The 72,089-nt window shown below is 42.2% G+C and overlaps 1 protein-coding gene across 3 annotated transcripts; it reads right to left on the bottom strand.

Moving 5' to 3' along the window:
* Positions 1–23,554: 23,554 nt before the first annotated feature.
* Positions 23,555–68,090, bottom strand: LOC140543120 (E3 ubiquitin-protein ligase TRIM62). 3 transcript variants are annotated; one of them, XM_072666144.1, is made up of 7 exons: positions 67,967–68,090; positions 66,531–67,157; positions 37,614–37,709; positions 32,964–33,220; positions 32,783–32,827; positions 32,210–32,325; positions 23,555–27,303 (listed from the first exon to the last, which is right to left on the bottom strand). In XM_072666144.1, exons 2-7 carry the CDS (start codon positions 66,942–66,944, stop codon positions 26,753–26,755), a joined length of 1,479 nt encoding a protein of 492 aa, XP_072522245.1. In that variant the 5' UTR covers positions 66,945–67,157; positions 67,967–68,090; the 3' UTR covers positions 23,555–26,752. The 3 variants fall into 3 exon arrangements, with proteins under 3 accessions (XP_072522245.1, XP_072522246.1, XP_072522247.1); XM_072666145.1 differs by having other exon boundaries at positions 66,531–67,154; XM_072666146.1 differs by lacking the exon at positions 32,783–32,827.
* Positions 68,091–72,089: the final 3,999 nt, after the last annotated feature.

Here is a 72,089-nt window from a genome sequence, read left to right as displayed (position 1 = left end):
GGCTTGGTGGTGCACTGTTCTACTGTGCAGTGGCACCTGCACACATACAGTATGACCCATAGCTCTTAAGAAGTCCTTACCATGCAGGGTACCATACAGTTCCCATACTGTCTTCTGCTTTGGGTCATTTACCCATCGCCCATTACCCATTTGCCCATCGTTTTGCATGCAGATGCATACCCAGGTAAGATTATAAGAACGTTCAGCAAGGTACCAGGACGGTTAGCCTGTAATGTTACAGTAATAATGTTCCAGGAATGTTCTGAAAATGTGTGACAACTGTTTTATTAGAACATTTATTACACAACATTTCCAGAAAACTAACATTATAGAAAAATTTGAAGTAGCTTTACAAAAACTAAAAATGCAAAAACTACCATATAATAAATATACAACATAATAAAATAATAAAACTGATACATAATCAAACTGATAAACAATATTCAGTGAATGTGTCATGAAATGTTTTCCAAACTTAGGAATTGGAGCATTTATTTAAACATAGATTTGAATATTTTCTTAATTTACACGAATAAAAAAAATTAAATGATGATCTTACATTACGTCACATTTCTGAGAAAAGCTCGATATTCAAGATGAGAATAAACAAATAAAGGTAAACCAAAAAAAGACTAAATAAAATAAAACCTGTGATGTTCACAACGTTCATGTAACGTTTCCTTTTTTTGTGTAGGGAAAGTGCAAACATGAAGACCAGTTTGAGAACCGTTGATCCCGAACAACAGCGAAGGTTTTCTCAGTTGTCCCCAAAATGACTGAGTTTTATATCAATGATAAAAATGATGTACACACTTGGAACAGCTTCAGTATCTGTTTCTATGATCCTGTTCCCACACCTTCCTCACCAAGTCATCTTCACTTGGTTCTGTGACTGGTTGACAAAGAGATACATGTCCACAGAGTCCTGCATGAACTCCTACATTCACTTAGATTAGTTTAGTGAGACGTTCTAGCCCACGGTTCTCAATTTCAACTGTGTACTACTGTTCTACCCATGTTAGTGTTCTCCTCGCTCTGATTCCACTGATTAGAAAGCTGTTCCTGAGCTGGGTGCGACAGAGTAGGGGAAGTGGTGAACGGAACAGTGCGTCTGGGCCAGGATCTTAAAAGATATCAGGGATATCGGAGAAGAACACTACTGGTTTCATAAGAAACAAAAAACCTAAAGAACCTTTCTGAAGGTTACAGCAGAACCTCCACACAATCTAGGCTTGTCCAAGATCAGTACAAACCCAGAACCAGGACCGTCTCATTCTTCTCCCCTCCACTGCTCACATCTCAACAGAAGGTGGCAGCATTTGCAAACACTTCCACACTGTTCCTTTCCTCCACATGAAATGAGTGGCTTGATACAGAGCTGAAACACTCCAACCCACTCAGGTGGAAGGTGTGAACAGCTCTGATGCTAATCGCCAAGTGTTGAACAAGCAGCCGTGGCCAAATCATACAACCTGCAATCTAGGTCAAATTGTAGCTTCAGCAGCACCCAGGCATTAGCAAGAAAGTGAGCAGGGCACTACTGTACATTTGCCCCTCTGTCTGAGGAAGCAGCTGAACCAGTTTGTGTATATGATCCAGGCAAACACAGACACACCCTTGCCTTAGCCACGTGCTCACTCACCAAGCTCAGGTAAGGTAAAAAAAAAAAAAAAAAAAGCAGGGGTGGCCTGTATAGACACGTCCCACACGGGGAGGGCTAAGGGAACACACAGACCCATGAGGATGAACCGTTGGCCGCTCTCACTGAAAAGCTGACTGCACTGGATTTCTCAGGTAAGGTCAATTTCCCTGTAATCTTTCAGTTCCATTTCGCAGTCGTGAGTCAGATTTCTAACCTGGTGACAGGGCTGTTGATCTAACGCTGCATGCCATCTAGAGCTTCCAGCCATGCACAACTGCGGGTAACGCGGGCCTACTGGAACTCCATGTGAGCCAGTGAGTCAGCCTTTGCTAGGACCCTGTAATTACAACGTTCATTGTGATTCAAACTACATGTACTCAGACTTTAAAAACCCTTCTAACATGAGGATTATAAAGACCTACCTGAACTATGAATGCCCAAGCCAGGTCATTTTGATCCTGATTTCTCCGCATCTTGCTCTTTTGTGCCAATTTGTGCTGGATAGGTTTCAAATTAGCTTTCCTTTTAATAGGCCTGTTTTACCTGGAACAGGCCAATCTATCATTGCCGAGGAGCAAAGACACTTAATATTTCATAAATGACAAAAAAAAACTTTTTAACTTTCAAAAGAAGTCCGAGTATTTTTTTATTATTATTTAAAGTCTTTCTATTGGTCAATTAATCATTTAGACTCAATGTAAACAACAACTGCCAGACTGTGTCAACATTAAGATTATTTTCACTAGGTTACTCAAAGAAGACTGACATATATTTACTGATCATTTCTCCATTTAGAATTTACAATGGTCCTTGCAAATGTCCATGCAGATTCAGATAAAACCATTGCTGGCATTTTGCACTGTATTATTTTACTGAGCTGCCGTGTTGAGTAAATGTGCCACCTGCCCAGTGTCCAGAGCTAGGATTAGATGAGAGTAGAAAGAATATGGAAGTTGTGTGTGGTCACACTGTCAGGTTTCAAGATGTATTTTCCAAAACAGAACCTCTTAGACTCTAAGGGTCCGCACTTGCTTGCCTCACTCTCAGCTAGTCAAGTCAAATCAAGGTTTCTTTGTCATTTGCAAAATATGTCAGGACAATCTCGCAATGAAGTGCTTGAGGTCAGGCTGACGTAATTACAGCAGAGCACTAAATATTTAAAACGCAATATACTATAATTGCAGAAATATACTAAATATACAGAACTAAATATATAAAACTTACTGGAATATACTAAATATACAGTCCTAAATAATATTCATTTGCAGAAATATATATAATCTATAAAATAGACTAAATAAACACACCTGTATATACTAACTTCACAGACATATAGTAAATATACAGTCATGAATACTACTATATACTAATACGAAATATGCTAAATATATAGAAATACTACAAATATACACACATGAATGTACATTTACAGAAATATATTCAATATACAGAAATAAGAGGGTCATATGAATTTTATATATATATATATATATAATATATATATATATATATATATATACACAGTATATATAAATATATACACACAGTGTATATATATATATATATTTATATATATATATATATAAATGACAATATACCAATATACAAACTAATTGGACAACGGCAGCAGTAGTCCTGAGAGAAGACTACTACATACCCTTCACTTCTTCTTGTTTCACAGTAGATCAAGAATACTGAATTATTCGTAGATTAGTTATCAAATAATCTGCCATAAATCTGACAACTGAATAACAACCTGTAGATCAGGGGGCTTTAGTTTAGTTGTGATTACATGAAGGAAATAAGGAGTCAAGCGTGTCTTCTCTCAAAGATCAAGGTAAGGTGGTGATCATCCAACACTTGACCACAGTAGTACCCTTGTTGCTGAATGCAATTAAATCCTCACAGCAATGCTCCTAGTAGAAAGCTAGACTGTTTGCAAAGTCTAGTAGAAAGCTTTCTTCCGTTACTGCAACAAAAACAGGACACACTCTTTTTAATACCCTTGATTTCAGAAGAAACAATGAATGAGCAGGTGTCCAAATACTTTTGTATAATGTATAGATTCAGATTCAAAGTGCTTCTTTCATTTACATACTGAAATGAAATGGGTTCGATTTTCTCGCAAGTAAACCTGCGTGGCACACTGAGCTCTTCTGAATCATCATCTTACTCATTTTGTAATATTATACAAGCACACACATGCAGGCACACATACCATCCGACTAGCAAAAGACTACCTCCCCAGGCTACATAAGATTGCAGCTATGTGAATCATGTCCTTTACTTATTCAGACTCGATGTAAAAGTCTTATATAAACACTGCAAAGAACTCAATACAGCATTGTCACCATTAATAATATAAGCAACTCCCCTTAGTCCTCTTGCAGCTTTCTCTTAATGGCCTTTATATGATCAAGGATAGGCTATATGGAATATATCAATAGGCAGTAGATCATATTAGATGATAATAAGGGCTTGCTAAGGTGTTTAGCCCCTTAAAAAACCTATGGACCGCCGTCAGGCCTAAAGTTACCAAAGAATAGCCCCACCAGTTTGTACAGAAGTCCCTGTAGTCACTGACTAATACTCATTAGTGTGGAATAAGCAATAATGAATGTTAAGGGGTTAAAGATCATCAGGACTGAGGCCTGAATAGTACAGGTGTACAAATCATTCCCTTAAAGAAGGTGTTGGAAATGTCTCTCAGAGCAAATGCCATGGAAGAACCACTTGTGGTTACCTTACGAATCGTGTTTGTAAAGGGATTTGCGAGAGTTTGCAGGGAATTACTGAATAATGAGGTGTAAAGAGGTAAGCAGAGGTTCTTTAAGCCTTAAACTGGTTCTTTACACTCACATCTCATTCTCAAAGAACCATGCACTGACGGAAATGGTTCTCCTATGGCCTTGTGGACACCGTGAGACACCTTCCTGTAGTAGTAGTTGTATGAATTTCATCTAGGAAAATCACTCCATCTGAACTCTTGCTACTTCTGTGCTCATATGCAAACTGCTGTGAAATGTAAACTAGAAGCACCACCTTAGATTTGGGTGTTTGCCCAATTGATTTGTTTGGGAAATTAGCGGGGGAGTCGGCCTTTAGCACGTATTGATTGGTTTTATATCGACTCTTCTTTATTTTATTTTTTCGTTGCTGTAACGGCTAAAGTTACTAAATTGTTTGTGCACACCTGGCCCAATGACAGCGATACATCGAGCTGCAGCGTGCTCCCATCATTTCAATCTCAAAGTTGGTCAGGATAGCCTGGTCTTCCCTCCTAAACCTGGTCTTTTCCTCATCTCGATGTTCCAATAAATTCAATTAAATATGCTAAATATTATCACAGGTTTTTAGTCTTGGCTCATGCAGGAAACTGTGAACTCTCCTCCTCCAAACAGGAAGCACCCGGCTGTCCCCGTTCATTTAACCAGGGCCGTGTGTACAAGAGCAGCTGAGGTCAAAAGCAGCTTCTGTTTCTGCTCCATTGTAGCAGTGGGAAATAATCTCAGCAGCAGTCTTGCAAATAGTGCCTCTGCAAGATTCTCTGTCTTTGCAATATCATGTGCGAGTAATCAATGATTGTCTGTAGATGTGAGACAGTGTCTGACCTCACTCTTTTCTGCATGATTAGCACTGGATGAATGAAATTGGACACATAATTGTCCAGACACATCCTGCAATACTTCATCTAACTGAATTTGCCACCCCAATTTAAACATAGGTAAGTAATGACTTTCAGTGCAATCCCAGAACCCCCTTAATAGCGTGCATAATCTACATATTCCATAATAAGATACTGTTCTTATTTATAACAGGAATAGTATAATAGTGTAATAGACAGTGTAATTCAGGCTGCCAGATCCAGCATGCAGTTTGATCTGCGTGGGCCAGCCACCAGTAAACCATCTCAAATTGACACTTCCATTAATAATTAATGCTCAACTGGGCCTCGTAGTCCAAAAGGGTCGTAACACACAGATTGTTTGTCACCCTGAACACTGAGAGTGAGGGCGATGGAGCTCTGCAGCACTGCTTTTGCTGGCAGTGCATTTCTTCTCCCTTATTTCGGCCTGTTCTTATGGCCTAACTTGGACACTGAGCTTTCTTTCTGCGGGAACAGAGGCTCTGATCTGCTACTGTCTCCTCGGCCTGTCTGCCGCTCTTCATGCAAACACACATAACAAATGTGGGCAGTCCCTTTGTAACCCTCAGCCATCTTCAGCCAGATTCAGATGAGAATCTTGAACTGGGACTGAGCGTCTGCTAAATGCCATAAATGTAAATGTAAATGTAAATGGGACTGGGATTAAATATAAATCAGTGTAATGAAATGCAGGACATGTGTAACTGCTGTTAATTGCAGTTTTGCATTTTGTCTTTGTACTGCTCATTTCAGCAAATTGATTTTGTGAGTCTGAATGCATTTAAACTGTTTAGCATGCATTCAAACACTTGTATCAATAATTATCAATCAGAATTCCCAAAAGCTCACTTGTTCCAGTCCAAATGAGCATTTTGAATGAATGTCTCTTTGTTTAAGAATATAAGGAAATAAACAGTTTGTATCCATTATAAAATGTTTAATATCTATAAAACATGGGGAAAAGAAACACTGGCTCATGCTGCCTGCCATCAGCAATCTGAGCCCGAGAGAGCACAATTGACCTTGCTTTATCCAGGTGGGTAGATGGCTCTCTTTCTTCACACACCACTCCAGTGTGATGCTGGTGTGCTAGTTGATGCTTCAGAGCTGGGTACCTCCGAGCAAGTTGGTTGCCTGATGGCGTTGCATCTGCGTCAGTTTAAAAAAAGGTGGTAGCTGGTTGAACGTGTGTTGTCAGTCGTCACCCTCACAGTGTCGGGAGCATTACATGTGATGGGGGAGAGTACTAACGAGTGGGATGGCTAGTCTAAAAATGGGGAGGAAAATTGGATAAAAAGAAATAAATGGTTTATTGTGTTACACATGCAGTCAGGTGACACTTTCTGTACACCACCTGAACAGATTTGAAGAGAAGCAGTCAAGATATGAGTAAAGCATAGACCTTTAGCCCAGTCCCTCCATTCTCACAGGCTGAACAAAATGTAAAAATTAAGGTCTGTTGCCGTGTTAGTTCATGACAAATGAAGAAGGTAAAAGATCTGGACTGCTGAATTTACATTTGGTAGATGATCAGGGGAACCTTCTGTATATGTAGTCCAAAGCAGGTTGTCATTTGGCTGAAAGCTGAAATTTTAAATCACTGTTATGTAAAAGTCTAGGCACTAATATATATATTATTTACTTTTTATTTTCATGAAATGTATGTCAACAAAGCAGAGTTGTAAGGGTACTGTTTTGCTTTGCAAGAATCAGAACGCTGTTGATGTACTCCTGCAGACAGACATGGTTTATTATTCAGTAATGACTTCATGCAGAAACCATTACGAATTATGCAGTAACCATTTAGTTTAGCACATTTTGTGGCATCCCACAGGGCTGTGTTTTAGGGTTTATGAAGCTCATGCTAATTGTGTCAGTAAGGTAGTTCAGAGAGTAAAGAACTGAAGTTTGGGCCTATGCACGGGTTTAAGGGGTTTAATAAAAGCCAGAATCTAAAACAGCATGATCGCTCACCTTTCGAGGCCTTTTCTGGCACCTACACGTCCATCAGATGGACTAAAGTAACCATGACCAGAGCAACTGCCTCACACAAACTTTAACTAAATCAATTAAAGTACTTCAAACATGATTTCAAAGCTCTAATCAGGGACTGCTGCTTGTTCAGGCTTTATTCCTACTCTTTCCGTCAGCACATTATTAATCCCTTCATGAGAAGCAGGTGTTAAATGTCGGATTTCTGTAGCTATCTTGTTTATGATATTACTATGCAAATATCTTAAAATGAGATTCAAACCTTACGGCCCACTGTCTGTTTTTCTGTATTCAATAAGGCACAGCTATGGACGGTGTTCTGGAGGCCACAATCACTCTGTGTGGATGCAAAGTGCTGTGTAGTATTCTCTGCCTGCCTGCTTTCAAAGACTCCCTTTCCTCCGTCAGCCTCTGCTGCAGTTGCCTCTTACTCTTCACAGACCTCTCCATCACTGGTCAGTACATTTCTACCCTCTGATGGTCCTATTTTCCACTAATGAAGTCTTTGCTTTCATGTGCTTTGTAGTCGTTCTCTACAGTTATACGCTAATAGCTACACATTACAAATCAACACTACTAAACTGGTCTAGGCTCAGACGTTCTAGTTTAATTAAAAATAAATACCACAATATGCGGAGGTCCTTTAAAGGAACATTATGGAGAGTTGTATTTTTTGCTCCTGGGCTCCCCTACAGGCTGGGAAGTGTACTTTACACTTTAAACACACCACTAAATGACACACTTTTCTGGACAAGCTGAAGATAAAGTCACTGAAAGTGAAAGAAGCATGTGGATTGAGGTGGTAGAGTATTATTACCAGACTTTCACAAATGAGTTACAGTTCTTACACACTTCACCAAAGTTGTAAAGCAGTTAGTAGTGTGCTAAGCCTAGATTAGCAAAGACAGCGACCAGATTTTCCCTAATACACATCAGTGGAGCATTACAATGATTTTTTGAAGCTGCTATTTTAATTTAACACTCTACATAGCGTTGCTTTAAACCAGTGCAGTGGAGCTGGGCACCCGGCCCTTTCCTCTAAGAGTGTCGACTGCCCAGCGACTGCATCGGCGGCAGTTGGAAAAGAGGATGAGACTGGCTTAGCATGTATCGGAGGAGACGTGTTAGGTTCTTGCCCACCTAGTGTTGAGAGCACTGCTAGTACTAGGGGGAGCTACGAACAGGTGGGTTAACTGGCAGTACTAAACTGCTAAAACCACTTTTGGTACATTTTTGTAGTTTCGTAGTCAGAGAATTTCACGTTTTCCAATAACACATGTTGTCTTCATCCACCCCTAAAGCAGTGCAACTAATTAACATCCTCCTTTCATTTGCTTTCAGTGTTTCTGGCCTACTTGTGGTGTGCAGCACCCAGACCAGTGCCCTTCCACCCATCATCGGACACCATCGCTCTACACTTTATGCTGTTCCTCAGCAACACTTATGGGGCGGTACTCATTCTGACTCCGGTTCTAGTGGCCGTGGAAGTGCTGCTCCGTCTTCTGTGGCGTCAAGAAGTCACCATGTCTAAGAGTACCATTGGAAAGAAGGTGGAAGTGAATAAGCACAGTGAGCTGTCTCCAGTGGTGTTGCTGATGGATGCCGGTGAAGAAGCCTGGGAGATGGAACCACTGCAGAAAGGAAAGGAGAAAGAGGATATAGGAGTTCTCTTTAAATTCCTGAAGGCTGTGGGCTTTCTCGGTTGCCTTCTACTGTGGTGTATGAGTGGAACCTATGCTGGATCCAGCTGGAGGCAGGATCAGCCAATGGTCAGAGAGTGCCTGGACAAAGGTGGTTCACTATCTGCTTGCCTTCCATGCCTTCTGACTGCCTCCTCACCGATTGGTGGTCAGTTTTTCTGGTCGCTAGCTGCCGTATTTGTTGTGCTGGGCTTGATCGAAGGCCTGGGCTTACTTCTGTCTAAGCTAGCCCAACTCCCTGTGCTGGTTTTTCAGACAAATCAGCTCCAGATATCCAGAGAGATCGGTTCTGCTTCTGGTTTCCATTTGAGAACTTTTTGGAAATGGCTTAAAGACCATGAAAGTAGCAAAAACAGAATGCAAAGGGGGAATTTTGTGGCCCTCTGGCTAACGAAAGCGTTCGAGCGGGCCACAGAGCACAATGACACTGCTGACTTGAAGAAAACAGCCGACAGCTGCACTGCTCAAAGCGTGCAGTTAGAATACAATGAGTCACGATGGGCCCCTGGAAACCCTGTCCCATTATCTGGCCAAACAGGTTTGGCTGAGGGTTGTAAATTACACAGCAAAGGCGTCCTGCTTGTCTCTCTGCAACCGTCGGAACTTCCCCTGACGGGCACTAAAGCTGCAGAAGGCACGGGACTGGCCCCACACCCCCACGAGATGAGGCTTTGGAAGCCTCCGAGGGAAAGTCCCTACCTGAGAGGAGACTTAATGACAGGACTAGTCTGTGGCCTGCTGGTGTGGGTTTTTCCTACAGTTCTCAGCACCAACATACTGCTTGTGAGCAACCTGGACACGTTAGCGGTGTACGTTGTGAAACACTTGCTAATCGCTACCCACAGTAAATAAGAACTTGGCTGAGAGAGCATTCCCACAGGACTTCCCACAGGAACAGAGTGTGAAAAGAATCGCTAGAATCGCTGAGCTAAGCTTTCACTGAGCAATCTTTGACTCATTTATCGTTTTAGAGCTGTGTGACAATTACAATTGCAATGCCATTTCATTTAGTATTGTATACGGTCCATAAGTATTTGGACATCAATGCAAAAAAATGAATCAATCAAGATATGATTAGGCTTTCAGCTTCAATTTAAGGACTGTGCCAAAAAAAAACGAAGCTATTGGCCATTTAGGAACTATAGTATTTCCAAAAGTATAGTCCTTCCAAAAGTAACTGGACAAAGAAATGTAAAAGGATTATTTTGAATACTTAAATCCTTTACAGTCAATGACTGGCTGAAGTCTAGAACCCATAAACATCAACAAAGTATGAGTTTTCTCCTTGAGATGCTTTACCAGACCTTTACAGCAGCTGCCATCAGTTGCTGCTTGCTTGGTTTAAGGTCAGGTGACTAATTTAACATTGTTTTGTTTCATTATTATTTATCTGTACTGTAAAACACTGTCCTGTCAGTTTTGCAGCATTTGAATGAATCTGAATCTGAGCAGAAGGTAGAGCTCTACACACTTCAGAGCTCATCCAGCTACTTCTATCAGCAGCCACGTCATCAATAAACACCAGCGAAATGATCCAGTTCTATTGGCTACCATACACGCCCATGCTGTAACAGTGCCTCCATCATGTTTGACAGGTGATGTTGTAACGCTTTGGATCATAAAACCTTTCTTTCCTTCTCCATACCCCCATACGTCCATAAGTTCAGCTGGGTTTCATTAAGTGAACGTTCTTTACAGCCTTTAAAAGGTTCTTCACAAACATCTGCTGGTGTAACCAAAAGTGGTTCTTCTGCGGCATCACTCAAAGAACCATTTGGGGGCAGTCTACTCTTAAAAGGAGGACTTGTACAATATGAACTAAACAAAGGTCGACCCTCGTGTATGAGCACAAGGTCCTGAGGCAACCCAGACACGCAGAAACCTCAGCTTAGCCAAACCCCCTCCCCCTCCACCCCACCTCCCCTTAAACTGACCCATCAGGGACGGCAGCCTCGAAACACAGATTCAAAACTGAATCGATTCACTGCTTCGAAGAACGTGTCAAAATGAAAAGTCACGTGACTACTTCATTACGTCACACTGTTTTGAATCGTTTCGAACGTTTTCCCGCGGTTCGGTGCGCGCGTAAGGTCCATCTCTGATCCCAGAACTGTGGTTGACTCATGACACATGGCAGCACTGCCACACACACACACACACACACACACTTTTAAACTATTTTATGGGGTAAATAAAATAAAATAAAAAACGTTATCTTTTAATTTCTTTATTGTTATTGGCGTATTTATTTACAAATTATAGCATTTGGGAAATTGAAGGATCCCAGGGACACAGTTCTGCTCTTTGGGATGATATTTGGGATGACTCGGGGGGGGTTTATTCCCCCATCATGAAACACATTTCTTTAATGTTGTTCTTGGGACGGAGGAGGTTGTTTTGACCACTTCTTGGCCACCAGGTGTCACTGTGGTGCGATGACTCGATCGATTCACAAGAATGAATCTTTTCTGCGAATCATTTGTTTAATCTGCTCCGAGCTCTCAAACGCCTCACTTATGCCCGCACTATTAACCAGAGCAGAATGAGAAATTCTTACCGTGTGTGACCATTAATTCATTATTTTTAGGAGCTCCGTATCGCTGGAAAAGCAGGACGCGGTGGCGGCGCTGTTTCTAAATTCTTCTTCGAGTACAGGGCAGACTGGACTGCGTGTATTCTGCAAAACAGCGCCACCAGCGGGCAGGAGCTGCTTGCGAATCGCAAAACATGCACGAAAAATGTTACGTATTTTTTTTTACATGTGAGATCGTGTTACTAGTTAAGAGCGTAACTCTGACTAAAACAGATGGGGGAAAAAATCAGAGCAGAAAAGGCCAATCGATGCCAGCCCGCATGTCTCGTGCTGTGTACAACTACACAACAGCTCCCTTTGGCCAGATTGCAGCCTAGTACTAAACCACATGCTTTCCACAGTGTGATAATAATCCCTCTCCCAATCTCTTTCACCATGTGTTGGAACACTGTGATTGGTGGAGGTGTGTTTGTCTTTTGGTTCGGTTCCTCTCGATTTATCTTTTGAAGGTAAGAATGGAACAAATGTAGCTGGCAGACCCAACATAAAGGGTTATGATTGTGGTCAGAGCAGCCTGAAACCCTGAAAGGCAATCATAATTAACTGCCACAGATGGCAGTTTCTAAAAAGCAAACAGTATAAGAGCCGGGCATTTTATAGATAACGGAGAAATAAAAGAGGGCATCAAATTCGAGTCAGTAACAGCTTTTAGCACTTGTTAGTTTACGACAGACAGGCCATAACCCTGCGGCCATTCTGAATGTTGAATGCTCCGGCTACAGAATAAAGCAGGCGGTTGCCGTCGCATCTCTGTAATGTGAACTGTGTTCAAATGCATGAACAAGTTAAGTTAATATGATAAAATTTTAGTTCTTACTTAGAAATATGTTAAATTTTAAATCACCAACTAAGACAAGTAGACCTACTATCCTCAACTCATCAGTCACTGTGTTTCACCACGGCTCAAAAGGCCCGAGGTATTCGTTTTCCGGTATTCGTCTCAGGAAACCACTTGTTGCTTCTGCCATCCAAGAAGATTTTTACCTTCAAGGTCAAAAATATACACACACCCACATAAATGAATAATTTAGTGGTTCTCAAGGTGCTAAAATGTATTTTAACTTGCCAAGGCCTCTTAATGTTCTGTTATTGATCATAGTCGACTACATGAATAGAGTTTTAGGGCTTAGAGTGGCTGAGCGGGCTAATGCTCCACCACTGTGGTCCGGGGGTAGCAAGTACGAATCCCAAGCCATGTCTCTTTGCCATCAGTAGCCAGAGTCCAAGAGAGTGCTCTCCAAATGTGAAGCATGGTGGTGGTAGCATCATATTCTGGAGCTGGAGCTGTTTAGGAGCTGTTGGAATGATGAAGAACTCCTTCATTAGGATGGCTAGCGCAGAATTCTTCAGCATAATCTCAAACCATCAGATAGGTGGTTGGAACTGGCAGTATTGGGTGTTCCAACAGGACAATGACCCAAAACACACATCAAAGAAAGATGGTTGCTGAATGGATAAAACAGGCTAGTATTAAGCTTTTGGAATGACCTTCCCAAATACGTTGGGTTCGTGCCAGGAAACCAACTAATTTAACAGAACTCTACCCTCACCAATTATAGTCAAATATAATCAAATATTAGAAGTGCTGTGTATATTTCTTATATATGACCTTGTATGTATAATTTTGATCCTGTTTTGATTGAAGAGAATCTCCAAATAATTATTTATTTTTCTATTAAAAATGTGTGTTGTCATGCATTCTGCCCCAGGAAAAAAACAGCTAAAAAAAACACATTGAAAGCCCAATACATGACCTTTAAGTCTGTGATGAGTGTGCAAGGCCGTCTGACCACAGCTGTCAAAGTGAACTAGGAACTGAGTCTTCAATGAGTCTTTAATGAATCATTTATAATCTGCACAACTTCTAGCATTGATAACAGACCACAGCTGACTCAGCTTTTGGTTAGTTCTCAGAGATTTCTATGAAAACTTACAGCAGAACCTTTTTTTACTATGTAAACTGGCTTTGAGAACTGAGTCAGTAGTGAGTCAACACTTGGGGGGTGGGGGCAGTGGTGATGAAACCATTCATAGAAATGTCGATCAGAGAGGTTTCAGAAGGTGGTGATAAGAAAGAAGGAAGCGTGTAACGTCAGTTGGGCATGGGAATTGAACGAGGTCGCAGCTGCTTGAGAAGAAATTGCAGGTGGGCAGATGACCGGTCTTTCAGCACCGGCGTAATGAAAAACAAACCTTTGATAGGCTGTCTGGTGTGTGTACTCGGCCTATGAGCCAGGAAAGCATTGCTGAAAGATTCAGACAAAAGCATGCAGAAGCAAAGCAAACTGAAAATGATGAATTATTCATATCTCTAGTGGAGGCCTTTCTCCCCTCGCTTCAGTTGTTTCCAGGTAGCCACTCGGCTCCACAAGAGAATGGAGAACACTTATGTTTAAAATGATCTTGCTTTAAAATGAAGCTGATACGAAGGGTTCTTTGAACAGTGCCATCGGAAAAAAACATTAAAATGATTCAGTAACTATAATGAATATTTTCATATGCACTATACATTTTCAGTAACTACTATTTACTACAATTATCATCAGTTATATAATAGTCAGAATTTTCATTAATTATTCAGTTATTCATTATGAAATACGCAGTAACTACTGAGTATTATTTGATCTATTATGAAGTAACTGTTCAGTAATTATTCAGTATCCACTATGAATTATTCAGTAATTACTAATAAATATTTTATGAATTATTCTGTATCTGAATTATTCAATAATTACTATTAATTATTTAGTTATCTGTTATAAACTATCCATTATTATATGCACCAGGCCTTTATGGTTTTAAGGGTTAAACCTTCATAAGGTTCTTTACACATACATCCTTTATAAAAATGGTTCTTCTACAGCATCGCTCAAAGAACTCTTTGTAGCACCTTTAGTTTTCCGAGTGCAGGCAGTGTGTGTACTGATGTTTCACTCATTATCTCATCCCTGTGGCAGGTTGGAGGCCCTGTGACCTGTAGAACAATAGTGACACATGAGCAGCAGCATTTTCACTGCAGATTTAACGCACTGTGTACATCCCTGTGGCTGTTCAGAGGCACTGAAGAGGTCACCATAGTTATACTCACTCAGCACAGAGCAGTCCCTGACTAACAACACTGGGAAATGATCTTTCTGAATAATGAAAATGCTATTTGCTATCAGTGATTCAATATAACTGAATTTCGACTGATTTGGGGGTAAAGGAAAACTATCACTCACACTAACATCTTTTAGGAAGACCTGGACGCCTACTCATCCATGCAATGAGTTTCTAATCATGTGACAGCAGCACCACGTACAAACTCATGTAGACACAGGCCAGCAGCTTCAGGTAAAGTTTACATCAACCATGTAGAAAAATAAGACCTCAGTGATTTGGAGTGCAGTGCAGCTGTAATAAAGAAAACGCATCCAGTTAGCGGCAGTTCTGCAGACGTATATGCTTTGCTGGCGAGAAAGACTGTTCACAGACTGGTTAGAGCTCACAGAAAGGCTACACTAGCTCAGATAAGCACGCTGTACAGTTGTGGTGAGCAGAAAAACATCTCAGAATGAACAACAACTCCAACCTGTCGGGCTCCACTTCACTGTCAGCCAGGAACAGAAAGCTGAGGCTGCAGTCGGCACAGGCTCACTAAAACTGGACAGGGGAAGACTGGAGAAACACACTCTGCGTTCACTCCTTTTAAAAAAGTGTATTCAAATTAGGTGAGCGGCAGACCAATCAGATTGTTGATATGTATCATGGAAATTAATAGCATCACGCCTGTAGTCAATCTAAACATCAAAGATTCCACCCTGGTCTCTGGTTAACTTGTCATCCACCACACTACATGCGTTGTAGCGTCATGCCCAGACAGTGGACAGCAGTGGGCATAGGATGACGAGCTGTGATGAAAATGCTGCGTTAGCTACAGCTGGTGTTAAAAATATTTAAATAAGAACAAAAACTCCACCTTAAAACAAGAATTACTGCAATTATTTTTATTTTTTATTTATAAGTTGTTTTTTTTTTACCCATTTTCTCCCCAATTTGGATCACCAATTACCCAGCCGTACTCAATCCCCCCCTTTCACATGCAATCCTCCTGACAGACCAACGCACGCCCCCTCCAGCGATATTCTGGTCATCGTGACCATTCAGGGCCCCATTATTTTTTACCTGATTTATTTATAGGTATTTTAGATATCAAACATATTCAATCGTCAACATCAGTGGGTCTCCTGCCCTCTCAGCACTTCTGAAAAATGCACAAGTCAATATTAAGCATGAGGAGGCGGAGCTCAGAGAGGTGCAGGCAGGATGGAAAGCACCCAATCAAAGGCTTTTCTGCTTCAGATGTCGCTGCAGTAACCAGTGCGAGCATTAACATTGGGGAGGTCCCCATCCACTGTTCTTTATTAGAGGAAACAATCACAGATCACATTTATTTCATCATCAGTAGAGGCGGAGTTACAGAGGCAGCAGAACTGAATTTTCAACCTGTAGGGGGGCGCACAAACTTATTTATTGGCATAAGATCATTATTATTGGACATATGACCCGCTTTACCCAAATGCTACAAGGAGTGTCTGTGAAAATGACTGTAGATTAAAAAAATTTATAATTATTAAGAGTTTACTCTTCAAATACAATATCTGGGGGGAACTGCAGGAACTGCAGCCCCCTGAGCCTCCAACATCCCTGGCTGCATGACCTACAGTAAAGGGACAAAGTCACATTGCTACAACAAGGACTAAAAGGACAGCAAACACGTCCTGATACCTCACTACATTCAGAATGAAGAAAGCAAAATAGAAATATGAGTTTCTGCCAAATTACTGCTTTAATGTGGTCAGATTTGTCTGCTGGCGTCTGACTCACACCTTTCAGTTCTGAAGTTACACCTTTCAACAGCAGAGGTCTCCCAGCACTGCATTACACTGTACCTGAGCCCGCGGCAGCTTCAGCCACACACTGAAAGGAGAGCTGGCGAGAAGCGTTGGCTAAACAATGCAATCTTTCTGCCTAACCTCCACTGGTGCTCAGGTTTAGCTGCTTTTCTGGAACTGCTGCGGGGCAAAAGCTGACAGCACAAGTCTCCTCTTCCAAAGAATCTGGACCTGTGTAGACAAATACAACCTACAGCAGGCAAGTGACTCACTGATAACAGTGACTCACTCTCTCACTCACACTGAATACATTAGCACTTACATGAGCTGCAGTCTGAATTACCTGGTTACGTTCCTTCATTTTTCAGTTAGCCTTTGGTCATTGAGGAATTTAGTACATTAAAAGGACACTAAACACTGACAGATGCACACCACGGCAACCATTTATGATGATACTGTTTAGCTATTCTGGCCATTTAATCAGAAACACACACTATATCAGTAAATCAGGCCCTACAGTTTATCAGAAAGGGACAATCATCGGTCCATTCTGAGTACAGCAGCAATACCAGCATAGCAGTGGTATGGAACGGTGTAAGGTGCTGGTACCCATCTACGAGGCACAGCAACGCTTACAACACCTACAGAAACACCTACAGTCTACAGCCCATTTGGTCATTTTGCCTCTGCCCATCACCACAACGAATATGAAACGAGTCAAAGGACATGAGACCAAAAGATCCAGTAGATCATGGATGACGACTAAAGATGAACCAGACAAACACAGAATTCTTTCCCTGATGAAGACAAAACCCCTCATGACATTGAGACATCTACTCAAGGACAGTCTCGAGGAGGTGGGTGTATCAAGACTACAATCAAGAGACACCTTAATACATACAGATGGTTTACTTCAAGATTCAAACCACTGGTAGCACTCAAAAACAGGTGAGATTACACTCATAGAACAGATCTGAAAAAGCCTGTCGAGTTCTGGAACGAGATGCTTTGGACAAATTAAAAGAAAATGAATATTGTGAAGGACAGGAAGGGTTTCAGGATCAGCCTGGTCTCAGGAGGAATTCATACATATGTAACTGAAAGACCATTTCTGGGCGAACTGCACGAATTACACCTAAACCTAATTCTAACATTAATCTGACCTACACTTCACCTAACCTACCACACCTAAACCTAATTCTATAACCTAACCTAAACCTAATTCTATAACCTAACCTAAACCGAACCTAAACCTAATTCTATAACCTAACCTAAACCGAACCTAAACCTAATTCTATAACCTAACCTAAACCGAATCTAAACCTAATTCTATAACCTAACCTAAACCACACCTAAACCTAATTCTATAACCTAACCTAAACCACACCTAAACCTAATTCTATAACCTAACCTAAACCGAATCTAAACCTAATTAGAACTTTAACCTAACCTAACCCGAACATATACTTAAACTTAACCCATACCTAAACCTAATTCTATAACCTAACCCAAACCTAAACCCAATTAGAACTTTAACCTAACCTGAACCTATACCTAAACTTAACCCATACCTAAACCTAATTCTAACCTTAACCTAAACCTATACCCAATTCTACAACCTAACCTAAACGTAAACCTAGAAATAGCACTACACCTCAATCTAATTCTAAGATCACTCTAGACATAACCCTCAGTACCTAAACAGAATTCTAACCTAAACTTAACCCACACAACCTAAACCTAGATCAAAGCTTACTACACCTGAACTTAACCCTAACCTCAAACTAACTATAACCTCCTACACCTAAATATAATTCTAGCCTAAAATAGGCTTAACCTACACCTCAACCTAAATCTAAAGAAAACCTACTACACAAACCTAACTGTAACCGAAGAGTAGACTAAACTTAACCTAAAGCTTACCCTTACTGTAACCTTAACCATAACCCTAAACCTTACCCTTACTGTAACCTTAACCATAACCCTAAACCTTACCCTTACTGTAACCTTAACCATAACCCTAAACCTTACCCTTACTGTGACCTTAACCGTAACCCTAAACCTTACCCTTACTGTAACCTTAACCCTAAACCTTACCCTTACTGTAACCTTAACCATAACCCTAAACCTTACCCTTACTGTAACCTTAACCCTAAACCTTACCCTTACTGAAACCTTAACCATAACCCTAAACCTTACCCTTACTGTGACCTTAACCGTAACCCTAAACCTTACCCTTACTGTAACCATAACCCTAAACCTTACCCTTACTGAGACCTTAACCGTAACCCTAAACCTTACCCTTACTGAGACCTTAACCGTAACCCTAAACCTTACCCTTACTGTGACCTTAACCGTAACCCTAAACCTTACCCTTACTGTGACCTTAACCGTAACCCTAAACCTTACCCTTACTGTAACCTTAACCCTAAACCTTACCCTTACTGTAACCTTAACCATAACCCTAAACCTTACCCTTACTGAGACCTTAACCGTAACCCTAAACCTTACCCTTACTGAGACCTTAACCGTAACCCTAAACCTTACCCTTACTGTGACCTTAACCGTAACCCTAAACCTTACCCTTACTGTGACCTTAACCGTAACCCTAAACCTTACCCTTACTGTAACCTTAACCCTAAACCTTACCCTTACTGTGACCTTAACCGTAACCCTAAACCTTACCCTTACTGTGACCTTAACCGTAACCCTAAACCTTACCCTTACTGAGACCTTAACCGTAACCCTAAACCTTACCCTTACTGTGACCTTAACCGTAACCCTAAACCTTACCCTTACTGTGACCTTAACCGTAACCCTAAACCTTACCCTTACTGTAACCTTAACCGTAACCCTAAACCTTACCCTTACTGAGACCTTAACCGTAACCCTAAACCTTACCCTTACTGAAACCTTAACCCTAAACCTTACCCTTACTGTGACCTTAACCGTAACCCTAAACCTTTCCCTTATTGAAACCATAACCCTAAACCTTACCATTACTGAAACCTTAACCGTAACCCTAAACTTGACCATAGTAGAATGTGGGGTTCTTACCATTTCTGCAGGAGTTTCCATCCATAGTTGCCTTTTTTAGAAGCTCCATACTCGAGAAAAGAGGCCACTGTTTGTCAGTTCTTCTTCGTGTGCATGACTGGCTGTGTGTACTTAGCAAAACAGCGCCACCAGTGAAGCAACTGTTAGGAATTTCTTGGGGTGCAGGTATGGCTGCCAGTAGAACTGGGCAACTGGTGTGTATTGATATGACTCTTGATGGACGCTGAAATGTTCATATTCAGTCAAATGCTACTAAACTGAAGGGGTGGCGCTTCAGTACTAACCGATAATGCCCCAAAACTACAGCCAAAGCAACCCAATATCAAACAAGCAGCAACTGCAGTACCGGTCTGGCAAAACATCTAAAGAGAGGAAACTCCCTTTAATTTGGTGGTGTCCATGGGTTCAGTGTTTAACTGCGACGGAATGGCTTCCAAGTATTTAAAATAATCTAGATATTTAGGTCAGCTTGTCCAATTACTTTTGTGCCTGTGTGAAAATGCCTGTAATTCCACTGAGCTTACACTTATAGACCTGTTCGGTTCACCTTGTTGCTACAACAGTTGCTACACAGTTTGAGACAATAGCTCATCTTCCTACATGCAAAACCCCTTTCATCCCATATTTTTGGATGTGTGTGTATGACTACTCCAAACCTGAGGTGTGTAGAAACTCTAGCTGCTGCCACACCGGACATACTACACTACAGCATGAGCATGTGACAGTCATGTTGGTGTCACTACTGCCTGGTAATAAACCAGTCAGCAATTAAGAGGATAAACCTGCATAGCACAGTATGCCATTGCAGTAACTGTAGCTATAGAGTAGATGGACCTAATAAGCTGAGAGAGATCTGTAAGCTGGATTTGAGCACGTTCCACATGGAGATCATGAGAAAGAGACCCCGCACAAAGCTCATCTTTGAAACTCCCAGCTTAGATGTCTGAATGTCATTTCTTGCTGGAGGCCGTTAATGATAAACGACTACTTGAGACATTTGCATTGCACTGGGGGTGTGAGCAAATGATCAGGGCCCTAAAGCACAAGCCTCTTACCCACAATAAGGTACACTATTATCACACGCTCAGTGCCCTGTGGAGGAAGCACTTCAAGTAATAAGACACTCTCATCACTGGGGCTTTGTTGAGTCCATGGGAAAATGCACATTAGAGATAAAAATACATCTCCATTACGAACACCTCGTAGCCGGCCTCTCTGTTCACATAAATGTCAAGGTAGCCTTTCCTGCTATGAATTACAAAGCGTGGATAGTGATCTGGCGGCACACAGAGGCAACGGGCAGTTCCAGCGATTACGCAGGCAAGAAAGTTAAGAGTGTCAAGTGGAGAGTCGAATAAAATCTGGTCCCAACAGTAGAGCGCCGCAGAGCTCATTTGGGAACAGTGAAGTGTTCATTCGCAATCAGGATTTCAGAACTAATTGGAAGACTTGACATCAAATTGTCTGCGATGGTAAAGGGAGGTGCCTGGGTCACGGAATCCTCTGAAAGTGAACCTGCTGAACCAAAAGCAAACGACTACGAATATTTTAATGTGAGTCAATTCTTAGAAGTCACAGCTGCTGCTGAAGCGTTATTACTCATAGCTCACTAAAAGAAAGCATAGAAATACCATGATTTTATCATAGTTTTTTAATCATGTGTCTCTCAAGTTTTCCCTTTTTCTCTTAATTTGATACTGCCAATAGAGGAGACGCACTGACCGCACATTCCTGCTGGAACACACCCCTTTAGTGGGACTGAGAGGCAAAACCGGGAATGGAACAAGAGATTATCTGCTAATCCTGCTAACCCCAAAGGGCTGCTGGTCTTCTACAATGCTTCTACAATGGGGTACCTAAACCTTACCCTTACTATAACCCTAAACCTAACATTCCCGCTGGAACGCACCCCTTTAGTGGGACTGAGAGGCAAAACCGGGAATGGAACAAGCGATTATCTGTTCAAGTGAAAGGCAGTTGGACTCAACAGCAAGTCATCCAAATTCCCAAAGTACCAATGGCCTATGTACATTAAGGAGTGACCAGGAACATCCAGCTGACGGAGGCTCAAATCTGTTTAGAGCATAAAGTCTCATATCTGAAAGCACAGAGTCAAGTGAATGGTCTTAGGGGTGTTTTCCACTGTTTTAGGCTCATTAGATAGATAGATTAGGTAGGTTTGCTAGCTTTCCCTCTTACTTGAACTTAGCATGTTGCTAAATTCTCAACTATGGTAGGATTGTAGTCTTACTACTTATCCTTCTAATAGTTAGGACTGCTTTAGTTATATTTTTAAATAGTGAGCCCTGCAGTTTTGGCTTGGAGAAGGATTTGATACTTGGGAAATGAGATCTCCAGGTGTTATCTTAAAGGATTCGAGCCAAGGGTTACAATAACAGCTTTGAAAATCCCTGCTCGTGGCTCTGGGATAGAGGAGAGCAGTGAAACTTCATTGTCTTCCTTTGTCATCTCTGGCTCATTTCCCCCCCCCCCCCGGTGTACCAGGCCAGAACTCGGCCCGCTCACAGCACCGCCAGGTGTTGGACGCGATAACGATGAGACAGGGCTTCACATTCGAAAGACATCTGTGTGCAAAACGGATTGGAGTTTGCCTGACTGGACACTTGTCCCGAGGGAGACTTAACCTGTTCTGGTTCACAGGCAGCGGTATAATAGAAAGCAAACCATCCAGCTGAAGAGATATTAGAGCATTGGTTTCATAGTTTCTGCCTGGAGCTGGATGGCTGTGGAGATCAACGGCCTAGGGGAAAGTGCAAATTAGGTTCAAACTTGGTCTGCCAAGTGGGAATGAGACCAACGTTGGGATGATGCACGACACGATTATACAATTAAATAAAGGTATGCCTACAGGTAAACTTCCCATATGAACATATCTAATGTTACTAAAGCATAAAAATGAACAATATAACTGAAAATGACAACTTTCTGATACAGCCTTACAAAGAGTCAATATCAGGCCCATTGCCATAGGCATGGCTGAAGATTTTAACTAAATACTTTAATAACAATGAACCTGACAAACAGAAAGGTAAATAAAGTCGAGGTGAAACTTGATAAATGTTTAAAACTGAATAAATAAAAAGATGAAATTTCATTTGTACATATAGAACTAAAATCAGCAAACCATTTCATCATGGCTTCACCTGTCTGTCTGCGACCTCAGGGCTATATAGTGGTAGCGCATTGGTAAAGGTAAAGGTAAAGGTGCACGTATTTGTCACTGTACAGTGTACACTGTACAGCGAAATGTGTCCTCCGCATTTAACCCATCTGGTAGTGACCACACACTCACACACACACATGTGTTAGGGGCAGTGAGTACACACACACACACCCAGAGCGGTGGGCAGCCAACTCCAGTGCCCGGGGAGCAGAGAGGGTAAAGGGCCTTGCTCAAGGACCCAACAGTGGCAGCTTGCCGAGCCCGGGAATCGAACCCACAACCCTGTTATCGATATCCCGGCGCTCTAACCGCTGAGCCACCACTGCCCCATTGCCACATTGGACCGTTGAGTCACTCTGAGCCCCCCTTAGAATGATGATTTTGTTAAAACTCTGCGACTGGAAGAGTGCGACCCATCGCTTGCTTACTCAAAGGCTTTTTTAGTCATTATCCAAACAGATGCTGTTTGAAAAGGTAAGGCAACAACAGACATGAGCAGCTCATTTTACTAGCTGGGAAATGCTGTAATAAGCAGAGAGATGGAGAACAAACGCTTGGCTGTGAACATATGACAGCTGATTGGTTTAAAAAACAAAAAAAACAAAACCCACACTGACAACTACAGAGAGTAATATGAACGAGGATACAGGCAGTTTTTTTGCTGTATTCCAGCTCAACACAACAGAGAGAGTCATAAAGTTCAGCTATAAAGACAAGGAAGAGACAGACATTAGCTGGATTATTGTCAGTAACTGGACAGAAACCCGCTATTATTTTTACTATAACACTATAATATCATTTTGGCTCATTCTTAATTAGTGGTTCTCGTCCTCTCAACCCCAATGACGAGTCAAGGCAGAAGGCTGTAGATTTCACCATTCTTTAATTGTACAGTAAAACATTTTTCATGAAGCTCTAGCAGCGAGAGCACACCAGAGCGCATTTACACAACGATGGGAGCAAAGCGTCCGTCATCCAAAAGCAGTCATCATATTCATCACTGTTCTAATAATCATTATAAGCATCGTAAACTCTTTACTATATATATCAAGTATCCCACCACCCAATGAAAAGCACTGACAGCCGCCTGCTTCAGATAAACGCGAGCTGTCCAGACTGTGCAGAGGTTCCCGTTACACATGTGCAGGATCACACGTCCCACAGCGCTTCCTTAACCTTTAAACATCATCATACAACAGACAGCACACACACAGTAAAACAGAACCCAACAAGAGTGGAGGGGGATGGGTTTCATATGTGGAATGAACGGAGAGGAAACAGGAATGAAAGTGTTCAGCTTGTTCTAGATAGTGGGGGGGAGCTGATCTGCTGGGACTCCATGGCTGGACAAAAATCCAATTATTACAGAATTAACGGCCATGTGTGTTCATGACTTTGGGACTGGAGTTAGGTAGGGAATTAACACTGGCTTTTGTGGGAACTCTTAACTAGCTCAACCTTCTAAGGCACTGTTATATCTTGGACATCTTAAAACTAGGTGTGCTCAGTGATTGATAGTTGGTCAGAATCACGCCAGATGGCAGATTGGCAGATGCTTAACAATACATTAATATCAGACAGATGTTTATACTTTATTGATATTTAAAACCCTATAGTGATGCGTTCATTACATTTCTGGAAAGCGGAATGTTCATGTGACGCTGGACAATTTTTGATAAAATAATCATTTTAATTGTATTTATTTTACTGCATTTGTAGCCCTACAGAACCCGAATTCATGCTGTAATGTTGCTAAACCCTCTGGAACACTGGTGGGCACCAAGCTTGATCCTAAAAATGTATGTTCCTGCAGAGTTTAGCTCCAATCCCACCGGGTCCATCTAATTACAGCCTTCAGAAGTCCTTAATTAGCTGAATGAGGCGTTTGGTTTGGTTTGGAAGTAAAACCTGCAGGAAGAAAGACCTCCAGATGGAGGGCTGGTGATCACTGCAACAGGGAAAACTGCAAGGCAGGGAATTCTGTTATTACTGAACCAAAATTAAAAAAAGAAAATTCAAACAAAAGGAAATTCATTTTCAAATCAGATCTGTGGAATGTGGAACTCCTACGCCGATTTACTGAAGTTAATATCTTGTTTTGGGACCAAACTGAATTTTAAGCTTCCCCTTATGTTTCGGGCATTCTCCTCCCAAAGTCACAAAGTCACATGACTAATTCAAATTCATAATGAACTCTTCTGTCCAAGGAATAAACATTTCCTGCTGGTTAGATAGAGCTGCATTTCGCTATGCAACAGCAGAGAGAAAGATTATAGCAGGATGGTTATTGCTGATGTGGGAGGAATAGCAAATATAAAGAAACTGCAAAAGCTCCCTGATGTATTAGAACAGAGAGGCTATGTTTTATAATTGGACCTTAGAGAATATCAGTGTACCAAATGTTTACACTGCGGTAGTGGTAACATCCCTTCATGGGCAAATAAGGATCTGAAAGTGCATTCAGAAATGTAGGTGTAGGTGCAGTGCTACCATGTAAGACTTTAGTGGCAAAATCCAGAATCTTTAGGCATTTTCTCTCACCAAAAAAACAGCACAAGAAAACAGAAACTAAAAACAAACAAACAAACAAACAAACAAACAAACAAACAAACATCACCTGAAGTAACTATTTACATTAAGGAAAAATTAAGGTCAGTACACAAAAATATTTGGCCCATTCATTTTTTTCCTCAATAAAATGGAACAAATGGAATGACTTTGCAGTCTTTGGTAAAAGTAAAATCAAGCAAACATCTTGCAGCACAGTTTCTGCCTCATCAGTTATAGTTGACAGATGGCCTAATGGCTGATAATCCAGCGCTCTCTTTAACACACTGACTGTCCTAATGAGACGTCCCGGAGAAAAGCAGTGCGGTTCAGAGGAGTGCAGGAAGGAATCACGGAGTACAACCAGGCTGGATAAATAAAAACAATGTATGACAACATGCTGAAGGCCAAGGAGAGTCTAGGGTGGACAGAGGATGAAATGTATGCAATATGTACAAATGTGCAATGTCACAAACCTCTCTCCACCAGCAGCAGAAACATGGACGAGTCAGTCCGTCAACGTACTGAATATCAAACACAAAAAAGGTGATACTGAGAGGGGTAAAGGGATGCAGGGATGGACCTGGAGTAAATGTAAAAGACTCGTTCGGATGCACTCCCATCCACTGATGCACACAGGAGACACGGCTGGACATCTGGACCGCGATTACTGCTGGACGACTGCAAAGTCACTCGTGGTAGACTAGTAACGCTGATAAAGGTCACCTGAGGAGCAGAATAATTCACGTGCTGTTCTTACCACAGAAGGGAGCGCGAGGGAATAAGTCATAAAGAGCACATATTCATATCTCATCAATCACCAGCAATGCACAAGATACAACCTGTGCAAAATAATAATTATAATAATATAATAATAACAACAACAACGTAATAAATGGTAGTGTAGCAGTACAGTACTGGACATTCCACAAACACGCCAAAGCCAATTGCACAATGACCAGAAGGCGACACAGCTTCACATCTCTGGCTGCAGAGGAGCTCTATCCCAAGGCAGGAGCCATAAAAAGGAGGGGAAGGGGGAGCACTTGGCCACTGGAGGCTGAGAGGATGAGTTAGAGCATTGTGTAAGAGCAGCTGGGAGACCCTGGGAGAGCAAGAGGGTCATGGCAGGATTGCAAATGACCAGCAACACTGAATGTACAAAAAACCCACAGAGATCCACCCCCCCTCTCTCAGAAGTGTGCAATAATTTTCACTGACATTTCCTATGCAAGTGTAAGTCCTCACTACAGCAATTTAACAACCCACTGTGCCAACAAGCACGTCCAGCAGCCTGAACGATTCATCCATCACCACTTAAGCCTTTCACAACCACAAATGCCTAAAAGCGAACTGAAAGAAATGAAACTTTACACACCCTGGGCTTTTTGATGTTTTTTTTTTTTTTTTTTGCTTTTTCTTAAATAAAAAAAAGGAAAATAAATCTATTGTTCTTCAGAAGCCTGAATCAGATCCTCAGCCTAGCTCAGTTGGCCAGCTCAGTCTGCTCAGTACTCCTATAGACGGACAGTATTGATCCGTAAGGGCTGCACGTTCTTTCCGTTGGCGTGGCTCTGGCCAGGGCTGAAGTATGGAAAGAGCTTGGCGGAAAACTTCTCTCGGTAGGTGTAGAGCCAGGACATATCGTCAGCATTGTAGAAGACCAGCAGCCCTTTGGGGTAGTCCAGGTAGACGCCCACTTTCTCCAGTTTGCTTTTGACGTTGAGGCGGGTCCAGGGCTCGGTGCAGGCGCTGTACTGGTTGCCGTCGTGCATGACTATACAGTAGAACCCACGGCTGGGCTGTATCTGGATGCTGCCCTTGCGGTTTACCGTCTCGTTGGCCACGCCAATCATCCATTGAGTCTTCTCAGAGACCATCACTTCCCAGTAATGGACGCCCGCGCAGAAGCCTTCAGCTCCCAACACAGACACCTCCACATCGAAGCGACGAGGCGAGTCCTGCAGCGGCTGCGGGTGCAAGTTTCCATATGCCACTATGGTGCAGTCGTCAGATAGTATCAGCCTCTGGTGGGCGGTCACAGGATCCAGAGTCAAGGCAGCAGGCACTGCGAGATTCACAAAGAAAAGCAGGACATTATTATTGGTATTTCCAGAAACTTTAACAACTCATCCACCTGCTGTTACTGGTGTGCCATCAGTCACTGATCTACTAAATGATTTCAATCTTTGGAAAAAACACAGGGCATTCAGTGGGAGGAACCAAAAACAGCCCTTTGTTCAGTATCCTGCTGTGCGCCTTCCTCTCCTTCATAAAAAAAAAGAAAAGCCACAGGCAGCCAAGAGGAGAGCTCATTGCTGTCAATCAGATGTGCTGATGCAGCTCCACATCCCACCTCCAAGCAGAAACGACATTATTCACTGCACACACCTCCACTGCGCAGCGTTCACGACAGTCACAGAGAGATAATTAGATTCATCTGACAAACTTAAACTCCCTCTCATTCCATCTCGGGTTCCCTTCAAATTCCAAGCATACACCAGAAGGGAGAGGCTACTTTGTATGCTTGTCAGTTTCTCTACAACAATACCCATTGGTATTGTGGTGGCTGGGGAACACAGTGTGCAGGGAATTTAAAAAATCTTGCCCTTGAGGTGGAGATGAGCTTTCTTATACATGGCTTATGCATCCAAATAACCATTACGAAGTCAGTGAGTGCATGTTAAATCTTACCAGTAACAGAATCTGACAAAGACTTATCAAACGATTCTTTTAAAGAACATCAAGCCTGAAATGTACAATAACCATAAGCATTGTTAACATGCATGTTAGGAGAAGAGTATTGTCCTACACCTGCTAAAGGCCGATTTATGCCTGATTTATGTCAGCGTAGGTACGGCGGAGCTTGCGTAAGCGGCCTACACCATTGCGAGAGAAATAATTCTGCACTGCCCTGTAGTCAAAACACTCTGGCGAGGGGGGTGGGGTGGTTCTTAATTATTTTGGAGTTGGGGCAAAACAGTAGCTACTTTTACAAAAAAATCTTCAACGTATGAGAAAGAAGACCACTTGGTCCTTGAACTGATACAGACGAATTTCCTGTGTTTGTCCACCCACTGAGCAACACAGACGAGGAAATGCAGGCAGATCTGATCATTTGGGTCATCATGTGCAACCATTTATCTCACATTAGCATACACACAATCTATGATCCATGTTCCTCCAATGGAATTTTAAAGTGGCAGGGAAGGAGGAAACATTACTGGAGAGGTGTGCCTCAGGCTACATGTGGGCTAGGGCGTATTTTCGACACAGGGGTATAAATTGGCCTTTCGGCCCATGGAATGAGCGCCATGCTCTAGAGTTGCTGACTGAGGAACAATAAATAAAAACCTCATCCATCAGCCATCACCTGCCTGGCAAGGTCCAGAAAAGAATGCAGTTCTGCCTATTCGGCCCAGGCAGGCAGCAAAGTGCCAGCAAACAAACTGGTCCAAGCAGGGAACCAAAGCCAGATCAAGAACTGAGGGAGATGCTGGGCAGAATAAGGCAGAAGGAATCCTCCTGCAGCAAGCTCACGAGAGACTACTTTCTGTGTTGGAGTAAACAAACAGGAGCAGCACCTCAACTCATTTCAAGTGAACAGATTTTTAAAAAAGCAGCCTCAGCAGGGTACCAAATATTGACCAAATTACCAAATTTCAGAACGCATTGTGGATCTTAACATCATATGCAAGTTAAAAGCACGATTAGTCCAAAATCTAGACTGGAGATGGCAAAATGTATAGGTCATAAGCACACAGAAAACTAGCGTGACTTCTGGAACCTGTACTCAAACCTGTAGTCTTTTCTTCCAGATGTTTGTTCTGCCGTTTCTGCCCATGCCGCCTAAAACATGCAGGGCTATATGCTCATGCCCATGTCTTCACTCTTCAATTAAGGGTGGTTAGAAAAGAAACTGTGGCTTGACTGGCTTATAAGATATTAAACACTATTAAATGGTCAATGGTGTTTTAACAATGAGAAGTTTGGGACCATCTGCTCTTCATTGTGGAAAAAAGGTTCTGTGGTATAAAATGACCTCTATTATGCATTTCATGTGGCCCTGTCTGGTAAAGAACCTTGCTCTCAGAGCCTTAAGATGTTGACCACATATTTACTAGTTTTCAGATGTGAAGGGCCCATGACCTGATAACGATGCTGGGTGAAGCCAGCGTTCATTGCAGTTGTCACTCGGTGGTCACCAAGGTAACAATGCTAACGCCATGGTAGCAATGTTGGCAGAGGCTGGCTGCCTGCATGTTAACACTGTGGTAGCGATGCTGGGTGAAGCCAGTGGCCTGCTAGTGCTGTGGTAGTCGATATGCTATCGGTATGGACTAAGACACACACAGTCACAAAGCAGCTTTACACAACCAGTAAAAAACAAAACAGTAACATAAATAGACATGAAAAATCTAAGACCCCCAGTGAGCAGCCAAATGGTGACAGTGGCAAAGAAAAAGACTCACAAGGGGAACACGACCCATCCTCCTCTGGTCAGAACTATTTATAAAATGACTGATAAAAGTTACCAAACCATCTATACTGTTGAACTGCTCTGATCATAATTATAATATAATAATCATGGTCTAGTATAACTTAATGTAGTCATGGCAGTAATGGTCAGAGTTATGACTAGTGGTAATATTAATAGTGGCAGATAGTTAAGAGTCCAATTAGGTTTTAACATGGTCATTAGGCAGGTAGCAGCGGTAGTTCTCCGACTGCCAGTATGAGAAAACGTCTTCTAGGCAAAGAGGATGCGGTCAGTGAGCAAGTGAGTGAGTCAGTGAGTCAGGAAGCGAAACTGACTCCACTAGGAATAAAGACCGTGATTTTACTTCAGTATTAATTAGCAACACATCTAATCTAAATTGTATGACTGTATTATATATAAAAGCACAAAGATTGGATTAGATCAGTACTCTGATTAGACTGGGGTCAAAAAAACAGGACTGGGACATCCCTACGCAAGAATAGGAAAGCCTAGTTAATTCATGGGCTGAGGAAAGTCCTCTGCATGTTAAAACCATCTATTATGAATAACCTTGGAAGATAATTTGGGATATGACAACACAGAGGTATGATAATGTGGCTATATGGGGAAACAGGAGGAAGCTGTGTGTAAGGCACAAAAAAGCTGTGTTCTGTGAACATCATTTTGTGAGCTGAAAGATAAGCTTTCTTAGACCAATTTTTGACACTTTGCTGACATTGAGCAATCATGGGATATTCAGACTGAAACAACACTGCCTTGTTTTCCTCGAGCCCCATACATAGGCATGCCTGTCAGGCGGATAGGGAAATTTGCGAAACATTTCCATCCTCCCTATTTATAACCACTGTCACAAGCAGCCGAGCCTGGAGCCGGTCCAGAGGATAGGATGTTGTCGTTTCCACTCAATGACATTGGCAGTTTGCGCGTCAGGTAGCCCATAAATATTTCAGTCTCTCTTTCTCTCCCTCTCTGAAACGCACACACACACACACACACACACACACACACACACACACACACACACACACAGACAGAGACAGAGAGACAGAGACAGAGACAGAGAGAGAGAGGGAGAGACAGAGACAGAGAGAGACAGAGAGAGAGACAGAGAGATAGACAGAGAGAGAGAGAGAGAGAGAGAGACAAAAACCCAAGCTCCTGCACCAGCCGGCAGGTCCACAGAGTGCTGCAGAAATCACAAAGAGGTTGAGGGCTATAAGTATAAAAATAAAAGAGAAAGAAAGAAAGGTCTAATAATCCCACAAATCCTTCCCAGTGGAGGAGAATGGTGGCTCCACTGTCATTACTAAGGTTTAAACCCATTGTTACTTTTGGCACACAGTCAAGGAAGACTATGCAACCCTATTTCATTCAGTACCGATGAGGCTGAATTGAGGAATTGATTGAAGAAACTGAGATTTTTCAGCTCCCTGGTTTTTAAATAACACTGTTATGACAGTGGGGGTGAGAAGATAGGGGTGAAGAGATCATATTGCAATTCCATTGCTACATATTACATAAGGTACTACAAAGACTACAGTGTACCATGAAACTTTAGCCAGAATATTGAACTTCAGTAAGCCTTGCTTACCACCTGCCTGAGTAGTGAGTAGACTAGTAGAGGTATAGTCCCCTCTCAAGACCTCTGAAGGAGTTCTCTGGTCTCTGGCATCAAGGCATTAGCAACAGATCCCTTTTAGTCCTGTAAACTGAGAGATGGGGCCTCCATGGATCGCATCAATGAGCCTTAGGTGCAAATGACCCTGTTGTCATTTCTTGGAGCACTTTTGGTAGGTACTGACCAATGCATACCATTTGTTTTTTTCATTTATGCCTGAACGTTTTATTTTTTATGTGACCACCTTAAATCATTCAAAACCCAAAAGATTGTCTGATGAATCAAATATAATAAATAACAATAAATCTTCACAGCACAATGTGTATCTGAATGACTGAATGGAGGCTCTTTGTATATTACACATTTTCGCAATATCAGTATTATTAAAGATAAAATAACAAGTATTGATATTTTTTTAGTCTACAGCGCACACCATAAGCTGAATCCAAGATTATACACAGTGGTTCATCTAAAAAACAAATGTGAAGGATGTGCATTTAGTCTCTCCATTTTAAATGGATTTTAAGTGCATTGTCCTGTTCTGCAGAGGCAGATTGATGTGGTAATCTGTGAAATCAGAAGGTGAATTTAAGCACAGATATTAAGCTTTGCCATTTTAACTGGGAATATTTGGCAAGTAATGCTAAGAAAAGAGCACCAGAACACTAAGCTGACAGATGAAAATGCATGACATTTGAAATAATTAAACCTAGATTAAGCATTTAAAATTGAGCTTGGGAAAGATAGAGAAGGCTGTGTGAATTCCTGTAATGCAAATGTTCTGGCTTTTGTGTCAACATAAACCTGCTGTTTAAATAGCTAGAGGCCAGTGAATGGAAAAGTGACGCGCATTACCTGGGGAGATATCCTGGAACAGAGACTTCCAGATAGTGTACTGCAATGGCCCCATGTATTTGGATGTTGGGAAGTCCTCATAAGTAAGGTTGGTTTCATGTATTTTTCCTTTGATTCTGTAGAGACAAAAGAAAATATTTGTTCTGTCAAGATCACCAACCATTTCTGTCCGCCTCGTGCAACAGAACAGACACAATCCTGATTTTCAAACAGTCGTTTATTGCTTAAAAAGCTGACTTCGCAGGGAGGCGCAAACGGCTGAAATTCACACAGGGTGTGGGGTCAGTCCGGGTGCTAGCGCAGATGACTCTCATTAAATCAAGCGCTACACATTAATCACACTATTCACTTGCCCATATGGTCCTTCCACTCCTCTTTAGCCTTACCCGAAATGAAAAGGGTTTTTTGTGGGTGAAGCTTAACAGCTTAAGCTAAAGTTTAAATATTTACCCCAAATTAAACTTAGACAGCTTATCTAACCCCAGCTAGTCTTGGTCCTAGAAGGTCCAAAAGCCCTCATCTGCATCACATACTGCAAAATTAGACATTTTAATTTTAAATATCCTGACTTGCCTTGGTAGCTTCCACCAGCAAAACCCTCCACGAATCACTTGCTCTCTGACCAGCATTTACAAGAGAAGGAGACAAGGCGTTATGGACCAAAAAGCCACTGCATTCTCGGACCACTATTTCATAACCCTCCCCCCATCCCATATTCTGCAGAACCCCTAAATCCCACCGTCCTCATCCCTACCTCTCAGACGTGAGGGCCACTCCCTCCAGGAACTCGTGGCGGCCGGTCTCACTGAGTTTCTCCTGCAGTATCTGGATGCCTTCTTTGACGTCGCGGAGCTGCTGGCTGTAACGCTGGATCTTGTGCTCGATGTCAGTAAGGGTGCGAGCAGTGTCCGCCTCTAGTTCCTCCAGCATGCTCTTCTGCCTCTCGCGCAGGAAGCGGTGCAGCCGCTCAAACGCATCGCCAATAGTGGCTCGCAGGCTCTTTGCTGAAGACTGCAAGAGAGAGTAAGAGTAAGAGAGGAAAGTTAAAGAAAATTGATGAAGAAAAAAAAAAAGAAAAATGTTCAGAAACTAAACCCCTGTAGCTGCATCTTTGCTGGTGCTTTCTGAGACTAAACTGCTTGGATCATTGAATGTAAAAAAAGTTTAGTTCATTGAGTTCAACATCTATGCAAATTCCATGTCCAAAAATCTCCTTTTAAGAGCTCACATCCATTATAACCAGAGGGCAGTCTAAAAACACTGTCCACTATTTGTGCTCTGCTGGGTCCATAATGACACAATGTGTTTGGACCCCAAATATTGCCACTTGTGATGTAATCTAAAACTTAATCTTAATTTATCCATTTTAAATGAAAACTAAACTTACCAAACCATATTCATAATTCAAAAAACACTGAATGCTGCCGAATGTATGGTTAAAATCATATAAATATGATATTCTGAACCATTTATCCACTGCCTGACTGAAAAGGGTTACACAGTAAAGAAGCAACTACCAATTCATTAGTTTAAGCCAGAGGCATGCCTGAGAGAAATCAGTTCAAGCAAGTGTGTCAAACAGCAGAAATTCTGGCATTAAAAAAATAATAATAACAATCATAAGCTTCTGCATAATTAAAGCACTAAAAATAATATCAAACATGAACAATTATCTAATACTCTCCTGGGTACAACGTGAAGTGTTATAAAGGGATACTGGGCTATCAGGCCATAGGACAACTCAGACAACTGGGGAGCTAGAGCCTGAAGGCAGAGCTGTTGACAGAGATTCGTCTAATGGCCACAGAGCAGATGCCATCAAGCTGGCCGTCCCTCATCTGCTGAGGTTAGTCAAGGACAGGCTGGGAATGTAGCACAATCTGCTATTCTGTTATTCAGATTAGGGTTGGGTGGTATCCACTTTTTTCATATCGTGATATCGTCTCAAAATATTACTCCCGGGGGGAATTACCAAATACAACGTTCCGTTTTCTTACAGCGTTTTATAAATCAATCAATTAATAAATGTTAAACTGTCAGTTTGACAATTACAAATGCTACACTGCTCTGAATTGGGAGAGAAAAGTTGTTTAGCATTAGCTTAGTTAGCAGCATAACAGTGTGAATCAAGTGACTGCTGTTGGGAGTAACAGAAAGGTGAGATGAGAGACTGGTTCTGCAGCGCTGGGACTCATATGAGAGCACAGAGTCGAGTGAAGGGTCTTAAGAGTGATTTTCACTGTTTTTAGGCACATTGGAGTAGACGGCTTCTTCCTTGCTCTATCTGTCAATCTTAGCATCGCTAAATGTGCAACTACGATGTGCTAGCTTTCCCACATGTTCTTAAGTGTGGCTCTCTTAGATGCACATGGGGAAATGAGCCTATTTGGCCACATACTATATCAGGGCTGCTAAATCCTTTTCCTAAAGATCTACCACCCTGAAGAGTTCAGATCCAACACAGCTGACTCTAATGTTCAGTTGCTCCTGAAGGCCTTCATGATTTGGATCAGGTGTGTTAGATTCTGGGTGGAGCTAAACTCTGCAGGGTGGTAGATCTCCAGGACCAGGATTAAGCAGCCCTGTAACAGATAGACACAGGACAGAAATTTGACACATCAGACGTCGTAACGTCGTCATTTGAAATACCCATTTTTAAATACTGCGGTATATGGTACTACTGATACCCACCTAATTCATTCATTTCTGACATCACTAAAATTTAGTAGATAGTAGATAGACTATGTGCTATGTACCATTTCATTTAACAGGACGTGCAATGTCAGCTGCTTGTATCCAAACACTGTCCGCCGCTCTATGTTGCACGCTCACTTACCACAGAATACACAAATTCATTCCTTCTTTAGTGCTCATCAGCCTATAATTATTATTACCCAATTGATTAGACTTAATAGACATTAGCCAAATATCGGAAAGGCCGGGTTCACCACTAGCAGGCAAATGTTGAATTTCAAAAACTAGAGTGCTCTGGTGAGGGAGAACAGCTGTGAAGATGTAAAGACAACAGCACAGGGTTTTGGGAAAGAGCAGGTGAAGGGCAGACATCTGAGACACCTTCTGAGAAAATGAATCATGTCCATTACAGCATCAAGCACATCATAAGACAGAACAAAGGGGAAAGATCTGAGCTGTCTGGCCCAAAGCACCATGGGCTAAAAGGAGCTGCCAGGCCCATCCACACAAAAGAGGAGTCCTCAAGAGAAGAAACTGATGCAATATTCCAAGTGCCGCATTCGGCTTCTCAAAATCATACGGAATGAAGCAAGAGACCACGCTGTCCCTCATCAGGGAAAATGAAAAGAACACATGTACTTTGCTGAGTGCAAAGTTGCATCTCGCCTCAACCGATCTGCCTCACAAAAACAAAACAAAAAACAAAAAAGTTCCTCTTCTTCCTTAAAGCAGCTAACGTTCAAAGGGAATTGCCATTTCCTGGCCACTGGGAAGCTGAAATCCTATTAAGATCATTTATCTCCACAACAGGAGGGGAGGATTTGCATTATTTCTGTGGGAAGGATTGGCCCACTTGGTGATGCTAGATGGATGAGCAGGGCTTAGCGACTCTCAAGTGATGTTGGCCTCTTGGGTTTGAGCACCCCAAGGGGCACCTCTGTTGGAGAGTGGGCTATTTAAAGTCCTCTTGTCCTACAGAGGCTAGGCCTTTCAGCAGCTTACTACCCACAGCATCTGCTAATCAAGTCCATCTCCCCACAAAATCTTTTAAATCCTTAAATCATTTGTTTTAGGTCAAAAATAAGCTTGGACAGTGTGGGACATCTTCTAAAACTAAGTCCGAGTTCAACAATAAAACCTTAGTTTTGGCTGTCAAATGCAAATGCTGTGACATCAAAAAAATAAGGTTAAACTTGAGCTCTGTTTTGTTTTGCTCACCACTGTCTATGGTAGTTTTTTTAAAAATGCAGCTGCTGAGGATCATGTCTATTAATGATGCTTAGAAGGCTGATTCAGGGTCTGAGCTGAGGAAATCATCGGGAGCACACAATCCTGGATTGTGCTCTCTTGCATTGCTGTACCAAGCGTACCGAACTGTAACGCATAGGTGTAGGTAAAACAGTACAGACAGCAGATGGTATAAACACAGTCATCACAAGTCAGCACTTGGCACTTAAGCCAGGGCGTCACTGCTCCTGCAGGAAGTTTATTGTAAATACTGGAGTAGACTTTAACTAAACACAGCAGATGAACAGGGTTCCAGATATGGCAGCATGGATTGTTAACCAAATACACACAAAGTCACATCAGAACACTATGACCACCCCTAGATTGGAATTAACTAGGCCGGGGATGTCAAAGATGCCATATGACAGAGTTAACTGCACTCCATACTCAGCTGTAGCAAAGTGCAAAACAATAGTTCCATTTGATTGATGTCCAAAATGGCATGATCATAGGGTACTTGACCAGGGTACGGATATGTTGCAGACTCAAATTAGAACATGTACCACACTGTTTTGTAGAATAGCGTTACTAGTCAACACATGCTGGGACAGAGAGATAAGCTGGAAAGCAGACAACCCCAATCAGGTGAAGCTCTATACTGAGTACTGTTATACTGCAGAGCATGATTGGATATCAATACAGCCAGTGGAGCAGAGGACAGTGGAGCGTACGCAGTTGGCTGAAAAAGGCTATCCACAATGACAAATGAGGCGAACTGCGGACATGCGGGGGTTGGGGTGGGTGGCTTGTCTGCTAGGAATGGAGGTAAAAAACACAGAAGGTGTAGAACTGGTAGCTGTATTGCCCATGCCGTTTCTCTGCTTATTAAAACAAGGCTGCAAAATTCTATACTATTCAATAAACCAAATCTATAATCCCTTCTTCCGGGGGGGGGTGGGGGGTGAGGGGGTATGGGTGAGGGGGTATGGGTGATTGGAATTGATAACTCTACAGTAAGAGAAACAAGAAGCAGGGTGGCTTTAGATATTTTTGTCATTTGTTGCTCTGAGGGTCTACCAGTCTATCAATTCCCACCCCCAAATCGAATCAAAATCAAATCGAAAACTTCTGCTGTCATATGTAAACCATGCAACACTTATTTTTTAGAATGCCACTCCTATAAAGCTACAGTTCACTGAAATACATGGACAACAGAGGCTATATGAGACTAACTTGATTGTTTACAGTCTATAGCTGGGTCAGCAGTCATATTAATAGAAACTCACTTAAGTAATATTAAGTGTACAATAGAACTTCGGATACAAGAAGAATTGACTAGGCAAAGGCTTAGTCTGGCATATTATGCACTGCATGCAATACTTTCAAAGGGTTCTATTTGTGATTTTATGACCTATAGAAGAATGCCTGCAACGGCTCAGTGAAGCATGGGGGGGGGGATATGACCTTATGTTGAGAAAGTTACCTTGGTTTCAGTGAGCTGCCTCTGCAGCAGCTGCAGAGCCTCTGTGTGACCCCTCTCGCTGTCCTGCAGAGCTGCCAGCTGCTCCTTCATCTCTCTCTGCAAAAAGAAGAACAGTACAAAAACAATTGTCATTTACTGGCCATTAACCAGACAAACTTGATCAGCGATTCCAATTCTTGTCTTGGCAATGTCAGGTCATTTAATAACAACAGTTCCAAGATAAAGTCACTTGCTTCCTCTTCAATCTACAAAATTAGCCTTCCTAACCACAGCTCAGGTAATCAGAGTCAAGTTATAGCTTGCTATAAATAGCACCATACAAGAATGGATTGCTCTATGCATTGTCTGCCACATGGCAATTTGTGCTCTATCCAAGAAGTCATTCCATTCAACATGGACTGTTTATGGACTATAAATCTCTGATTTGAACAGAGAGGTGATCACAACAATAAATCTATAACTGGCTGATCATAAGAGCCCTGACTGCCACACATATTACTCATTCTTTAAATCTCACTCCCTGTATGTTTTCTGCCTCCCAACTGAAAACAACTCACTTCAAATCAAGACTACCGGTACATGTTCACTTATGCTCATACGGAGAAAAACAAAGCACCTACACACTAGTAGATAAATTGGACAATATATGAAAAATAGCACTCTGACTTAGACATTGAGGAGATCAATACATCAATTTCCTCAGTGGAGGATCTAATTGGTGGGTGAAATTGGCTTAAAATTGCAGACAATCCTACAACAGCACCATTAAGATCTCTATAATGGACCACCTTCGAGCATCATTCAACCTGTCCGCTTCTAATATGGCATAAGAAATTTCTAAAAGTTCGTCTCCATGAGCTATTTACTTCTCAGACGTCCTAGAGACCTAGAGATCAGAAAGCACCCTGGGCTAAAAGCCCTGTATGATTTATTGATTAAGGAACATTAGCCTAACCCATTCTTCTTCATGCATGAAGACTACGTGGACTTGTTTTCGTCTGGATTGGAACGGTGTGATTAAAACGGTGTGAATAAACAGCAAAATAGTGGCGCTATGTTTTGATGGGAGAAAATAAGTGAACCTCAGATGGATAAATAAGAAATAAAATAAGCCTCCGGAGATTTCCTTGCCAGGGAAAGTGGGCCTCCGCAGTAGTGGGCTTTGGCAGATTCAGGACAAGCGGCCCACCTCTGTGTGCCCGCAGGCAGAATGAGGACGAGTGAGGAGACCCAGTCTGGGTCACAGAAGCCCAGCAGAGAATTACACACCATCGTGTGCCTCCCGCTGAATATCACTGTTCAGTTTACCATGACAGACAAGCTGTAAGTGCATGTGAGTGGCTCAGCTGGCAGAAAGAATGTAAAATACAAAGAAACGATACATGGATGGAAACTGCAATCCTCATCCTTAATGTCACTCTCAAGGAGGTTAATGAGATAAGACAGCTTACAATACTTGAGCACTATTACAAAACTAAGACTTGTCAGACACCCAGTCCAAGCATTTCACAATAATAATAATAATAATAATAATAATAATAATGCAAAATCTGTTTTATTATAGCCTCTTGTAATGTCAATAGCACTATGCTGGTAAGGTACAACAACATAAATAAAGACTGTGGGATACAATTCCTTATCCATAGAAAACTGTGAGAGAACCAAACGTCCTAGACTGCAAAGAACCTCAACTGTAGTCTCTCAGTCTAAAGCAGGATATGCATTTATACAGCTTTTCAACACTACCATTTCAAGGACAAAGTCCAGAGTAAAAACAATTCCCCATTACTCTTGGGGGAACATGGTAATACATTTTAATGATGGGAGTGCAATGGGATCAGCAGGTTTCATTTCCCACTGTGAATTCTCTAGGACTACAGCCGGGTAAATGGGCTGAGAATAGGTCAGAAAAGGTGGCTGTGCTGCCTCTGCTGAGGTTTTCAGAGAGCAGGGCCGCAGGACAGTCAGCGAGCCAAAGGAATACCCGGCACACTTGTTCGAGTTAAAAGCAAATGGTTATTGGATCATTATACAACATGAATTTTTTAAGATCGCTTTTGTCAACAACAACCCCCCCCCCCTCGCCCGGCAGCGTATTCACAGGATGCAGAGCACTCCAAGAGCAAACATCTGCAGTGATGCCGCATGACGGAAGCTGTAAACAAGTTGTCCCTGCAATGTTCTGCACACTCGCGCAGCATGAGTGTCTGTAAAAGAGGCTCTGACTGCAGAGCGGACGCGAGGCTAGAGTGGGGAGGCAGCCCACGCCCCAAGTCCATCCATGCTGGTCAGCTTGAGTCTGACATGACATTTCCCCAGGGTGCTGCATGACAGGGAAAGAAGGTCACTTCAGGGCGATTATAAACCCAAAAGCTCATTTCACTCCAGCTTCGCTCCCATCATGCTTGTTCCAGGGAATGACTCGAGGTGAATAAAAGATTAAAAAATAAATAAAGATCACTGCCACTCGGTTGTAAAGCACGCACTTCAGGCTTTCGATTTTGCTACTTTTCTTGAGTTTCCCCTCTCCTCATTAAACACAACAGCTTGCTGAAGCCCTTGTTCTAAGCCCTTGCACTTGCCAGCGTTGATGAAGGCAAGTGAGATAAACAAGACGGCATAAATAATGAAAAGGGAGGCATGCTGGAATTATGTGCACTATAAATCAGGTATACTGTGTTTGGAGCAGTCCGCCATTATTGCTGCTCCTTCAGATTTTCGTCTGCTGGCAAAGCAGACCATCTTTTTTAATTTGACCTCCTGCCTTTCCTGAACACATAATTCCACACAATGTCTAACTTATTCACTCACAAACAGCACGATATTGCTGCGGGGGAACGAATCTCCTCAGGCCTAACCACACAATCGCATGGCCTCATTAATAACAACACGCCTGGAAGGCATCGTTTTGCAAGGACACTTTGGCATAACCTCGTCAGAGCCAGTGTCATAACTATCTGTGGGCAGGAATCAAGAGCTGAACAAGCAGCCCACTGCTCAAGTGCGCTAAGGCCATCTCTGTCCTCTCTCTTTCTGACTGCTGTGTAAATCACGGCTAAAGGGGCTAGAAAACTGTCATCTGCACTCCAGCCTCATCAAAGAACCCGTAAGTCTTGCTATGACACAGAGGGGGGGATTGCTCTGAATCTCGGGGGGGATGTAGAAACACATGAGTCATCTGGCCATCAACACGCATTGTCCACCAGGACACGACAAAAGCCTGCTTGTGAGATGCTGTTGCAAGATGTTTTTAATGCCAGTAAGAGGAGCAAGACATGGTTGGAAGCAGGCTCAGAGAACAGTGGAACGATGTTCAGATGGGAGGAAATCTGTAATACAGATGTGGCTGCTACTTCCTGAGAGGTGTAAGAAAATATACTGGAGCTTTTTTTTCTTTTCTGCAAGAGGCTTGCAATCTCTGGCAGTAGTGACCACACTCAGTGTTTACAATCTGAGCACGCAAACAGTTTCTCTGAACAAGTGGGCGACACTGTGGGTCTGTTACCACCTGGCATTAACATGTGTTTTGGGCTGATCGGATCATGTTCGGATTTTACTTGTCCGCATGAAAATCCAGGCGTAAACATCCCCCAAATTGCACTGTGATTAGATTACGATCGGATCACTCAAACCACATTTGGAGGGGGTCAGAAACTGATCTCGGCCACATTTAAAACAAGAATAAACGTAATGTGTTTTCTGTGATCGGATCAGTCAGGCAAGTTTAAATAACCTGTTGCATTTTCAGACTGAGCTGTGACAGGATTGAAAGCACCATCTATTGTTCCACTGCGTTGTAGATCCACCGTTGTTCCTCTAAACTGTTTACAGTCTCCCGATGCAGGATCATTTAGATGAGAAAATGTTGTTTACAGGAAGTAAACGGAAATGATGTACATGCTGGTGTGCTTTTTGCGTGCTGAAGTAAAATCGGATCTCATCTGGCCACACTGGGGATGCACTTTAATGAGAAGTGTAAACCAAATCTGGTCGAAGTAGATCCAGATACTATCTGGATACAGAATGCATGGTAATGCCAGGTACAATCAGGCCCTGTAATGCTTACTAACATGATGTGCTCTGCACTGCTCACAGTTACTTGTATGTTAATGACCAAAAGAGAAAATAAAACACTTCGGTCCAAACTCACGTCAAACCTATGCCCAAAAGCATGCAAGACAGCCTTACACCCTTGGTTCAACTTCATAAAATTGGCCTCCATGAGTCAAGTCAGCAGATTGTGCTAGGATAAGGCAGTACCCAGTGAAGCAGGACAGTGCAATAGGTAGTTCTGCAGGGCGACCCTCAATGACGTGGCGCGCAGAGCTTCAGGGTCCTTCATATTTCAGCGCGTTTGGTCATTTTAATTTTTGTCGAATTTTCAGAACACGCACATTGTTACAGCCAAGGTTTGTAATTTCTTTTATATATATATATATATAAAACTTCAAGTAGTCAATGATTATGAAATGCGCACACAATGTGAAGGCTGGCTGGCATTTCCAAATGATGTAATTATGGCAGCTATGATGTGCATGTGTTTATTCACATTTCTACACATAATTCATTTAAACATTTCAGTGGGGAAACCTCATCAAAAAAGCCAAAACTGCCACTTGGTAACCTCAAAAAGTGGGGAGAGGAGAGACCCTCCAGCTTTTCTTCTCATGCGTCCTCTGATGTGTCATTCATTTTCCACCGCCGGCGGAAAACCCAGTCCGACGAGGACGTGAGGAAACATAACATGCACATCCACACATTCAAACAGAACTGCTGTGTCAGGCCAAAAAACCTCACAGCTATTTCTCCTCTGCTTCCAAACATCAAATTGCGATCCAGTTGCGCCTCCGATCTCAACGGCGGCTTTTCGTCTAGCATCAGCAGAGGCTGCAGCCTGTGGGAGGCTCCCTGCAGTCAAGGCACGTCGTCCCCTGCCACAGCCCACTGACACGGCTCACAGCAGCAGCATGACGATGGGGCTGAGACAGTCCATCTAACGCCAATCCTCGGCACATAGCGCTATACACACCAAAGCAGGATGCGGGTCTGGAGGGAGAGCTATAATAATCAGACCTTGCCTTCAGGGGAAAATGCAGTGACCAGTCACATTGTGTCTGAATGCTACATTGCCAAAGCAAAGCCAGGTGGTCAGATGTATTGCAATTACACTGCCTATTATTGTGCAATATAATATCACAATATTGAGAATGTGATACACCTTGCTACCATCCAAAAACACATTAGCAAACTCCTGATGTGAGGCGGATGAAGATTACCTATGCAACATGCTTGTTGGACCATATGAATCCCTAGACATCCAGCCTATGATTGGTCAGGATACCCACAGCACAAAAAAAAAAATAAAATAAAAAATAAATAAATAAATCACTAATCAGTTAGAGGCTCATTTACATATTCCAGACTTCTGCAATATTAGTATTGTGAATGTGGATAGTGCCATAAGAATGCTAAGCAGATTATACATTGTGCAGCCCCTCCACTTACGTGCAGAGAAAAGCAGCATTCATATGCAGACACCCAGCAACAGAGTTGATGGAGGTTGTGCTTTTGGTGTCAATCATTGTCATGGCATTCAGGCATAGACAGGCTGCACTGCATGTCAGAGCACTATAATGAACAAAGCTTCAGCCTTCACGATGACAGAACCAGTCTATCCTCTTGCCAGTCCTGACCTCCCTTCAATTGCCACTCTACTGCACTCACTGTGGAAAGAAGACAGAGGCTCACCAGCTTCCTAATTGATGGATGTCAGTCAAGAGGCTGGGGAGATTAGAAGCAGCCACAGGGAAAGGCAGACAGAAAGAGCCAAGCGGTCAGGATCACTGGTCCCTTTTAGACAATGCAATCCAAGCTGCAATGATGCTGTTGCAGAATGTAGAATACTCTTAACTACAACACTCGAGTGCAATGAAACACTGCAAGAACTTTTTTTTTGGCAATATGCATCAGTGGCATGGTTTACACGCAAATATGACCTGAACTGGACTGAATTAATTTAGATTCTTGATTCAATTCCAATGTATTTATACAGTGGGTTTCAAGCTACAACAACAGTGGCAAAGGAAACCCCACTCAGATCAAGAGGAAGAAACATTGAGAGAAGCCAAGTCTCAAAAGGGGAACCCATTATGCTCGACACTGGATGGCTAAACTATGAGCATGTCCATGCAGATAAACAGGCACAAGCATAGTCATGCAGTGAGTTGAGGATGAATCAATGCGAGGCCCCAGAGCAGGACAGCAGGGCAGCAGGGTGGTGGGATGGCACAGTTATGACATCAAAAATGGACTCGTGTCCATTTGACTGAGGTGTTTATATGTACACTCTACTTCTGATGAACAATCTGATAAACACGCATGCTACAAGCAATCCGATCCAAAATGACGTGCATGTGTAAAGTACCGCTTAGTGTACACGTTACCATGACAACATTTTCAGTAGAGGTTTATGTTTTTTGTGTTTTTTTTTTTTTTTATTGCTTTAAACTGATAGAGGACGCAGGAATATGTACTTCACTTATTAAAGAAGGGGCGAGCGGAAGAGGTCAGGCCCTGCAACATTCTGAGGCACATGACCTATCCAGCCCCAGCGCTGAACACACGCTGAACCCTCTGGATGAAAGTGTGCAGTAAAGACTGGTGGAAAAGAGTAACACCAGTACTAGTTGTACCAAGAATTCACGGATTTTGAGTGGAAGCAAAATTTCCGTATGACACAGCAGGCGCTCATGATTTGATACGACTTGATGAAAGATTATCTTGCACCCCCGTGGAGCTCAGCGTAATGGTCGGTGTTAGCTGCTCGCAGGGAGGAATTCTCTGTCCTCTTCAAGCAACACGGCGCTGGTGAAGGAAGAGGATGGAGAAATCCGTGCCATGTTCTGTGGACATAATGCATTTCGCGGTTGCCTTGCACTTGTTGGGGACATGGCCGTTATTCTTCTATTTAATTAATTATTTAAAGAATTACCCATCTTGTTCAACTGGAAAGAAATTGTACCTGGAACGGTCTCTATATGGACTCCTAGTCAGAGCCATTAGTCGGCTTACTAACAAATTATCAGGCTACATGTAAACGTGGCTTGTGCTTGTAACAACTGTTGTTTCTGCTGCTAAACGTTAGCGATTGCCTCAGGGATATCCATTTGTCTTCAGAGTCTTTTTTTTTTCCTGTTTCAATTGTTTCCCTCAATGATTTGTGAGTGAATTATGTTTGACAACACTTTGGTTTCAAATGACTAGTAAAAGGTCTTTCCCTTTCCATTTTCTATACAAGGAAGTTGCAGAAAGAAAAATGTATAGAAGACCTGCCCTCTGTGTAGGTTGACTGCTCTTAACTTTTGGTAAGATTATATGAAGGGCATTAATGTAATTGAAAAAAAAAGGACGAAGGTTCGAATGACAAAGGTTCCATAGGTTAGGTACAACACATACATGAAGAAGAGAGTCATCCTCATTTACAAGGACAGGACAGCTTCATCACTCAAAACTAAAACACAAGGAATTTCCCACCGCAGGGCCGAGCGGTTACTAAGGCCGTGCCATACCATTCCATGCCTGTTAGACAAGTCACGGTTTCTATTTCCACTGGCTGTGTTGCTAAATCAGGACCAGGAACTACACACCATCTTCTAACCATTATGCGCTAGTTTCGTTCTGTAGTCTGCAAGACTAATGTCAACTGCAAGACTAATGTAGCTAGCTAGCTTACTCACTCAGCTAGCTTATTCATCGGTTAGAAACGTGTTACCTGCATTCACAAATCAATGAGACTATGGTATATAGATGTAGTGCGCTAAATAATCTTGGAAACCACTTAAACAAGTCTGTTTGAAACTCAATGGGGTTTGACGACCTTGGCATGTAATTAGCGCTATGATAACAGATAGCTATAGCTGTGGTCCTGGTGTAATAGACAATTTACAGACACAAAATCATAAACAAAGTCTAGTACAGCCGTTACACATTCACTTTTAATACAGAAACCCTGTTCGTTTGAAGTGCCTAGCGAAGGTAGCGATGTTGGACGAGTCTGCTTGCTGGGCTATGCTAACGTCTCTGTAGTGATGTTGGGCGAGGCCTGTAACTGACTCTAGTAGGCTAAACTTTAATTTGCTGTAGTGTAGTAAAGTGTTGCCACACTAATGATCAGTGCACTTAAAGGGAGCTAAAATGGGTGCTAAACAATTCTTGTACTTTTTAGATACAGTCTTCGCCATTTTCTGTACTGAGAATATAAAGTCCCAGGATCTTGTGGCACAAAGAGTGATGCAACTATAAAGCCAATCAGCAGGTTAACTGTGCTGAGAAAAATGGGTTCAGCCCTGCAGTGAAAAAGAGGCCAGTGTCCATCTGGACACTGACAAGTAAGGTATCTAGAAGTAATACATTAAAACAAAAGAGGCTAACCACCAGAATAGCATTAGAGCTAATTTAGTCTCACATTTATAAGGATGAAAAAGAAAAACACTGGACCCAGATCTGTACATGCATTTGGAGTACTCATTATTTAGCACAGGGATTCCAGCACGACAGTTATGAGAAGAATCTTGTTGCACTGGCAGGGGAGAGCAAACTCTGGGGTGTTGGCAGATACTGCATGCATGGCCTGCTGCTTCTCCACAATGCTGCCAGAGAGGACCTGTTGGCATCGTGCAGACTTTCATAAAAGAGAGAGACAAAGAGCTTTTTCACTCTTCCACCTCACAGGGCAACTGCCAGAGCAAGCTACACTAGATTGATACATCAATCAAGCATGCACAATCAGTTCCGGCGCAGTTGCACTTGGACCCATTTCGGATATTGACTTAACAGGTGTCTGATGACTCATCTCTCGCACTCGTTTACAGTCAGCTGGAGGCGATGCCACAAGTTGCAACAGTCATTAGGCGAGGGCTGTGCACGGGTGATGAATAATCAATCATCTTTCAGGTCAAGAGCAAAAAGAGAAGGATCTAATAATCTAATAAGCCCGAATGAAGAAAAATGTGCGGGTGGCAGGAACCTGCCCTTACTGCGGAAACTGTAGCCCACCTTTCTGCAGAGGCAGTGAGACATGGCCTCTGCAGCATTTTAATGGTTTGGAGAGCAGGAGGGAGAAGTTCACCTCCAGGTGGAGCCAGAAAAGCTTCACTGGGCTGGAAAACACCGGCAGAGACGGATCAAAGCTACTGCATCCACCAGACGGCTTTGCAACAGTGCTCTTGAGTGATAGGTTATCTCCACAACACTGGCAGACCAAACATAATATCTCTATGTTCTGCTGCATACAGGACTTGACTTGACTGAGTAAACGATCACCCCCTCAGTGTAGCTTCCAATTTAAAAAGAAAAAAGTGCACTAGCGCCTACATTACAATCTAGGTACTGGACCGTTAAAGGTGCCCAAGAATGATAAACTGTGTTTATTGCATTGCATGGGACATTGCATTAGATATTGTGAACCTCAACACTGTTCCAATGAGTCATACAACCAATAACAAAATAACAAAACCACAAGAGTGTTACACTACAGTCTTGGTTCACTATTTATTTCCCAGAACTTCCATACACCCATCCCACTACCAAAAGCAATTCAAAGCTATAAACACAACGGCTACAATATGGAAGCAAGCAATATCGTTGCTGTGGGACCAAAATTGGCATTTTGGAGATGCAAAGTTTTACAGTAGAAGGAAAAAAAACTTCTTAACTTTTAATGGAAGTCAATGTTAAAAGGTTTTACTGACATTTTTCTATGTCTATGGTTCTATTTGGAGGTAAAAATTTGTAGAACCGAAATCAAGCTTTTCTCGCCACACCCAAAGGCAAATACTTAAAGTTTTTTATATCAAAGAACAAGCTAAAAATACTGAATAAATTCATGGATTTCATGGAACGGGTAAAATGAGAGCAGTCAAAGTGAGAAATATTGACAGGGCCCAGGGCCAAAGTGAGTGAAAATTGAGTGTAAAACTACATGAGCCAACATGAAACAAACTAAAAATATCCTTTACTGGGGGATTATGGCAAAACCCAATATAAAACCATGTCATCTTAAAAAAGCTTCTTAGGATTAAATAAACCCCCTGACACTCAGCACGATGTTCATTTAAAACCAAGCAGTGTCAAACGCGATGGCATGGAGAATCACTTAGCGTGCGTAGCCCGTTTATGTTACTATGCACAAATTACAGAAATATTGCCAGATCCTCTGGTGCCCTCAGTAGAGAGAGCATGGTAAACAGAAGGCTCGCAAAAGAGGGGAGATAAAGATGCTGGATGCACGGACATCGCTTAGAGCCAGCATAAGGATTAAAGTCCCCATGCACACACACTTGCACGTGCTTATGCAAACACACATGCGCATGCAGCTTTATCCCCAGCATATGCAGGGTTAAGCAACATTTGTTTGTTGTTTGTGTGCTCGTCTGCCATGGACACAGCTGTGCAATGCACTACATGCTCCGTCACTTGCTATTTAAATTTTACACTAACAGACAGGCAGAAGCTCACCCATGAAGTAATGATCGTTATCACAGTCAGAAGGCTCTGCTTTCAAGCGTCTCCTGCAAATTCACCCAGTCTGCTCAGTCCTGCATTACCCGAGACAAAGCAGAGGACTGATCCACTTCTCAATTAAAAGGACTCAAGCAAAGGAGTCAGAAGGAGAAAAGAGCACATGATTGAATGCTACCACACGGTGGGGAGCAAGAGAGAAATGGACAAGCAGCCTCCATTTACTGACTGACCCAATGAGACAGAGTCTGATCTGGTAAGTGACCCGTGCAGCAGTCTAAACAGCTCCACCTGAGGCTGGTGGAGGCTGGATGGCATAGTGAGAGCACACAGAGAGAGCGTTCTCTGTGTGTGCATTAGCAATGGATTCCCAATAGGAGGTTATGAGGAAAGTACATCATGTTGGGTCCAAAGATTGCCTGAGGAAACATGTTTTGAAGGAGATAACATTTTACTCTTAAAAAAAAAAAAAAAAGAACCAAGATGAACAGCCCTGCTGGCCCCCATGATACATCATGTCTGCCAAAAAACTCACTAAAAAGATTTTCCTTTTATCCAGATGCCAACAACACGGCACGTCAACGCTACCTTAACTATCCAGGAGCGAGGCCATGTGGACGTCAAAGGCTTTTAACAGTCCAGAACGGGCTGAATTTACACTGCGCTTTGGTGATTTGTGAGTTTCAAGATGTGGGAAATCCCACAAGCAAGTGTTAGACCAAATGTAGCTGTGGGTTGTGTGTGGGCACGGTCATTTGCATGCGGTGAAAGTTTCACATGCTGAAACTGCCAACATATAAATATATGGCAGGGCTCACAACTAGAATGTAGGCTACACAATAGTGAGTTTGGCTGCATCTATGGTTCTCTTATCAAATATCTCCAAAATAGCAACTTTACAGAAGGAGGAAAACACCTTTCACTTTCAATAAGAGTCGATGATAAAAAAAACCTTGATCTATTGATGAAAACTATTTCTATTGTAACACTACTTTATATAACAGTAAACATTGTGCATGCTACAGAAATAAATAAACCAATCACTGAGAATAATTGTATGATCTAATCTTGACAACCTCAAGTTGTTTTGAATCATAAAGTGCCCAGATATTCTCTTCTAACCATTATCTATTAATTCCCCAGCAAGATTATACAACTGGACTCCATATAATCAATATCCATTTGGCATTAGATATTTAGATTAGGTTGGATGTAAAGCCCCAGGTCCATTGGGTTTTTGTGATAGGGGTCGCCTTGAGAAATGCAAAGCGTGGCTCCTAGCGGGGCTAGAAATCAGAGGTGTAAACCCCTTTCATTTTAGTTCAGCAGATTCATAAGCCAGCTAACACAATATCAAAACGATATATATAATATAAAAACCCCCAGACGTAAAAAAATTACTGTCCTCTCGCTTGTGTTGTATTTTAATTTTATGAGGCCATTTGATCAATCCAATGCATAAAGGTAAAATTTAAAATTCATTTTTCTGTAACAGTAATAAGTAATCTGCACTACTGGTGTGTTGTAAATTTAGTATATCATAGTATAAATCAACTGTAAATAAAGCAACAGTCTGAAATACTACAATAACTTAAACATAGGGATGAGCAATATGACAATATTGTAGCATTACTGCAACACATCACAAACTTCCTGTAGAGGGCACAAGAGCAGGCTCTCAACTCAATAATTCATAAGGGCTACAAAGAACCCCAATGCATATAGTAATGAAGGGGCAGCTGGGGCCCAGATGAAACGCAGTCGCAGGCCAGAGCTGTTTAGGTCACTGCAGGCAGCCTAGTCAGCCGAAGCTTCATTTCCCTGCGGCGTAGCAGCAACAGACGGTCTGTTGCGATGGTGTGCCATCCTGAGGGAAATCTGGTAGTGACTGATGGCACAGCGCAACATCTGGTCCTGTGGACACTCAGCACTGAAAGGCCTTGGGTAAGGAGGAACAGAAGTTGCATGGCCATGCAAAGATGCTCTAGAGGAGGCCAGCAAAGACTCCCTGTCTAATTGAATCATCTGGAGTAAATCACACGCAGCCCCCTGCTCCTTTGCAGTAAGGAATTAGAGGAGATTACATCCGAGTCCAGCCCCAGCCTGAGAACAATGGGCAGTAATCTGTGCTAATTCCACCCACCTAATCAGGGGTGAGCGGATCCCAGGCCCGGGGTTCAGCAGGGGGTCCATGCCCGTCATCACTGCCTCCAGTCAAAGAGCAGCAGCAGTGTGTGTGATTAGTAGGGATGTTAACAATTTGTTAATTCCCTTAATGCACCGAGAATAGTTCTCGCAGATTTAATGCATCAATGGCCCAAAGACAAAACACTGCATGGTACCGCCCTTGTATTTTGCATTAATTATATAATAAATACACAAAACTTCAACCAACCTTTGAGGTACCTTAATCGCTACATATTCTATGTACTCCACTAATCAAATCCTCATTATATAGAACTACAAATCCTCCAATATGAAACATTTGTGACGCCCGGAAACCAGCGCATTTACATACACCAACCTAGTCAGGCTACCGCAGTTGAGCCCAACCCATTCATGCTGAATTTCTAAGGAGTGTTTCAGCCCAGACAGCTTTTGAATAAGGCACAACACAGGACAGCCAATCAGAACAGAGAAGAAGCACAGTGAAAAAAACAGTCTGGTTAAATCTAAAGGATAGGCAGTGGTTAACAACTGGTCCTGTGAAAACTAAACAAACAATGACATACTGGTACACAAAACTGCAAAAACACTATAAAAGAGCCACAAGGAAATAAATAAAAGCATAAGAAAATGTAACATATGGGTCTTTAAGTTTCATCATAAATCCTCCTTTAGCAGAAAATTGCTCTTATTCACAGTTATAGATAGAACACATTGGTTTGGAGGAAAGAAAGTAGTGGAAATCTGCATGCTAAAGTCACATTTGAATATGACTATGATTGGCCTGTTTTATATTCTTCGGGACAGGTAACTTCCAGATAGTGGCGAATAATCACTGCCACTGCTGGCATGATAGGCAGAACCATTGAGAATTCACTGACTAAATGCTAATAAGCAGTCTCTGCACAATAACAGTCACTCAATTTGCAAGCTCCAAGCAGCAGTCTACTTAAGCAGCACTCTGTCGGTTGGGCATTTCATTAATTTAGCCATATGTGAAGAAGTATATTTCTTGCCGCAGTGTCAAAAGTTTCTGGTCTTCAAACAAGGCTCATTATCAGTGAAGGGAACTAATAGCTGGACGATTAAGTCCTCTTAAGCCCTGGCCTCAAGTAACCCTTTAGTAATGGGCACCAGTGTTCATGTAAAGTCCATTTTAAAGTCTTAGGCATCAACTAACCACTTCTGCTTTCATTCCCTGAAAAATGCTCTGCCTCAGTGGGGGGGAACCAGTCAACACTGAAGCACTGTGCAGTCTTCCCATCAGACTCGTTTTGCTACAAACAAAGCACTCTCTCAGCAACTACATCCAGCCGACACTCCTGCCAGCATGAATCCAACAGGAGGAACAAAAAAAAACAAAAAAACTCATTTCTATGGAAATATGAAACCTAGTAATAAATCTTTGGAGGTTTTCCAAGTAAAAGCATAGCTGTAATCCATTTGCAATTTTGGATTGCAAAAAGGCCCAAATTCACTAATATATAGGTCAAGCTGTTTAAAGACTTAATACATTGCAGTGAAAAGAGACAACACTTGACTGGACCTTTTCCATTTATTAATTATTCAAAATACCACCAGACACAAAGGGAAAACATAGTTATAAGCTTAGTTTATAGTTAACATTAGTCATGCTAAGAACTTACATAGCTCATTTTTCTACACTAATTTACACTTATACAAAACATGCATAATTAGCAATTATTACTAAATGACTAGTTCTGTGATTGCTAGTATAAACGAACATTAGCATTAGCTTCTTAAATAGCCCGTCATCACGGCCAGACGTGAAAGTGTTAAAAACAGGAAAAATGGGCAAGCAAAAGAATCTCAGACACTTTGTCCAGGGTGAAATTGCGATGGCTAAATGACTGGGTCAGAGAATCTGTAAAACACCAGGCAGGTCTTTGTGGGGTGTTCCTGGTATGCAGTGGTCAGTACCTACCAAAAATGGTTCTTGGAAGGAACCACCTATAAACCAGCGACAGGGTCATGGGCACCTAAGGCTCTCTAAAGTGATCCATGGAGGCCCCACCTCTGAAAAACTGTAAAAAGTGAAGGCTCTGGTGGTCTGGTCTTCTTCTCCTTGTACTTCTACAGGTTGTTTACATTTTCTGGTTATTTCTACATCAGCCTGAGTAAGCTTCCCACACCTAACTCAAACAAACACTTTCAACTCAGCCAGCTCTCAGACTTCCACTGCTGCAGCTGCTGTTTCACACAGACGTCTCCGATGGATGGGACAGTGTAACACAGTGATGTAATGCCACACGTCACAAACAATACATTTCCGTGTAAGCGACTAATGCTGACGTTAAGAGGGGGCGAACTGCAGTCAAATTGGACCACAGTCTGTCCTCACAAGAGTAAGTTGGGCATTTTGCTAAGCTAGTCTTTGTGGCTTTGTGGACTCAACGTTCAAGTGGTAACATCAAAAGTAAGAAAGATCCACTCCTTAAAATGTCTGTTACTAGTTTTAAGAGTCATTAATAATTAATAGGTAGCATAAAATGATAGTGAGTGTATTTGGTCTTTTGGCTGAAGCTTCACACGTCAAACATGCAATTGTACAGCAGCAAAAAACAACCGTCAATAGAGGTCTATGTGGAAAGATTTAATTACAGGTCATTTTTGAGTATTTCTATTGGCCCATCATGAAGTGTTGATACAATCTGAAGAACTGCCCGATTTAAATGATCTCAAAAAGTGGAAAAACAGCAAATATGGAAATACCACGTTTTTGTGTGACAACAACATTGTTACATATCAACTGTTAGCATTTAAAATAAAAATTTTAAAAAAAAGTTTGGCTATGGATCTGTATCGACCGATCTTCAGCCTAAATCTGCAATCAGCAATCTTCCAATATTTTTCAAACTTGGCTGATCCTGAGAATCAATCAGATCATTTTCACTCCTCAATCACACTGTAGTGAGATTGCAGAAACCCATTTCAGCCAGTGTTGTACTCCATTTGTTTTGTTTGTTTGTTTTATTTGTCAGTCAGGAGTTTTGGTGTGTTTTTTAACTGTATCTGACCCAAACGCAAGTATTTGTAGAATGTGTAAAAACAAACTAACGCATGGGGGAAGCAGAGTAAACCTGGATGCACCATTCAGCTCAGCACAGTACAATGAGTATTAGAACACAGCAGAGCTAACAAACACTCCTAACCACACAAAAAAGACAGTAAACAGTGCAGACCACATTAATAACCATGCCAAAAAAAAACAAAAAAAAAACAGCAGCAATAGTTGGAAAGCTAAAGAAATTGTGCCCAAAGTGATGAAGTTTTTAGTCCTGGATTAGCAGCCCTTTTCAGTGGTGTTTCCACTCTTTCTGGTGTTTCCACATTCTGCATGGGAATTCACAGGCTTGAAGTTCTACAGTGTTTTGAATGTGATTGATTCCAAAAACGCAAAGCACATTTTTAATCTACAAAAGCCTGGCGATAATGCAGTACCAAGTAATGCCTGGAAAGGTTAACGTGGGATCCAACCCCTCCCTCAATCAGTATCGGAAAACACCAACAGGTCAATCTCTCTAGCATCTCATATCAGGACCATATAGTTTCATTTTAAAACAAGTTCAACTGGCGTTCTACAGACTGCATATGGAAAAAGGGGACACTGGTTATGCAAAGAGTAAAGAATCTGGCAGAACAGCAGGTTGTAGGTACACAGATGCAGACTGGGCTAGGAAATTCACAGGTATCACAGCGTTTCAAGCACAGCGGGTGTGGAAACATCTGCCCAAAGACACAAACGATGCTCTGGAGACGAGTGCTTTTTTCGTGACAGCAGTGTGACAGCTCTCAGCACTCTCGTTTTACTCTGTAACAAATGAGCATGACCGTTTCTCATTCCCCTGTGTGGATTTCTGCCCAAATGAATGCTGGGCTGTTTTTTCACTCTCCAAGACTGCTGTTGGAAAACTTTCTCTCGTTGCCTCATTAACCACCAGGCTGCACGCGAAAACGTTCGCAGTATGCTTTGTCACCCTGTATTAGGCATCCAGCCAAGCATGTGAAGCCCATAATGTGTCTAATATAACATGACCGCTCTTCCCTATGGCTGCTTCGGCATGAGCGTATAAAGCCTGTGCAGCCTGCCCAGTTCCCTGCTGACCACCTGCATCGAGATAACCATTAAACAGAAAACAGAAAAGAAGAATTGACATTCAATAGGAAGCCTGAGAATGAAGGGGACAGTAACAAGAAACCGAGGGTGGCATGGGGAGCAGAAGGGGAGGGAGAGTGTGGCAGTGTGAGACAGGCCAAATGAGATACGCTCGCCACAGATGCCCTTGAAAGTGTCTGCTTCATTACTGCACCAGCAACACTCTGTGCCGATAGGACGGAGAGGCGCTCGCACTGCAAACCCTCTTTGTCAGCCTCAAGTGGCCAGACTCAGCTCAAATACACTCCAGGCCCAAAAGTATCCAGACACCCCTAATAATTAGTAAATTCAGCTACTCTAAGGCGTACCCATTGCTGACACAGGTTTTCAAATTGCACATACAGAGCTTGTAAAATAGAGAATAAGAAAGAAACTGTAGTAGAGAAATAATGGAGAAATAATGGAGACACTCAGCTGCTCCCACTCCTAAAATCCTAAGATCACCATGCCGATGCCAAGCACTGGCTAAAGGGGCATAAACCCACCAAGCATTGAGCTGTGGAGCAGTGGAACTGCATTTTTTGGAATGATGAAGTTCCATCCAAAATCTCTGAGATGACTTCGGAGTGTCGTTTAGGATCCAGAATTAATCCCCCAACACGGTACTTGATGCTCCTATGGCTGAATGCAACCAAATTCTCACAGCAATGTTTGAAAACACAATGTAAAAGTTCTCTCAGAAGCGAAGAGGTTGTTTCTCTAGCAAGATAAACTCCCTAATAATTCTACTGATTCCAAAAGCAATGCTGGATGAACAGGTGTCTTCTGCATTCCACAGAGTCCCTCAGCAGTACCCTGATGTTTCCTTCACACATAGCACAGGCTGTGGGTTAAGGGAATTGCCGTTGGTTTAATAATGTCACACAACGGCACCATCAAACAGGGAGCAACAAGCGCTTTTCAGTAGACATGCAATGACTGTGTAAATTTTCCTGCAACTTCCAGTGAAGCGATTAACCGTTGTTCACTGGTTCCTGCACAGGCTGAAGTTCCTTTCCAACTAAATGTTTAATGTTTTCACTCCCTGTGGTTTGGAACCGCCCTTAAATGCCTCAATATCCTGTGGACTGTACTTTGCAGGAAACTGCCAGGATGACTGGAATGCACCTAGAGTGACGAATATACTATCCATGCCATTTCATTTTCATATGTAGCTGAGAAAATACTACAGAGATCAGAAATATCAAGATTGGTATTGAACCTAAATTGCAGGCCACAGCGAGCATTAGCCCATATTCTCGGAAATTCTGGGATCTGTCATCATTAAAAGCAAGATTTATGTCATTAAGCAGAGAAACATCTGCACACCAAGTCCCCTAGCCACCCAAAGGCGAGAAGCATACAATTCCACATTTTCTCATTAAAGGCTCAACACATCTCAAGCCTTGAAAAAAGGCCTTAGAAACTTCAAAAAAAGACTACGAAACGAGAACATGACAGTTTAACTAAATGGCAAGACCAAGTGAAAGACTTATAATACTGTTTCACTGGTTAAAACTGGTTCTTTTAGACAGAACTGGAGAGGAGTTTTTACTTAACTACAAAGATGACTTCCCTACTCAGGAGCAAAACTAGCCACAGGGCTTTCTGAGACAAAGCGCAAACAGATACCCAGCAATTACCTCCCCAAATGTCCCCCAAAAGAATCTCTTGGGTTCACTTAGTCTTCACATGAAAAGAAATACAATGTTGGTAGAAAACTCTTGACTTCTTTGGTGCTTCTCTTTCTGAGTCTTCTTTTTAAGCACTATCTAATGACAAATGGAGCAGAAAACGCTCCCTCAGGCGTCACAAAAGCATACAGAGGCTCTTTTTGACGTTCAGTGCTCCCATGTCATGGGAGACTGTAATTAAAGAGTGGTTTAGGGATATGACCTCACTGGCACAGGAAAACTTAACTGCAATGCTGTGTGTGTTCCAATTCCTTCAAAGTATGGGAAACACCTATAACTGGCTCTTGCTTAAAAACAGGACACTGCAGTTGTGTCATTGTGCAGAAAAGACAGACAGGCTTGTGGCTCAGAAATGGATTCACTTCCAGCCATGAAATCTGCTGATCATCAAACATGATTATCAGTTTGATGCATTGCTTCCCGTACAATTCTGCCATTACATTCCAGTATCTAGTTTGGATTCCAAATACCTGAAAATAATCAATTTCGTTCTTTAATTCAGTGCCTCTTTCTTTAAAGCTAATAATTGCACCATCAATCTTAACAGGCCAAACACTTATTATTATATTTTAAAATATTATTATACTATACCTATTATGGCCATCTTAAGCTTAACTTAATTGCATTTAAGTGCAGTTTCTAGAGTAACTTAGCGTGACCGCAGCTCAGCAGTGTTGCTGCGATATGTGTTGGTTGTTAAGGTGTTCCTATGGTATGCTGTCAGTCAAATAGCTCATCCAATACGGTGTCTAGAAACCTTTGGCTACAACGTGGGGTGCCAAAACATTTACTCAAAAGGTGCTTGGTCCAAAAGATCCTCAATGCACAGGCAGAACTGGAGAGCATGAGAGCTCTCAGCTGCTGTGTGAGAGAGCTGACCATTGAGACATCCTTTTTGGACATTCTGCCATTCATTCCTATTGGGGGGGTGTGTATGATCATTTTACAAAAACTGCAAGTTGGAATCGTTGGATCAAAAGGCACTCCTAAGCCTATACTACGCTATAAGTTCTACAATTGTGCCAAATTTGGAGAAATAGGACTTGTAGAGAGTTTGAATTTTTGAATTACTGCCACATTTACGGATGTGGAAGAGGCAATGCTGGATGAATTACATCCATCTGAAAAACATGGCCATTACAAAAACCCTAACTAACTAAATAATAAAATAAATAATAAAATAAATAAATAAATAAATAAATAAATAACACACATGTTCATGTGATACTAAATTAATATAAAAAACAACAAACATAATTATTCTACTGCCCATGGCTGACACAACTAGGCTTTCCAGAAAGTACAAACTCAAGAGTGCAAGTGCTTCACGATTGCCTCCAGTCCACATCAGGGACATTAAGAAAAGCCTGACTCCCCTAGGAATCAAAGTGCATTAGTTTGCGCTACAATCCCACTCTTCCCTGAAGCAAACAGCAGAGCACTACAGAAATCCTTTCCCATCCTCTTCCATCTCTTTAGTGCTTATATCAAAACAGCGAGCGAGAGAAAGAAAGAGAGAGCAAGACCGAGCTAAACAACGAGCAGAAAAGGGTTAGCAAAAGTCAGTGGACGGATACATGTTCAAGTGCATTATAGAACCAGCCAAGGCACCTGAGGGAAGGATGGGGAGAGAGACAGAGAGAGCCAAAAAGAACCTGAAACAGCAGTTACAACATCCAGAGTCTGAGAGGTCAAACAAGTGACATGCAAAGTTAAGGAGATTACACAAGCAGAGCACTGAGAGCATGTACTGTGACAAGCAAAATCCGGATCTCAGTGTTGTGTGGCCAAGCAGAGTAGGTGCCAACGCATACTTATCAGTCGCAAGTGCATGCTGTGCACTAAAAGGGGGGGTGGGGTGGGGGGTGGGAGGGGTGTGCTGAAACAAACTCAAATTAGACTGGGATGGAGTTCTGCTGTGTTAGCAACCCTGTGGAAAAACTCACCTGGGTATAGAAACACCATTAAAAATTTTGAGTCAGCTGCACCATTAACATACTCGAAAGTCATTAGTCCTGTTCGGATAGGATGAGTTTATCAGGAGGACGCCTGGAACAAATGCTTTACACGTCTCCTCAGTGATACAACTCACACAAACCAGGACGAGTGAGCTCAGGACCAGAACGTTTGCAGCAATGTAGTCACAATCACAACAGTTGCGTCCAAACTATTGAAGAAACTGGGTCTTATTATTTTCTGTTAAGTTCCAATTATAATTTTTGTTTTGCAATTCCAAAAATGTTTTTTTAATATGTAGAGGGGGATATTATATGTAATGTGTGTTACATATGTGACAATATGTAATAATTGCAAACCCACACTGTCCAGCGTCTGCACTGTTAACTGATCATGCTACAATAACAAACTAACTAATGGATAAAGGCGATACTTGTGATTGGTGAGCAAGCGTAACGAGGTGCCTCATCCTGATTAATTCATTAGTTAGTTATTAATGTGTGCCATGCTCCACTTCCAGCAGGAATGATGTGAGAAATCCAAACAGTCACAGGAGATGCATTTACAATGCCAGGTGTGCATAGTTATGCGTTTTGGCAATCATTTGTGATTGGATCACAAATGTCAGGTGTGAAGAGGGCCTTGGACACGCTTGGAGATGAAATACAGCACATTGCAGTGTTCAAAAACCTATTTCCCCAATGCAAGGCAACATCTGCCTGGAAGATCGGGTGTATCCTGACTGGACTGAAATGATATGACCACCTACTGAGTTCAGTGAAAAACAGTAGTTAGAGGAGGGAAAAAAAAAAACAGACATGAGAAATCCGGAAAGACATAAAATCACAGAGGAGCCTCAGCGAAAGTGAGAATTACTGCAGGGCCTCATGATCACTGTGTTTTTTGGAATACATAGTGTCCCAGAAATAATTGCAATAAATTATACTGTCATTTTAAGTCCATTTTATGATAAGGATTATATAAAAGCATAATATTGCAATTACAGCCTTTTAAGGAGCAGTGAAGTTTTTATCAGAATAATCAGACAGAGGTTCCAAGCGGCTTGGCGGTCTAGGGCACTACAGCTATGGTCTGGGGTTCAAATCCCGAACAATGCTGCTTTGCCATCAGCGGCTAGTCAGAGAGAGCACAATTGGCTGTGAGGTCTCCTCTTATCACTCTTAAAGCGATGTTGGCCGGCACAAGCGATGTGGCGGAGCTGGACACCCAATGGCTTACGGCAGTGCCTCATTGGTGACGGTTCAAAATGCTGGCTTCATGACATGGCCGGCACCAATTTAGGAGTTTTAACATAAATAAATAAATAAGCCAAGAATGTAGACATTGGAATTAAATGTCCTACATGAAGAAAATGAAATCAGTGTTCTTAAACAAAGTCGACACACCGGCTCCTTTCCACTGATGGGCTCTTTTCACTCATTCGGCTTAAAGCCAAATGTTCCCACGCAGAAGCTGTGGAATGCGTCACTGCATGTACTCCTTTCCTACATGATAGATGTCGCTGTCTGCTCACAGACACAGAGAGAACAGTGCAGTGTGATTGGATAAAATCAGCAAAAGTAAACACTACAGACAATATCAAGGTCAGTAAAAATGATCAAGGTCATGTCCCTATATTGTACGATAAGTCGATAACGATTACCATGAGACCTACCAGGATGCCACATAAACTCTGTCCTGTCTGAATATGGTTACAGTCACAGCGCTACAAACAAAGAAACAACAGCTTTCTTGTAAACATGAATTAAGAAGTAAGCTAAAAAACCTAGGGTCTGTGTAATGGAAGCAGTCACCCTAAGCTGTCTTTCCACTTAAATCAGGGCTCTCCATCTGGCAGGGATCGAGGACATGACAGAACAGTCTCCCAGTCTTTTTAGTTCTCTTCCTGACAGCCCATTTTGCCGCCAAGATCCTTCCTCTGGTTTCTCAATAACCTCCTGAAAGTGAAGCGCCTGATATCTGGTATAAAACAGCCATTATAGACACAGACAAACCAACAGAAACAGGCCTGACAGATATCCATCAGCAAAGACTTGCTGATTTATTTCTTGGGGAGGCAGCATGTGGGTGATCTAGATTCTCTCCCTGTCCTTGGTGTCTAGCTAAGACTACACACAGCCTTCCCCAGGGAGTCCACATCTGACAAGAAGCCTTGAATGAGCCTTGACACCTGCCGAAACCTAAAACGGTACAGAGTGTGCCTCTTTACAGTGAGCAAAATGCATGTAGGTTACCCTGGAACTGAGAAAAGTGTCTTTAATTGAACTGAGAAATGAACTGCAGCTCATTCAGATCGTCTCAACAGATGCGCCTGGTGGCCTAAAGAACATTCCTGCCTAAAGGCAAATCCCTGACACGACTAGCAACCATTCAGCCAGTGTTCATTAAAGTATTGAAGGCAATAAAGCCTCAGCAACGGAATGAGTGGACTAAGAAAAAGTGCTTCGAGTTCTCTGGCACAGATCCAATCATCAGGACAAATCACATCCAGTACGGTCATAGTCACAGACTGCAGCCTCAGGGTTCTGCCTGTGGCCAAAATAACTTAATAAACACAGAAAATAAGAACACAAACCATTGTCTTAGCGTGCCCAGATGAGATATGATTCTACTTTCCTGCATAAAAAGCACACCAACTACATCATTTCTGTTTTACGTCCTGTATCATCAAAATCCTGCTCTGAGAGACTGTGAACAGTTTAGAGGGACGGTGGTGGTTCAACATCACTGTGGAACAACAGATAGTTCTTGTGTTCTTGCAGCGGCACCATCAGAAATGCGACTGACTATTTGAACTGCAAAGAAACAAACTCTGCAAGTTCTGTCATCATCTACCAGCATATAGGACAAGCACAAGCACACATACACAGCGAGGGAGAGCATCCGATTGCAATCCGATCACAATGCTTCTTGGGGGTCTTCACACCTGGTTTTCATGTGAAATCCGAATGTGATGCAAGCACCAAATGCACTTTAATGCCAGGTGTAAACAGGCTCACTGTGACAGTTCTGTATGATTATACAACACTACAGGCTTACCACACTAACATATTACTGGTGTCCCATACTTAAGACAACCATTAAATGCACAGGGACTGTACCGTGTGAGCCACCTTTTGACTCTAATTACACGAAAAGTTTAACAAACCCCCTCAACATGTTTTACATGCACCCAAGTCCGTCTCTGTATTGCAAATCAGATTAAAAACAGCACAGAACACCACTGTAATACTGTAGGCCAACATTCTGAAGCTGAAAACTACGGGAAGTCACATTTAAAGCAAAATCAGTTAAGGTCAGCAATAGCCTGAGTGTTTGAATTACTGAAGAACAAGCATTAGCTATGCCCCAGTGCTAATCATCATTTATGCACTCACAAATGTACTACCAAGAGAACAGCATGTCATTTTGTGTAAATTAAAGCTGGGAAGGAAAATGGAGACCCATGCTTTCAATTATTCAACAACTGAGTCACACATAAAAACCTTCAAAAATGCAAAACATCTCAAAGGGAAAAGTGATGCAAGTTAAGACACTGTTCATCGAAGTGGGCAAAAAGCAGCACAGCACTCTACAGCAAAGGCCAATGTGCCAATATGCTTTGCATAAGATACATACACCGACTGAAAACGTGTCATATCTTTACAAAACGACATTCAAAACTTACTGCGTTCAGACTTCAGCACATCCTGTTTGGCAGGAGGGCCTTTGCCAAAGATAAACAGTCTCATTAGCAGCCAAGAGCTGTTCAGGAATTCCCTGGCAATTTGCTCTTTGTGGTTTAAAGTACACACTTGGCATTAGCGTGTGCCTGGTTCCTCGCGGGGAATGTTTGTTTCTGATTAAGGCCCTCAGTGCCTACCTTTGAGGCCTCCGAAGTGCTGTAAGAGAGCCCAGTCCCCTGGCTTGAGCGTCTCAAAAGCCGAGGAAAAGGAAACAAGTGCTCCATAAATCTCCCCTCGGAGAGTGTCTCCAAAGAAACTGCTGCAAATTATCTGACAACTGTGGCATGTTGCTCCAATTAATTCTTCACCAAGGTTACATGCGTTCAGACATATTTCACGCTTCTGTCTTGCGAGCTAGGCGAGGCCTATTGCTGTTTGGTGTCAAAACTGGGCACTGGAATATGCTAATGAGAGATTAAAGGACAGGCTTGCCTTCGGGATTCACATTTGTACACACTCAAGAGGAAAACAACTCAACTCAACAACTCAATTTTACTAATGTCATTGCTTATCTGTAGTGTTGGGGGATGTGAGGAACAAAGTATAATTAACAAGAGTTACATGGAACTGACATATATACCTCAAACACTGCTGTGTCTTAACTGAAAAGAAATTCTGGTGTAACTAAAGCAGGGCTGTAAAACAGGGCAATTCCAAAACCCCAGAACTGTTTTATCAATCAATCTTGACTTAGTCCCGCCCTCAAAACGTACATCTATTCTCCACTTCGGGAGAATATGGTGTTGTTGACACTTGAGAGCAGCAGATCACAGAAGTACTCTGGAAACATTATCAGGAAACGGGCTGCTATGCCGATCAGGTCTCATGGCTGGTGGTCTTTCCTGTGCCTGTGTCTGTGGCAGGGTAACTTCAAATTCTCGGAGCGTGTGGGTTTCTGTGCTAGGCTAAATCCCTAGCTGACCGGCTCTTCTGCCTTGTCCACTCCCTCAAAAACAAACAGTACCTCAAGTGACAACCAAACTAGAGCTAACCACAGTAGCTAACTACACACCACAAAGAGGACCCAGAAAAAGCATGTTTCATTTTGAGGCAAAACAACAGGGTGGTAACTAGGCTTCTAAAATAGCATCTATGTGTTTTCACCCCAAGCAAAGTCAAATGTTTACTATTTATACATCAACCAACAACTAGAAATACTCAAGTGCATTCTGTGGCACTCGCATAAGAGAAGAAAATTCTATTTAAGCGCATTTAAAACCCAAACTCCTTCCATACGTACTCCATGCCTGTCCCTGCAAGTAATTTGTGAGTGTGTGTGGTAACTATGACAGCTGACTACGCAACTTTGACTGTGGATGTGACCAGCGCGGCATGAGAACCGCAAATTCTGCAAGCAATCTGCTGAAGCATCTAATCATGCTAATATGAAACTCATGGCTAAAAATCCCTGTGCTGAGCTCCAATCTCACCTAAGCAGACCTGATTGGATTTTCATTTGGGAACAGCCACGTAAGCATTACAATTGAGGCAGCTGTTCTTTCCCCCCTCACACTCTGAAATTGGTACAGATCTGTATGGGTTTAGTAAAGTAACTTAGAATTAATGAAGAGTGAGATTACATGTTCCAGGAAGTAATAAGTAATCCCATTTACAATTTGGATTAGATTACTTTTTTTTTTTACTACACAAACACTGCTTTTGGTACAAAATCTCAGTCTCCAAGACAAGAAATGAAAGTTTTCGACCATTTTATCAGATTATTCAACATGAAAATTTCATATTTTCAAAAGGAGCAGTTAAGGGGGTTCTTTTAGCTATATTCATGTTATAAGCCTCATCCCTAAATTCCAACTTTTTGCTCAAATCTGATCACTCTAACTTAAAGGTTCACATTTGTGGGGAAGTAATTGGTTACTGTCTTCAGCGTAAATCAACCTGCTGTGAAATGACCTGCAGATGCAATTCCAAATCAAGAAACGCCACCAAAAGAACCATGTGCATCATAAAGCCTTCAATTTCACGACTTATCTAGTGCACTATATAGGGACTAGGGAGCCATTTAAGAATCAGTCCATGTAGCAGCTGCTGCAAAGATTATCTGATTCTAACAGCGCTCAGCTGTTCATTAATGCAGTGAAAAGAACGCTGAAGTGTGGCGGGGGCATATGGAGGACATGAATTTTGGTCGTGATCTGAATGTGTACAAGGTCAGGACTTGGATATGCATCTGATCCAAGATCACATATGAAAGTAGCAGAGATGTGATTTGCGTGTCCATCGATGGATTTGCTGCACCGCCATCTTGAACTAGGGCATGTTAATTATGGGAGTGTAAGTAGCATTAAAACAAAGACAAAACAAAGAATTTGATAGTGCTGTGCCTGTAGCCCTGAGTTTGACACTTCTATGTACCAAACACATTATTCAACTGTGCCAAGGTAAGTCCAGCTCTTCATTCTATGGCACCTTTAAAAGCAGTTGCACAGTCATCTCAGAGTTTTCAGTATATGTTAGATGGAATATAAGAACCACAGAATTAATTGGTCTTTCCAGTGGTTACACACTTCAACAGCAAAAGCAATAGCATCCCTGATAACACTGCCAGCTGCTACTGGGGTAGCAATGAAGTCAAGAGCTGTGAGGAATAAGAAACGCCTTTCTCCACTCTGCACTACGTACTCTATTCGAATAACAGTGCTTCTTTAAACTCCCTGAAATTTGTGAATATCAGTCAGCTCACCTCCTACAGCTTCTGAAGCAGTTTGCTTGCGCAGTCCTGTTTGTGTACCAGAACCTCCCCAATCTTTTCTCAATATTCACCGCTACTGTCTACTAGCACAACTTGCTCATGCTTCAAATTAGGTCACAATGATTTAATCTGATGTGGTGCCACTCCAATCTCGCTCACTGCCTCATTAGAAGACGCCTTTCCATCATAACCAGTTTCAACAAAGTCAGTGACTTTCTTCATTAAACATCCGAGGCCTACATTTTCCATTTTGCAATGAGAATATGCAGAACATGAATTACACACAATTAGGTTACATTCGTCACTGCTGTAGTGATCTATGCATTTCATATACTGTAAAGGAGGTTTCATCATTTGTTGGCAGTGCAATAAAACTGTGGAGATGATCAGCCTAAAAATTCTAAACCCTGCCTATGCATATTAGAAATATGAGTCAAAGTGCCTGGGGCATATGCTTCATGGGCTGGAAACAGTGGTTCGGAGAAGCCTCATTCCTTTTTTTCCAAGGGGTTCATTTTCTCGAACAACAGAAACTGCAGTCAGAAGGCCAAAACCTTACAAGAAGGTCAAAACATACAAAATGTCAGTGTCTGAGGTTTCTTATCAGACTTCACTTCAAGCTTGAACAACCAAAGTGAAAGCAAACAGTTCAGAAAAAAAGGTTCTGCTTAAAGAGCAGACCTGCTTTAGTGGTTTTGTATTTTTTGAAGCAGTGCAGCACACCATGAAAAAGAACATTAACAAACGTAGAATTCCAAGCCAGCTGTTTTGCAACTTTTCTGATGTTATTAATCTATACAGAGTCATAACAGCTTTCTCCTATAAAATGATTGTCAGTAGCCCCGCTTCATTATTAGGTCAGACTGGTCTGACAAACCAACAAAACCACACGTCAACGTCTCAAGGTGATGACATACCATCTGATGCAAAAGTTTGGGCACCCCTGGTGTTGTTTATTACATCAATACATAAATACACATTCTCTTCAGACCCACATTTCTGCATATTCCCAAGCATGTTCTGTGTTTACTTTAATTTAATTTAATTTAATTTAAAGAAGCAATATGCAATATTGGTATTTTTTGCTCACAGGCTTCCATACAGGTGGAGTTGGAGTAATGGACTGTCACAGGAACATAACACAATATTGCACAAACATGACTCAGGTTACATTGCCTGATATGAAAATAATAGAATCTATTTTGTACAGATCAATGATTGTGAAGCTAATTTTAAGGTAGAAGTTCTACATACTGTTGCTTTAACACATTAATGTTTCCTCTGTTGCCAAAGTGCCTTTTTAATTTATTTATTTCTTTTTTTAAATCAAGAAAGCTGTTCCTACAGCACTGCCCACTGAGCATGCTATGAAAGCTCAACAATTCTCTGTGGTCAGTAACTATAATAGAGTTGGTGGCCTTTTTCCACCCACACTGATGGTATAGGGAAGGGCCATGCTACTGCTGCAGCTGGAGCAAAATAAAAAAAGAAGCCAATTTAATCACAACACAACAAACATTTAGAGGCAACTACATCACAGATTTGCCTAAATAAAAAATATTAAATTCTACAGCACACTCCACGCTACACCCAACCTAGCAACACTCTTTTCTATAGTCTCACGGAGTAGGAAAAACATAAGGCTTACTGAATTTTCTAACCTTAGGCAGAAGCAAATCAACACTTCACCTCTGCTGCACCACGGACACTGAATACTGATGGTGAGGGTGCTGAATTTTCAGTTACTCCCTCTCCAGTAACCTTGCAACCCTCGATTGCTGATCATTGTGCGTTACAGGGCTCAATTTTGACTCTGGGAGCAAGCTGATTCTATTATAAGGAGGTCTTAGTGACTCCATAGTCCTTCCATTACCACTGAACAGGCCTGCCTAATGATGTATCTATCCATCTTGTGCTCACACTGCTATCGCTTTTCGCAGTAATATTTATGTGTGGGGGAGGGAAACTGACCTGTATTTCCTCATAGGCTTCGTCGATGGTTGTAACCTGGTGTTGCTCGTGTAAGGCAGGCTCATCGCAGAAGAAGCAAACCAGGCTTTTGTCACTGAGGCAGAAGAGCTTGACCTTCTCGTGGTCCTTGCACGGGTAGGAGCTCCTCTGGGCGTTGAGGATGGCATCCAGCGGGAATGCCGAGTACCTCTCTACGATGTTGGAGAGCTTGAGGCTTGGCGAGAGAAGCGGGTCCGCGAAGGTCCTCCTGCACTCGGGACAGTCCCGCGTGCCGTGGTGCTCTTGCCTGTTCCAGTGCTCTGTGATGCACTTTCGGCAGAAGTAGTGCTCGCAACCGAAACTGACCGGGTCTTGGTAAATGCTCAGGCAAATCGAACACAGGAGCTCGTCCTTCAGACAACAAGCCATTTGCATGTACGGAGGGGCCAGTGCATTCAGTATTCAGAGAACTGAAAGACGGCAGCGCTGGGCTAGCTGTGTGTGGAAATGCTCTACTAAATATCAGAGTCAGAGAAACAGCTGGACTGAACAATGTTCGTGCTGCTTCTGTCTTCTTCGACCTGAGTCTCAGCCTGGCTCCTTCTGTTGCGGTGATTGTCCGTGCCTCCTGATGCTTTGGTAGACCTGCTAAGAACAGAAAAAGGCAGACAGTGAAGGAAGTGAAAGGTTGTGGTGTAGCTCTCCAGACAGACATTCAACTTGAAGAAGCAACACCTAGCTAGCTAACATCATCTAAACACTTCCACACATCCGAGCATTCCCTCCAACTGACTTGCTACAGACGGACACAGGTAAAAGAGAAAGGTGGAACCAGTGCGTGGGAGTATTGGGCAGATCGGTGAAGCCTAACCATGACTGTTACTTTCATTTTTCCTGACGAGGAAAACGCCAGCTGTAGGGAGGCGTAAAGGATGGCCAGCTCACTCCAAAGTGACCCAGCAAGGGCTGTCGCCGTCCTCTGGCGTCGAGTGGCAAAATACATCTAGCTGATTAAACAGAGACTTTTCAATTAGGATAGAAAACAGCTCAAGAGTTTAAGTGACAGTCATCAGTTAGCTAGCGTTACACAGCCAGCGTTAGCTACGAGTCCTGCCTGCCAGCCCGCCAGCCAGCCCGCAGACGCAGCTGCGCCTTACCCTCCTCCTTATAGCCGCTGCAGGTCGTTGACGACTCCGGTTAACTACAGAGAAGTTAGCTAGCAGCTAAAACACGCTTCTGGAAGGCTTTCTTTTCCCCTTCAACCCTCGTTAATGTCCTAGCTGTCCTTCAAATCTCGCTAGCTGACTAATTAGCTAGCTGGGCTGCTAGTTGAGTCGCTAGCTAATGTGTAAACACGGCTAGCTGCGCGAGACATATCTATCTACATAATAGCTACCCACCGCCACCGCGCTGCCGAAACATTAGCTGGCTATAACATTAACGGCCGGCTCGCTTACCCTAAACAGCTCGGAAAGGCTCCCGTCCGCGCATTCACATGTCAGGGTGGTGTATAATAATTTCACACTGATAACTTCAGCCTGTCAGCCCGCCGTGCGAAGGGCTCTCCGCTCTCGCCGTTCCTCAAATCCCCAACTGATCGCAACGGTGTCCAGGGAGGAGCAGAGCGCAGCAACGGCGCAAACCAACTCACCCCGGAGGGCGTCCGACGAGGCAAATGCAAGCGGTACATTATTGCCACGTTATGTTTATTTGTCCTTATCGAAAAAACAATAATAGTCAACTACATAAGTAACAAACTCGTCCTTCCCCTTTCACTAGGTCACTAGGTTTATCACCAACCGCCAAGCAGCGCGGACGGACTCCCCTCTGCTGCGCTAATGGTATGTTCCCACACGCACAGTCCTTTTCCACAGTCCACCTAAAATGAAAAGTCACAGTCAGTGATTTCGTGGATAGCCTGAGTGAAGGTGATGCGTGTAATACTCCACCTAGGACATTCATAGGAGGTCTGGTTTTTGTAATTACCCAAGGATTTATGGATTTATCATCTTCACTTTCACTTTCACCGAAATTATAGCTGGAAACGTTAAAAACATGTACAGTTCACCCTGAAGTAAATATACAGATGGAACATCTGTCTATGCAGCCTACAGCCATTTAGCCCCAGCCACTCTGAACACTGAGGCCCAGACAACTGCTTTACAGCTGAGGCACAACACGGGTCATCTCACCCATTAAAACCTGTAGTATTTTACCTCAGACTGAAACACGCTGATGGTTTTTATTTTATGGTTTATGGTGGGCATGTAAAAATATAAAAAAAAATAAATACAAATAAAAGCTCTGCTCTAATTGGTTAGTTTAGGTCATTGCAATGGCTCACAGGAGACACACAACATTAGCATAGTTTAGCACTGGCATGTTTTTAACACTGACACATGAACATTGTTATTATATTGTGGAATTATTCCAGAGTCTCATATCGAATGTCCTTCACTTTCCAAAATTGTAGCTGGGGAGGTGAAACCAGGCTTCGTGGACCATGTCTTCATGCAGCCTAGCGCCATTGATCTCCATCCACTCTGAACACTGAAGTTATAAAGAGTGTTTCGACCCAGACTGCTTTACAGCTGAGGCACAACACACGCCATTACAGGTCTTATTTTACCTCAGAATGATTTTGTATTATGGTTTATGGTGGCCTTAAAAAATATGAATAAAATCCAAAAAGCTCTTCTCTAATAGTGCTAGTGTAGGTCACTGCAATGGCTCACAGGACACATGCAACAACAGAACAACACTGCCACATTAATGTTGTTTTTATTTTTCTTCAGCTGGTTCAAAATGCTGCAGCCAGGGTCCTTACTAAAACTAGAAGATTTGACCATATCAGTCCAGTTCTATCAGCACTTCATTGGCTCCCAGTTAAATCCTGTATTGATTACAAAATTCTTCTATTAACATATAAGGCCCTACATGGCCTCGCTCCTGAGTACCTGCGGGATGTTATTACATATTACGAACCATCAAGACTACATCAGCTCTGTAATATAACCTTACAGATAATGTTCGGGACTCAGACACAGTCTCAATCTTTAAATCCAAGCTGAAAACTTCTATGTTTAGTTTAGCCTTTGGTAATTAATGTTTCTTAGACAAAGGTTGCAGGTCCAGGGGTTCACGGACCCAGGGAATTGTAATACACTGAGATGCTGGAGCTGTCGTCTCGCTGCTTACACGCGATCACTCAGGTTTGTTGACGGTGGAGCAGATAGATGCTGGTGTTTTCAGGGTGCTCCCATGTCCGTGTTACCTTCTGGCTCTCTCCTTTTAATTAGGCTGTTATAGTCAGACCTGCCGGAGTCGTCAGACACAATCTGATACTGCCCAACATTCTCTGCTCTCCATAAGATTCCTCTCATTCCTGCAGTCTTTCTAGATCAGTGTCTCTGTCCTCTTGGCATGGTGTGTGGTAAGCTAGAGATTGTTGCATGGTTAGCTTTTAGCCTAGTGCGTTAGCTTTAGAGTTGTTAGCTCTAGTGTGAGGTCATCCAGTTGGTTTTCGAGGGAGCAGATATTAGATAGAGAAGGGATTTTCCGTCTAAAAAAATAAATAAGGATGGGTATTTGCTAGCTTCCTTAATTTTAGGTTCTTTGTTCACTGAGTTTGAGGTACTCCTCCATGAACACCGGCACAGGAAGCCATGGGCACAAGGCCTGGCTTGCGTAGCAGAGTCTGGTGGTGATGTACTGCTTGTCTCAGAAACCTGACTGAAAACCTGACCACTCCTGAACTAACCTAAGCATATTTTCCTGTAGTGGTCATTATGTTTTACCGCATCACTGCTTTATTTGTTAAAAGGCTTTGGCTAGTGGTTCGAGTGTATGTACATTTTGGGAGCAGTAACAGTTTTGGAACTGGTCCGTTTTACAGCTCTGTGTTGGTTCTGCTGGATGTTCTTGTCAGTAAATAGACAGCAGTGTTTAAGCTTTATGGTTTGTATGATTGAGACACAAGTCTCTAATTTTTCAACTATACCAGTATAAATACGCTACATGTAAATAAAAAATGGGGCACCTTTAAAGACTGTATCAAAAGCAGTTTACATTTTGAATGATTTAGGACTGCTTATGATACATATATGCACACAATATCACAATTGGCCTACGGGGGAAAACGCATAATTTAAGCATAATTTAAGCATAATTTATAATAACATGTAGAGTACAGACACTTTAATGTGTGGTATGATGAAGTGGTTTGTTTTCATTAGGGTACTGAACAGTTTTTTTGCAGAACATTTATTTTGCAAAACATTTCTCAAAGGATTTTGTTTTTCCGAATATTCAAGTAGCCCAGCTTGGCCTAGCCTGTGCTTAGGCCACGTACTCTGGGCTCTGGGCATGGAGATGCATGGAGAAGCCTTGACCTAACTCTTATTTAGCCACCTTCAACAGAATGGCTTTTATGAGGTAGGGTGAAACATACAAATTTCCTGATGCATCTTTTCTTTAGACCAGGGCCGAAATAATTAACTCTGGTCGATTTTTTTTTACTGCTTGTTAATTTACAGCAGTCTTCCTGTACCTGTCCAGCTAATTTGTGGTCATACCTACAGGCCACAGGGAATCCTGTTTGACTGACTGTACTAGTATGTACCTGTTTAGGTATTAATACACTCTAGGTACTGTATGTACAACGCATGAGGCTGACTGGCACATTAGCAAGGGTGCTACTTGGGTGGGCGGATTGATCTTAAAGTATCAATACTGCAGATCCTGACAGATATTTTTCAGATTTGATCTTTACATAAAACCTGCTTTAAGTAATTTCACACTATTATTAATTATATATACAAAAATGTTTAAATAAGACTTCTTAAAGAATGGAAACAAAAGTAATATGTAAACATTTCTGAACATATAATTTACCCTCCCCAGTCCATACAGTTCATAAACTGTATTTTAAATGAACTGGTAACCAAAATATTCACATCTCTGCCTATTCAGACTATCACAGTTTAGCCTCACCCATTCATTCTAAAGTCATAAGGAGTGTGTCAGCCCATACGTCTTATTGAATGAGGCATAAAACAGGGTTTCCAATCAGAACTGAGCTCACTTACATAGATCACTCCTAAAGGATCATTAACATCAAGAGCTTGTTTGTTCTAAGGGATAAAGAGAGGTAAGCAGGGTGCAATCAGGGGACCCTATGCTCCAGGTTCGGTTGGCTGCCAACTCACTCGCCCAAATGTTTGAAAGTGTCCTAATGATGGCTGTAGAAATATCATAAAGAACTGTTTTTATTTTTAAAGCAGCCTTATGGGAGAATTGATATTTTTGGCTCATGGGCTCCCCCTACAGCTGGGGAGCATAATAACAGGATATTCTCTCTTTTACAGTCAGTGCAGCATCACAATGATTTTGAAGCTGCTATTTAAGATAAAAATGCTACAAGGGATTGCTTTAAACAGCATGTGGAAGACTCTTACCAAGATTTTATCATCAAGATTTTGAGCCTGTAAAACCATAGCCATCTACAGCACAATAGCCCAAGTCAGATGGCATGAAAAGAGAAGGAGTAGCAGCAATGTGAAAAATGCATGTTTATGTGCA

This window comes from Salminus brasiliensis, chromosome 21, assembly GCF_030463535.1.
Source record: "Salminus brasiliensis chromosome 21, fSalBra1.hap2, whole genome shotgun sequence".
NCBI classification, from domain to species: Eukaryota; Metazoa; Chordata; class Actinopteri; order Characiformes; family Bryconidae; genus Salminus; species Salminus brasiliensis.
This window is presented reverse-complemented; position numbering and strand designations above follow the sequence as displayed.

Excerpts from the sequence above, each read along its gene's own strand:
- LOC140543120 (XM_072666144.1), bottom strand. The coding sequence starts at position 66,944 with ATGCAAATGGCTTGTTGTCTGAAGGACGAGCTCCTGTGTTCGATTTGC. Across the intron at positions 33,221-37,613 it reads GGCAGCTCACTGAAACCAAG|TCTTCAGCAAAGAGCCTGCG; the intron begins GTAACTTTCTCA and ends TCTCTCTTGCAG. Across the intron at positions 32,828-32,963 it reads GTGGCCCTCACGTCTGAGAG|AGAGCAAGTGATTCGTGGAG; the intron begins GTAGGGATGAGG and ends AATGCTGGTCAG.